Source organism: Leguminivora glycinivorella, chromosome 6 (genome assembly GCF_023078275.1).
Source record: "Leguminivora glycinivorella isolate SPB_JAAS2020 chromosome 6, LegGlyc_1.1, whole genome shotgun sequence".
Lineage (NCBI taxonomy): Eukaryota > Metazoa > Arthropoda > Insecta > Lepidoptera > Tortricidae > Leguminivora > Leguminivora glycinivorella.
In genome coordinates this window covers 23232399-23304487 of record NC_062976.1, presented here as the reverse complement: position 1 = coordinate 23304487, position 72089 = coordinate 23232399, and the positions used below count along the sequence as shown (strand labels likewise).

The following is a 72089-nucleotide window of genomic DNA, read 5'->3' as shown; positions in this document are numbered from 1 at the left end:
AGATTTCCTCTAAGTCAACATTTAGTACACAAGGATAATTTATTATTCTCCGCTACCTAGGTTGTCTGGAAAAGATTGCTCTTTAGCGATAAGACCGCCTCTTGTTTTACCTCTTTGGTTGTTTTTTATACTAACTATGTCGTTTCTTGTATTGAGGTGTGTAATACATATTTATTTAAGCAATAGGTTCATACACTATTCAATCTGAGGAAATGTTCATTTTTCAATTAGGTTTCAAGGTCTGATGATGGAGCCGAAAGATATGAACTGGAACTACATGATGGAACATCGTATCATAGCTGTTTTTGGGTTTCTTAGAAAAGTCTTGTAATGAACTTTGACTACGATTAGGTTTCAAGGTCTGATGATGGAGCCGGAAGATATGAACTGGAACTACATGATGGAACATCGTATCATAGCTGTTTTTGGGCTTCTTAGGAAAGTCTTCTAATGAACTTTGACTACAATTAGGTTTCAAGGTCTGATGATGGAGCCGGAAGATATGAGCTGGAACTACATGATGGAACATCGTATCATAGCTGTTTTTGGGCTTCTTAGAAAAGTCTTGTAATGAACTTATTTGACTACGATTAGGTTTCAAGGTCTGATGATGGAGCCGGAAGATATGAACTGGAACTACATGATGGAACATCGTATCATAGCTGTTTTTGGGCTTCTTAGAAAAGTCTTGTAATGAACTTTGACTACGATTAGGTTACAAGGTCTGATGATGGAGCCGGAAGATATGAACTGGAACTACATGATGGAACATCGTATCATAGCTGTTTTTGGGCTTCTTAGAAAAGTCTTGTAATGAACTATGACTACGATTAGGTTTCAAGGCCTGCCGGCGTATTATGATTCCAATTTTATCACTTATCCACGTGGATAAAGCATCCGTCACGCTTTGGCAAGTATGTCAGTGTGAGAGTGGCAGTTGTCTTATCCACGTGGACAAGTGATAAAATTGGAAGCATGATACGCCGGCTGATGATGGTGCCGGAAGATAAGAACAGAAAAGGGGGGGCTCGAGGGGGAAGCATGAAAGAAAGATCAACGTAGTATTTAAAATAAGTTGGGTTAGCGTTTTCTTGTGACCTTTCAGAGCAAACAAAGGGGGCTCGGGGGCGAAGCCCCCGCATAAAAGAAAGATCAACGTTGTATTTAAAATAAGTTGAGCTAAGGTTTTCTTGTGATCCTTAAGAGTAAAGAAAAGGGGGGCTCGGGGGGCGAAGCCCCCCGCATGAAAGAAAGATCAACGTAGTATTTAAAATAAGTTGGGTTAGGGTTTTCTTGTTACCCTTAAGAGTAACGAAAAGGGGGCTCGGGGGCGAAGCCCCCGCATAAAAGAAAGATTAACGTAGTATTTAAAATAAGTTGGGTTAGCGTTTTCTTGTGACCTTTCAGAGCAAACAAAGGGGGCTCGGGGGCGAAGCCCCCGCATAAAAGAAAGATCAACGTTGTATTTAAAATAAGTTGGGTTAAGGTTTTCTTGTGATCCTTAAGAGTAAAGAAAGGGGGCTCGGGGGGCGAAGCCCCCCGCATGAAAGAAAGATCAACGTAGTATTTAGAATAAGTTAGGTTAGCGTTTTCTTGTGACCTTTAAGAGCAAACAAAGGGGGTCTCGGAAGGCGAAGCCCCCCGCATAAAAGAAAGATAAACGTTGTATTTAAAATAAGTTGGGTTAGGGTTTTCTTGTTACCCTTAAGAGTAACGAAAAGGGGGCTTAAGAGTAACGAAAAGCAAACAAAGGGGGAAAAGGGGGGCTCGGGGGGTGAAGCCCCCCGCATGAAAGAAAGATCAACGTACTATTTAGAATAAGTTGGGTTAGCGTTTTCTTGTGACCTTTCAGAGCAAACAAAGGGGGCTCGGGGGCGAGGCCCCCGCATAAAAGAAATATAAACGTTGTATTTAAAATAAGTTGGGTTAGGGTTTTCTTGTTACCCTTAAGAGTAACGAAAAGGGGGGCTCGGGGGGCGAAGCCCCCCGCATGAATGAAAGATCAACGTAGTATTTAGAATAAGTTGGATTAGCGTTTTCTTGTGACCTTTAAGAGCAAACAAAGGGGGGCTCGGGGGGCGAAGCCCCCGCATGAAAGAAAGATCAACGTAGTATTTAAGGTAAGTTGGGTTAGCATTTTCTTGTGACCTTTAAGAGCAAACAAAGGGGGGCTCGGGGGGCGAAGCCCCCGCATAAAAGAAAGATAAACGTTGTATTTAAAATAAGTTGGGTTAGGGTTTTCTTGTTACCCTTAAGAGTAACGAAAAGGGGGGCTCGGGGGGCGAAGCCCCCGCATAAAAGAAAGATTAACGTAGTATTTAAAATAAGTTGGGTTAGCGTTTTCTTGTGACCTTTCAGAGCAAACAAAGGGGGGCTCGAGAAAGAAAAGAAAGATCAACGTTGTATTTAAAATAAGTTGGGTTAAGGTTTTCTTGTGATACTTAAGAGTAAAGAAAAGGGGGGCTCGGGGGGCGAAGCCCCCGCTTGAAAGAAAGATCAACGTAGTATTTAGAATAAGTTGAGTTAGCGTTTTCTTGTGATCCTTAAGAGCAAAGAAAAGGGGGGCTCGGGGGGCGAAGCCCCCGCATAAAAGAAAGATCAACGTAGTATTTAAAATAAGTTGGGTTAGGGTTTTCTTGTGACCCTTAAGAGTAACGAAAAGGGGGGCTCGGGGGGCGAAGCCCCCCGCTGGAAAGAAAGATCAACGTAGTATTTAGAATAAGTTGGGTTAGCGTTTTCTTGTGACCTTTAAGAGCAAACAAAGGGGGGCTCGGGGGGCGAAGCCCCCCGCATAAAAAAAAAGATAAACGTTGTATTTAAAATAAGTTGGGTTAGGGTTTTCTTATTACCCTTAAGAGTAACGAAAAGGGGGGCTCGTGGGGCGAAGCCCCCCGCATGAAAGAAAGATCAACGTAGTATTTAGAATAAGTTGGGTTAGCGTTTTCTTGTGACCTTTAAGAGCAAACAAAGGGGGCTCGGGGGCGAAGCCCCCGCATGAAAGAAAGATCAACGTAGTATTTAAGATAAGTTGGGTTAGCGTTTTCTTGTGACCTTTAAGTGCAAACAAAGGGGGGCTCGGGGGGCGAAGCCCCCCGCATAAAAGAAAGATAAACGTAGTATTTAAAATAAGTTGGGTTAGCGTTTTCTTGTGACCTTTAAGAGCAAACAAAAGGGGGCTCGGGGGGCTAAGCCCCCCGCATGAAAGAAAGATCAACGTTGTATTTAAAATAAGTTGGGTTAGCGTTTTCTTGTGACCTTTAAGAGCAAACAAAAGGGGGCTCGGGGGGCGAAGCCCCCCGCATGAAAGAAAGATCAACGTTGTATTTAAAATAAGTTGGTTTAGGGTTTTCTTGTGACCCTTAAGAGTAACGAAAATGGGGGCTCGGGGGGCGAAGCCCCCCGCATAAAAGAAAGATCAACGTAGTATTTAAAATAAGTTGGGTTAGGGTTTTCTTGTTACCCTTAAGAGTAACGAAAGGGGGGCTCGGGGGCGAAGCCCCCGCATAAAAGAAAGATTAACGTAGTATTTAAAATAAGTTGGGTTAGCGTTTTCTTGTGACCTTTCAGAGCAAACAAAGGGGGGCTCGGGGGGCGAAGCCCCCCGCATAAAAGAAAGATCAACGTTGTATTTAAAATAAGTTGGGTTAAGGTTTTCTTGTGATCCTTAAGAGTAAAGAAAAGGGGGGCTCGGGGGGCGAAGCCCCCCGCATGAAAGAAAGATCAACGTAGTATTTAGAATAAAATAGGAAATTGCATAGAGAATTAAACGAAATAAAACTTAATTTGGACAATCTGAAACTAGGATCCGTGTCTTCAAATCCGGCACGAAATCACGAAACAGAGAACAATTGTAAAAAAATTGTTCTACACGGACTGCCCTACAATTACTGGGAAACTGACAACGAGCTTTACGACCGCGTCCTACGAGTCTTCGAGGAGATAATGAACGTCAACCTAGTTAGCTATATTGAAGAAGTATTTAGAATAGGAAGGAAAAATGGCAAAAGACCAATAGTCATAGAACTTTTAAGCAAGAAAGTTACCAAATTTCTTCTGGGAAATAAACACCTATTTAGATCAACCGGACTGGCAATAACGGAGTACCTTGACCAACGTTCCTTGGAAAATAGAGCACAATTAAGAGAAAAATTACGCACAGCACGCCAAGAAGGCCATCACGCGGTAATAAGAAACAATATTTTGATAATAAATGGGAAGCAATACACGGGACCTGCGGGATCACATAACTTGACCAATACAGAAAAAGAAACGCACGAAACACGAGAAAAAGAAAATGAAAACAACTTTCAGGAAATAACCCCTAAATTGCCACACTCAAATCAAGCACCAGAGACGCCGACTGGTAGTAGAACTAATTTTCGACCCTAAACCTAACGATCTATGCATTCTCTACCAAAACATATGCAGTATTAAGAACAAATTTCACCTAATAGAAGCTTTACTCGAGGAAAAGCCCGAATTGGACGCACTGTGTATATCGGAGACGTGGGTAACTGCGCCCAATATGGAATTGCTCCACCTGGAAGGTTACAACTTGTGTAGCGCCTATTGCAGGTCTAACTATGAAGCGGGTGGTGTCTGTATTTTTCTTAGAGAAGATATGCAATATGAAGAGTTAATGGATATTAATCAATTATGTGTAGAATATATATTCGAAATATGTGCCATAGAGATATCTGATTTAAAATTAATATTAATTGTAGTTTACTGGCCAAATAGTAATAGAAATCCTGACTTGTTCTTCAAAAAAATAGAGCTACTTTTGCAAATACTTGACTCAAAGTACAAAAATAAAAAAGTTGTCATAGGCGGAGATTTAAACATAGATGTGCTCAAGAAAAACACATTATCCAGAAACTTATTAAATCAAATGTTAAGTTATAATTTTAGACAGCATGTAACTGAACCAACTCGAGTCACAAAAAGCACAGAAAAATGCTTAGATATTATTTTTACAAATTTGGACGCAGAACTTGTAAACGTTCACGTAAATGAACTTGGTTTTTCGGATCATAAAAGCGTTGTAGTAAAGGTGCATAACGCGATAGAAACGACATCAGTTAAACACAACGAATATTTACAGTGCAAACGAATTTTCACAGAAAAAAACATTCAAAAATTCATTGAGGAATTAAAAAACGTCAACTGGTTTGCATTGCTCTCTCCTAAAAAAACTATTGATGAGAATTTTAATGTATTTAGTAGCACAATAACAATGTTACTCAACAATTGCATTCCTAAAAAAATTAAGAAAATAAAAACAGAACCAAGTAGGGAATGGCTAACTAAGGGAATAAAAAAATCTTGCGTACATAAACGTCTTCTCAGTGCACTCATCGCCCAGTCAGATGATCCAATATTAAAAAAGTACGTACACACTTACACAAAAACCCTTAAAAATACCGTGACAATAGCTAAAAGACTCTGGAACAAAAAACGGATAGCCAATTCAAACAACAAAATTAAAACAGTTTGGAAAATAATAGCTGAGCAAAAGAATAAAACGCGATCAAACCTGCCGTCTAAGAAAAATATTACTCTTAAGGTCAATAATAAGACAATAGAGGACCCGATTACTGTCGCAGACACATTTAATACCTACTTTTCGTCAATAGGGTTAAACGCGGATAACACCAACACTCACGGGCGCCCGGTCCTAAATCCAATCAACAATACCATGTATTTATTCCCACCTACTCATGGGGAAATTAATAAATGTATTCGCAGGCTAAAAAACAAACACAGCTACGGGGCAGATGAAATACCGCCGACGCTCGTAAAAAGATGTGCAAACGAACTAACTCTACCATTGACATTTTTGATCAATCAATCGTTTTCGACGGGAAAGTTTCCAGAAGCCTTAAAAATAGCCGTTATAAAACCGATCCCTAAGACAGGCGACAAGACCGACCCCGGCCAATATCGTCCCATTGCTATGTTACCAACGTTTTCAAAATTATTTGAAACAATCATGGCCCAAAGATTGGTATCTTTCTGTGATAAATTTAATGTCTTCGATGACAGTCAATATGGTTTCAGGAAAGAAAGAGGAACTGTCTTGACTGTACATAGATATATCCAGGAAGTTATTAGCATAATAGATAAAAAGCAACATGCATTCGGGTTATTGCTCGACATGAGCAAAGCATACGACCGAGTCCAACATAATATCCTGCTAAATAAGCTGTATGGGATAGGAGTCCGTGGTATTGTCCATAACTGGTTTAAATCCTACCTAGAAAATAGAGTACAATATGTCGAAATAAACCATTATGATAAAAACACAAACACTTTAACACAAGCACAATCGAAAAAAACACAAATTTCATGCTCTATTCCGCAGGGCAGTGTGTTGGGATGTATTTTATTCTTAATTTATGTAAACGATCTGCCAAAAATATTAAATACTCATAATATTAAGTGTTTTATGTACGCAGATGATATGTCCATTGTGATATCCAGCCAGGACGAAAATGATACGATTTTGGAGTTAAATACCACACTTGACACCGTAATAACGTGGTTAGGAGACCATAACCTAGAATTGAACTTAAAAAAGACAAATCTAATTCAATTTCGACCCTATCAGAGAGAACCTCTAGAACTTAATTACAAGTATTTAGATTTTGAATTTAAACAAATAAATAATTGTAGTCTGCTTGGTATTACCGTTGATGAGAACATTAATTGGAAAGCACATGTAGAAAAAATTGCGAAAAAGTTTCTAGTTTCACGTATGCCCTTAGAAATATCAAAAGAACCACCGATTTGAAAACGGCCATGAGTGCTTTTTACGCTTTCACTCACTCGTGGCTCCAATATGGAATTATTCTGTGGGGTAACAGCACTGACGCTCCAGACCTGTTCATACTTCAAAAAAAGTGTGTTAGAATTCTCGCAAATATAAACACCTTAGATAGTTGCAGACCTTTCTTCAAAAAATTACGTATACTAACTCTACCATCTTTGTATATACTAGAAGCCTGTAAATTTGTGCGAAAGCACCCATCCCTGTATTCTAAAGTCAAAGATCATTGCAACTATCACATGAATCTGCGGCATAAAGACAGACTAGCTATTCCGAGTAGCAACTTGCAAATGAGTAGTAACAGCCCGCATATGACAACTATACGTATTTACAATAACTTGCCTAAAGAGATAACCAAAGAGACTAAATATAATAAGTTTGTTATAAAATTGAAAAATTACTTAATTGACAATTGTTTTTATTCCTTACAAGATTATTTTAATTTATATAAATTCCAAAAGTAACTCAATAAGCTATTCAATAATGTATTCAATAATGTATTTTATTAATTTATTCTTTGTGTATATTTTAGTTATAGTTTTTATTTATATTTCTTGCAATACCCTAACAGGGTCTCATGTTGTGTTGTGCCTTACCTTTTATATCTGCCACCTGTAATAATTATGTACCAACATGGAAGCAATAAAGAATTGAATTGAAGAATTGAATTGAATTGAATTAAGTTAGGTTAGCGTTTTCTTGTGACCTTTAAGAGCAAACAAAGGGGGTCTCGGGGGGCGAAGCCCCCCGCATAAAAGAAAGATAAACGTTGTATTTAAAATAAGTTGGGTTAGGGTTTTCTTGTTACCCTTAAGAGTAACGAAAAGGGGGGCTTAAGAGTAACGAAAAGCAAACAAAGGGGGAAAAGGGGGGCTCGGGGGGTGAAGCCCCCCGCATGAAAGAAAGATCAACGTACTATTTAGAATAAGTTGGGTTAGCGTTTTCTTGTGACCTTTCAGAGCAAACAAAGGGGGGCTCGGGGGGCGAGGCCCCCCGCATAAAAGAAATATAAACGTTGTATTTAAAATAAGTTGGGTTAGGGTTTTCTTGTTACCCTTAAGAGTAACGAAAAGGGGGGCTCGGGGGGCGAAGCCCCCGCATGAATGAAAGATCAACGTAGTATTTAGAATAAGTTGGATTAGCGTTTTCTTGTGACCTTTAAGAGCAAACTAAGGGGGGCTCGGGGGGCGAAGCCCCCCGCATGAAAGAAAGATCAACGAAGTATTTAAGGTAAGTTAGGTTAGCGTTTTCTTGTGACCTTTAAGAGCAAACAAAGGGGGGCTCGGGGGGCGAAGCCCCCGCATAAAAGAAAGATAAACGTTGTATTTAAAATAAGTTGGGTTAGGGTTTTCTTGTTACCCTTAAGAGTAACGAAAAGGGGGGCTCGGGGGACGAAGCCCCCCGCATAAAAGAAAGATTAACGTAGTATTTAAAATAAGTTGGGTTAGCGTTTTCTTGTGACCTTTCAGAGCAAACAAAGGGGGGCTCGGGGGGCGAAGCCCCCGCATAAAAGAAAGATCAACGTTGTATTTAAAATAAGTTGGGTTAAGGTTTTCTTGTGATCCTTAAGAGTAAAGAAAAGGGGGGCTCGGGGGGCGAAGCCCCCCGCTTGAAAGAAAGATCAACGTAGTATTTAGAATAAGTTGAGTTAGCGTTTTCTTGTGATCCTTAAGAGCAAAGAAAAGGGGGGCTCGGGGGGCGAAGCCCCCCGCATAAAAGAAAGATCAACGTAGTATTTAAAATAAGTTGGGTTAGGGTTTTCTTGTGACCCTTAAGAGTAACGAAAAGGGGGGCTCGGGGGGCGAAGCCCCCGCTGGAAAGAAAGATCAACGTAGTATTTAGAATAAGTTGGGTTAGCGTTTTCTTGTGACCTTTAAGAGCAAACAAAGGGGGGCTCGGGGGGCGAAGCCCCCCGCATAAAAGAAAGATAAACGTTGTATTTAAAATAAGTTGGGTTAGGGTTTTCTTATTACCCTTAAGAGTAACGAAAAGGGGGCTTGGGGGCGAAGCCCCCGCATGAAAGATAGATCAACGTAGTATTTAGAATAAGTTGGGTTAGCGTTTTCTTGTGACCTTTAAGAGCAAACAAAGGGGGCTCGGGGGCGAAGCCCCCATGAAAGAAAGATCAACGTAGTATTTAAGATAAGTTGGGTTAGCGTTTTCTTGTGACCTTTAAGTGCAAACAAAGGGGGCTCGGGGGCGAAGCCCCCGCATAAAAGAAAGATAAACGTAGTATTTAAAATAAGTTGGGTTAGCATTTTCTTGTGACCTTTAAGAGCAAACAAAAGGGGGCTCGGGGGCGAAGCCCCCCGCATGAAAGAAAGATCAACGTTGTATTTAAAATAAGTTGGGTTAGCGTTTTCTTGTGACCTTTAAGAGCAAACAAAAGGGGCTCGGGGGCGAAGCCCCCGCATGAAAGAAAGATCAACGTTGTATTTAAAATAAGTTGGTTTAGGGTTTTCTTGTGACCCTTAAGAGTAACGAAAATGGGGGCTCGGGGGGCGAAGCCCCCCGCATAAAAGAAAGATCAACGTAGTATTTAAAATAAGTTGGGTTAGGGTTTTCTTGTGACCCTTAAGAGTAACGAAAAGGGGGCTCGGGGGGCGAAGCCCCCCGCATAAAAGAAAGATCAACGTAGTATTTAAAATAAGTTGGGTTAGGGTTTTCTTGTGACCCTTAAGAGTAACGAAAAGGGGCTCGGGGGGCGAAGCCCCCGCATAAAAGAAAGATCAACGTAGTATTTAAAATAAGTTGAGTTAGCGTTTTCTTGTGACCTTTAAGAGCAAACAAAGGGGCTCGGGGGCGAAGCCCCCCGCATGAAAGAAAGATCAACGTAGTATTTAAGATAAGTTGGGTTAGCGTTTTCTTGTGACCTTTAAGAGCAAACAAAGGGGGGCTCGGGGGGCGAAGCCCCCCGCATAAAAGAAAGATCAACGTTGTATTTAAAATAAGTTGGGTAATGGTTTTCCTGTGACCCTTAAGAGCAAATAAAGGGGGGCTCGGCAAAAAAGAAATACTTAAATTTTGTTTGAATTAGTTGAAATGTGACAATATTTTCTAATCGAATCAAACAAAATCCCACTAGCTGAGAGCTTCAAAACAATGTATGGCGAAAGTATGTCTCTCTAATGTCTTCAAAAAGTCCGCGATGGCACATGTCTATATTGTCTATCTTTTACGGATAACTTACTAGGTATAAACATTTTTATGATAATACCGTAATAAGAAGATAGATGCTAGTTGTTATTAAGTAGCAATTAGCAATAAGTACACGTTAAGCCACAAATGGCATGTAAAATCCGTCTACTTGAAATAAATTTATGTATAAATGTTAAAAGTATTACATTATTAATGACTAAAAAGTATAAAATAAATTAATAGTTTAAAAAACACTATAAAACACGCTTTTATAAATGCACGTAAAAGCCAAAAATAAATTATGGATCGTTCAAGTTGTCTCTATTTGTGAGCTGAAGTTTAAAAACTATGTGCTTTTAATTATAATATTTGATTGTAAAAGCGTGGGGCGCTGGAACAGGAAAGACTTTCTTGTAAACAAATACTAATCCGAACTTCCTGGCGAATGAAGTTGCATAAGAACATAACGTTTACATATGCCGCCTAAGGGTTACCAAAGAGAACCAAAGATATCTCGTCCACGAACAAGAACTCTGCATCCTGTCACTGTAGACACTTTCCCCTTTTGTAGTTTGATTACCGGAAAAAAACGGCGTTCTAAGTGTCGGTGACTGTCGACTCTCCTCGCTACTAGCGCATATTTTGTCTGAGTTGGACAAACTGGTACCTACTTTGAACACTGACTTTTAATTGATTTGACTGTTTAATGTAGAACCTACTAGTCATGCTGCAACTCCAGTTAGCGCGTCAATCTGTGTAACCTCCTTCCCGTAACATAGCATAATTTGATTTATCAGCAAGTTATACAAAAAGTCTTTCCTGTTCCAGCGCCCCACGCTTTTACAATCAAATATTATAATTAAAAGCACATAGTTTTTAAACTTCAGCTCACAAATAGAGACAACTTGAACGATCCATAATTTATTTTTGGCTTTTACGTGCATTTATAAAAGCGTGTTTTATAGTGTTTTTTAAACTATTAACAGGGGCGGCTCACTCCGCGATCCTTTCGCCGCGTTACAAGTACATGCCGGCGGCCGCGAGTTCGCGGCCCATTCAGTGGCGACGACCTTCGCGCGGCGCAATAGAATTCAATGTCGTCTGCACGCGTGCGGTCCGTTTGTTAATGTAGGTAAGAATTTAGAATGGCGGCGTTTTGTGAACATCAAAGGAGTGAGCCTTCTGTACTTGTACTATTATATATTCTGTGCTATTAATTTATTTCTGTTCAAAATGACGACTTCTTTCTACAAAAAATATTATTTTCCAACCCCAAATAATTTCAACCACCAAGAGTAAAACAGTTTACATAAATCCCAAGACTATTTAGACTACAAGAGGGTACTAGGGTAGAAGAAAAGGGGAGAAGAATCACTTAAACTCGTATAAATCAATCGAGTGCCAAATAGACTATCGAAATCGGGTAAAAAGTTGGGGGTTGCGCTGAATTGATACTCAAGTGTTTTTGCACATATGTTTATAAAGGCCTTCTTTACTCTATGTTATTACATTGTTTTGATACAGCTCCACCGGTTTGGGCAGCGTGGTATCTTTCAGCAAGCGGGATTTTGTCAGATCAGACTTGATTAGCAAATATAGTCATATTTCAACCATTCCAAACAAAATCTTAACAAATTACAACTCTAGAATCACTCTTTGCATAGGTGAAAAAACACCATGAAAATCCGTTCAGTAGTTTTTGAGATACAATACACATGCACACAGAGACAGATGCGGCGAGGGACTTTGTTTTTTTTTATAAGGATAGCGTGCACTTGGATTTGCTTTGTAATCTCCAGTTTCTTTTTGAGTTGATTTGTAAATGACAATTATATTAGAAATCGATGGAAGAGTTACTTAGCGCTTTCAACACTTAAGATTCAACTTTTAGACCAATCCGCTACGATTTACAATTTGATTGAATTTTAGAATCTATCGCTTGCTCCGTTATGTCACTGCAATTGTACCTATCCATCGATCACACTAACATAGTCGAATCAAATAAAATGATAGCTACTTGCGCATCTTTTTAAATGTATTGGACTCAATGCTTAGGACTTACAAATAATGCCATTCACGAGGACGCATGTTCATAACTTCATTACTGTCATACCCTCATACGCACGAACTTTGCCTACCCTGCCTAATTTGCAATTTATTTCTGATAGTATGACTACTAAAAAGTGCAAATTAAGTTATTTTTTTCACGTTATTTATGAATGACGCCTGCTAACGATTTCTTTATTGTTCTCTTGCCAATCCCAAAATCATGTGCGGGTAAGGGTAGAAACAGGTCCGCGACCGGAGCACTCGCCCGCCATTTGTTACAATTTGGTGGCGGATGCGGGCCCATTATTGGCGGTTGCTGCCAAACATTCGAACGTCAAGATATCAACACAATTGGTGTGTTTTGATATGGATCTCAGCGTAAGCAAAATCGAGAAAGGAAATGTGTATCACGAAAAACATAATAATAAACCATCATGTCATGGATGTTTTCTATGTATTTATATATTATATATATCGTTGTCTGAGTACCCACAACACAAGCCTTTTTGAGTTTACCGTGGGCCTCAGTCAATCTGCGTGAGAATGTCCTATAATATTTATTTATTTATAAATGTTAAAAAGCATCAATATACCAGCGAGGTTTGTCTTGATACTCCATTCCGCAGTATGTAGGAAGATAATGTGCTTAAAAAGGTTAATTTTTTATAAGACATTCTTAGATTGATTCTAAGGTAAGTTAGCAGCGATCTCGATAGCTCCGCCGCCGCTACTGTTTTAGACAGATTCCTATAAGTATTTAATTTTTAGGGTGCCGTTGTGCCAAAGAAAGTACAAATGTTTGTCTGTCACATTAGATACTAATTTAATTTAAATCAGACTACAAACAAGTTAACCGTAGTTGACTACTTTCTGTTTTTTACCTACTAATTACACTTAACACACAGTTATGTCACAGTTTCGTTTTCTTTCAACCCCTTATTTGCCAAGAGTTGCACTGAAGCTTTAGTAGTTTCATGTGCTCTGCCTACCCCTTTATGGGATACAGGCGTGATTGTATGATTGTATGTATGTAATTACACTTAAAAACCCATCATTTTAAAATAAAAAGTGACAAAGTGATCCATTGGCCGAACCGAGAATCGAACCTGGCTCTTCAACTGTCGCGTCTAATTACACAAACTGAACTAATAATTTGCAAAGTCACAATACTCAATAACACTCATTATAGAGGTCCATCATTTTCTAAACGACCCTATTATCTAATTGTGAGGGTAGTACCTGCATTTTGTGGTCACAGTTCTATAGAAAGGGGCCATTATTGGTGTAATTACCCTCATTCAGAATGGTATTTTTGCACGGATGGGACATGTAGGAGGATTCGGTTTAAGATGCAGAATGCTTATTAAGTATTTTATACAATGAGTTTGCATGTATTACGTAATAATTTAATTCGTAACAAAGAATTTAGCACTGTTAATTTTTACTCCCTGATTAACATGTAAATGTTGAACATTTACATACAAAATGTTCGAGTTACAGTTTAATGCTACTTGGCTGATTTCCAAAAATGTTTTCCCCTCACTAGCTCGGAAACACGTGTTTTGTCCTTTAATACCAGCGGGTAAAAACGCATTTTATCCACTAGTGGGTAAAGTAATTTGACCTTGAATAAAGTCAAATTAACAGCTTTAAAATTGATAAAAGTGGGCGAATCTAGTAATTAAGACGATTTACCTCCTGTGGAACTACTGAAGCAGTGATAAACGCATTTTTTATTACAAGCGTTGTAATTTCCTCGCTATAGTGAGGGGAAAGTTTTGTGTTACACTCGGGTGCAATGTATTTTACTTCTCGTGTGTTAAAAATCTCGCAAGTTCAGGATTCTATTTCGAACCCACTCGCTTCGCTCGTGGTTCAACTATAGAAACCTTTCACGTGCTCGTTTTTCAATTCCACACTCGGCGTTAAAATACAACTTTGCCCCCTTGTATAACAAATAACTATTTTTTTTTCAGATAAACAATACAGTTAGGTGAAAAATAATTATTCAAAATATAATAATGCTATCTACTTACGTCAAGCAAGATGATGTTTCAATGTACTTAAAATCATTGGAATTTGGTTACCTGCTTCATTGATATATGTTTTTATGCAATTACTTACATGTCTGTTTATTAGGTACATTTCGCGCATTATCTACAATTTCAATAAGATGTAAAGTGAGTGCTGAGCCTTAAGGAGGACCGCCTTAGGCGTTTAGCCCAACGGAACGCGAACGACACTAAATAACTATCATGACAAATGTTGTACACTCAAACAAAAGGTCTTAAGGCCTGTAATTTCCTAACATCATACGCCCTTCTTTATGAGACAACATTGCAAGTTATCTTCAAAAGGACGTATCATAGTATCCTTACTGAATTGAGATACGATGTTTTTAATCGTGAAGTTGGTCATTGTAAGGGTATTTTAGTAGGAGAGCCATGCGTGTCCTTTAATTTGTAGTTATTAAAACCTGTCTTTTTGTTCACAGAGTTGCAATTTTCCTTGCGTGAGAGGTGACTGAGGCCAGTATTTTAGTTATGGACATTTAATTGTATATGAGAAATCGTTTTATAATAACTACTTCTGACAAAGTTTCAAAGGGTAATAATAGAATATAACGCTTGAAAAATAACAATGGAGTTGATTTAATACCTATCTGATACCAGTCTGAACCATTTTTTTAATTGTATATTTTTTTTAAATACGAGCAATGTTGTTGATTTTAACGTTATTGAATAGGTAAGCGATATTGGAAATATTAAGAGGGGGTAGAGCAGGGAGAATTTTCAGAATCTGTCAAATTACCCCATTACACACACAAACACCCTTCACTCACACTACCTCAATTTACTGTGAAAGGTCAGTGACCCTTAATTTTTTTCAAGAGTGTTATTTTGAGTTTGTAGTCAACTACTGACCTCCTTTGAGAAATTAAAACTGTAAAAAAGGTAGCATACAAGAAGACAGAGAAAAAATACGCGTCATCTAGCTTTCCTTCTCTGTCCATGTCTCATGTGACTTTAATTTACCTAAATATGTAGATAACGTTCCTTACTCAGTTGATTGTTTACCTAGGTGTATTTCAAATTACTTTGCACTTCATTTTGCGTTACTTTTCTATACTTAGATTAAAAATCGTCAGCCTGCCTATCCCCGCAAACATTTTTCAAAGACGTGTGTGAAGGCCGATACCTCCAGGCAAACAATTATGGTCGCGTGCTAAATGATAAAACATCAGCCCTATCGCTTTATTTGTAAGTGCGATAGGGACGGTCCGATGTTTTATCATTTATCGCGCGACCATGATTGCCCTGCAGGTCTTCAGAGGCCTGAGCTGTGCATTACGTATATGCGGGTTGTATTAAAGACTATCAGATATTTTCTTTATTCTTTTTGGTCGTTTTAGCTTCGTTTTTTTATTATTTAGTTTATACAAAAATAAAGCATGTGTATAAAATAAAAACCTAATGAATAGAGTACAGCTAGCAGCAGTCAAGTCAGAGACCCAAAGGAAGACAGGGAATATCGACGCATATCTTATCATATCCAATACCGCCATCGCTATCTGCATCAGACTCTTGATCTTACCCAATTTCCTAGTCTCTTCTCTTAATTTCAGTTTCTTGAGTTGAAAATGTTGAAACTCATACTTAGCATTAAATAAAACACAAATACATATAAAATCACAATATAATTTTAAATTATGGCTTAGGCCCTGTACCAGTTGCAGTCGCCACGTCTGTAAAGCCACTTGTAGTTTCTTTTAAATGGCTAAATACCTAGATGTTATGTCATAAACATCTGTGACGTGACTGAAAATTAAAAAACATCGCTCAGAGATAAGGTTCAAATTAGCATGGCAAAAAATACAACAGTGCAGTCAAAATACCATCAAAATACGAAAAAGCAAATATCAATGTCGCCGTACCTATTTCAGGCAATAAGGGCTGTTTTCTCAAATATGAAAAAATCTCAAAAGCAGAACTTTATTAAGACTTTCTAGGAAAATTATTTTGAACTTGATAGGTAGAACAATTTATAAAAGTTTTACAGAAAAAAATTCTGAACTAAGTTTGTAACTATATGAAAAGCATTTTTTTATCTCAGATTGCATATTTTAGTATCGTAACGATTTTTCTTTCAAATAAAAAGAGAATTATTAGAAAAGGTTCACGGTGTTTGCCGTAAACTGGGGTTACATTGACCAATTTGGGAATTTAAACTTCTCTAGCTTCTACATTTAATGGGTATTTTTACCCATTAAATGTAGAAGTTAGAGAAGTATAAATTCCATAATTGGTCAATGTAACGTAACAAAGAAAGAAAAAAATGGGACCATCAACTTTTTTAGTCTTTTCCTGCTAAAAATATAGAAAGGTAACAAAATAATGTACGCAAAAAAAACGATGTTATCAAACTTAAACTGACATTGGGGTTACTTTGATACCCTATGTATTTTTTTAATGGTAATCGAATGTAATCCCTTACAAAAGTATTTTATCTCAAGAAAAGATAAAAAACGGTTCGCAGAGTCAAATATTACAACTCTTTAACGCTATTTTGGGGTTACTTTGATTAAAAATAAAAATTACCATCTTCGAAAAACCAACTTTATTTGCAATTGTTTCAATATTTATCACAAGAAGAGATCAAATTATCAGTCTCAACAAGTACCGTGACATAATCAGACAATAATGCGAATATCAACAATGCGAAAAGAACGGCAACAAAAAGCCCTCTGACAAGAGATGTTGGACCATCAGTCCGCATCTGCCAACTTAACATAGAAGGCATAAGCCAATCTAAGTCTGATTGTTTATCTAAGATTATTAATAACTTGGACATTGACGTAGTATTGCTACAGGAGACTCACACTGCAGATACAATACAACTTACTCGCAGGGGGCACCTCGCTGGGTACAATCTGGTAGCAGCTACGTACCACGCTAAATATGGTACGGCAACATACGTACACCACTCTATTGCACAGTCCACAACGGTTATATCAAATGGCACGGACCACGAGAACATTGCCACGACTGTTATTGAGATAGGCGAAATAAAGATATGTAATATTTACAAACCACCAAAAAGTCGGTGGCCAAAGCCCGCCCTACCAGAGCTGCAACACCCTTCTGCATATATGGGCGACTTTAACAGTCATCATACCGCCTGGGGATATAGAGAGATTGATGAAAACGGCAGGGATATCATGGAGTGGGTAGACAAAACTAATGTTTATTTGGTCCACGACAACAAAACTAAAGGGTCCTTCAAATCTGCTCGTTGGGACAGAACCTACAATCCTGACCTCGTTTTCACCTCAAAGGATCAGAACAACCTTCCAATCCCAGCGAAGAAGTCAATCCTTCACGATTTTCCGAATAGCCAACATCGACCCATTCTGCTGGAAATTGGGTTAAAAATCCCTTTGGTCCAATCATACCCGGGCCCACGATGGAATTTTCACAAGGCTAACTGGAACCAATATGCAGCAAAGCTGGACGAGAGAATTAGATGGATAGAACCCGTAACCAAGAACTATGAGCGTTTCAAGAAGTTAGTTATCTCAACAGCCAAACAATGCATCCCTCGTGGGTATCGAAAACAATATATCCCATGCTGGAACGGTAAGTCTGAGAGACTGTGGAAGGAATTTCAGGGAACGGGCGACAGAGACACGGGTCATCAACTGGTAAGAGCTCTGGACGAAGCTCGCAGAGAGAAATGGGAGCGGACAGTTGGAGAGATGAACTTCACGCACTCGAGCCGCAAAGCATGGCACCTGCTGAGGAGACTAACAGCTGACCGGACACCCTCCTCGTCTCATCCGAAAGTTGGCCCGAATGATATTGGAAACCGGATAATAGAGCTCTCTAAAGCACCGAGCCACAAGCACCACACCCGTGAAATACGCAAGATGCTAAAACTTGAAAAGTCCCAGGCTATCCCGGATGACAAGTACAGCAGCCCAATAACCGTCTCCGAGATCAAAACCGCTATTGCAAACATCAATGTTAACAAGGCTTGCGGAGAAGATGGCGTTTTCCCCGAATTCCTAAAACACTGTGGTGAGCGGACGCAGCGGTGGCTGGCGGCTTTCTACACAAATATAATACAACTTGGAAAAATACCACCCAAGATGAAGACATCTAAAATTATTGCCCTTCTCAAGCCAGAAAAGCCCTGCGACAGGCCGGACAGCTATCGCCCAATTGCCCTTCTTAGCGTTACCTACAAACTTCTGGAACGCCTGATCTACAATCGCATAGCAGAGACTATTCTTTCAAGAATCCCCCAAGAACAAGCCGGATTCAGGCCAAAACGAAACTGTTGTGACCAAGTCCTTGCCCTCACAACACATATCGAGGCCGGTTTTCAGTCAGGCACGAAGTCTTCCGCAGTTTTTATTGATCTGACGGCTGCATACGACACCGTGTGGCGTCAGGGCCTTCTTTATAAGCTTCTGAAAGCTATTCCATGCCTTAGAATATTCAGGCTAATAGAAGACGCTCTCACAAATAGACCATTCCAAGTCCATCTGGGCCAACAGTCGAGTAAAACAAGGATTCTCAATAACGGTTTGCCTCAAGGATCCGTGCTCGCTCCCCTGCTCTTTAACCTTTATATTCATGACTTACCTGCCACAACATCGCGAAAGTTTGGCTATGCTGACGACCTGGCACTAGTAACTCAGACCAAGCAACTAGAAACAGCCGAAGCCATCTTGGAACGAGACCTGAAGGTAATGGATGAATACTTTCGGCGTTGGCGTTTGTGTCCCAATTCCAGCAAGACAGAGGTCTGTTGCTTTCATTTATCCAACCGGGAAGCGAAAAAACAACTAGAAGTTAGGTTCCGAGGCACAGTCTTGCGTCATAACTTCTGCCCGAAATACCTCGGCGTAACCCTGGATAGGAGTCTAACATATAAGAATCACCTTGATAAGTTGTCTAGCAAGCTCAAAACTAGGAATAACATCATCCAAAAACTCACGGGGACGTCGTGGGGCGCCAGCGCTGCCTGTCTAAAGACCAGTGCCATGGCCCTCGTCTACTCTGCGGCAGAATACTGTGCACCAGTATGGATGAACAGCGCACACGTGGCCAGAGTTGACGTCGAGCTTAACCACACGATGAGGACTATTTCCGGCTGCATCATGCCAACGCCCACCTACTGGCTGCCAGTCCTAAGTAACATTGCGCCACCTGGAATTCGAAGACAAGAATGCCTATCACGGGAGCTTACCAAAATGTCAGGAAACACATTGCTGCCCATCCATGAAGACCTGGACAACATCAGAAGTAACCGACTCAAGTCCCGGAACCCACCAGCTAAAACCTTTCATACACAGAACCCGATATGGAATGAGCGACAAGCGTGGGAAAGAGAATGGAATTCACAGCAGCACAATGTAGATAACACCATCTTTGAGTTCACCACAGAGAGACCCAAGGGGTTTAACGAAAGCCGACAAGTATGGTGTGCTTTGAACCGCCTTAGAACCGGGGTTGGCAACTGTGCGTACCTCTGGCACAAGTGGGGCTGGAGCGAGTCGCCGGCGTGCGAGTGTGGAGATCCAAAGCAGACCATTAATCACATGGTATTTGAGTGCCCTGTTACCAGATACAATGGACCAGCTGAGGATTTTAAAAACCTGACACAAACTGCGTGTTTGTACCTGCAGACTTCTAAATTTTAAGTTTAAATTTAAATAATATTATGTGTGTATTGTATCGCCATACGATTAATAATAATTAATAATCAGACAATAATCAACTATTTGTCATTATGGTCAATGTTACCCCATGCAAGTGATCAAAGACACCCCACATAGTAAATAATTAGTAATAAATGCCTAGTTTGACTTTATGATACAACACTCAATACAATGGTATAGCTAAACACATGTCTGGCAAGCTAATGTTCACTGTGAACCTTTTACTTTAATACCCACTACGTTAGTTTAGAAGTTATTTAAACATGAAAAATAGCAACAAACTATGCTCATATTTTGACACGTTATCCGCACTGCCCACGACCATACTTACTTGTTCACTGCGTCAGAGCACCATATAACTATAAAGGTTGGTTTAGGGTTATCATATGTCTAGATTTCGATAAATTTATTTTATTAATACATTACCGACTACTCATAACATATTAGTTCCTTATTTTTTGATAAAATAAATATAATATGCTCGTGACAGATCAGGTTTTGTTCGTAATCCAAAAAAGTCAACCCTAGCACTTTTCCCTATTCACCCCCTTCCCGACCCCATTCACCCCAACGTTAGGGTGAGCGAAAATTACTAAATAAAACGACATATTTTCAAAGACAACCCGGAGTTCACACCGCTGGAAGATTTTTTGTGTAAAAAATTATCATGGCACATATAAAAAAACTGCTATCGACGTTCAAAAGTCGGTTTTGGCCCTATTCACCACAAATTAAGTTAGTTCATACCCGTTCCGACCCCATGAACCCAAAATCTTCAGAAAATGATGTACTAAGTAGCCCAAAGTACAGCGCCATCCTAGGTGAATTGGGTAACTAATTTATGCAAACTACTTAAGTCGCAATAGATGTCATTTCATTTAGTATTTTGGAGGTAACTAGTAAAGATAATTTAGTTTTACAATTGTGCGAAAATAGATTCTCATTTGGCCGGATTTTTTAACCGAATTCCAAAATTCAAAAGGTTATAAATGTATAGTTTTTTTTAAATATCACTCCTGGTCCAATTTAATATCCCACAAATATTAACGGCAAACTGATAATGACTTAAGTATTTTTTAAATAAATTTGTGACAAATGTGGGTAGTTTAGTAATTAGGCGCCGACTGATTGTGGGTAGGTTATATTTTCGCTCTCTGCTAATAAATCTTGTATGGAACGGACGTGTTTTCTTTGGTGCCTCTTCATCAGCGCTGATCTTCGGCTGGGAGCATACCTTACAAAATTGAATGCCGAAAAAAAAGTTTATCAGCAAAAATTACTTACTTGAAAATAAAGTCATAACCGTTTTCATACTTATGCATTGAAATAGATATCACGCACGAAAGTAAGAACGACAAGGCCTCCTGGTGGCTGAGCCGGGAATCGAACCCGCCATCTCTCTCGCTATACCCTAATCCTCTAAGTGTCACTTGCACCAACGAATATGGAGGGTTAACCTGAGGGTTAACCCACCATTTTACATGGAATTTGACAGTTGACAGCCCACTAACCCTGAGTTAAGTGGTTGGTGCAAAAGGGCCTTAAAGATTCATATACGAGGTGGTCAAAATGTGCCTATCAGAGATAACATACACTAGAGAAATTTCGTCGGGTACCACACGGCGGGCGGGTGGCCTAGTGGTAATGACGTTAGCTGCGTAAGCTGAAGACCCGGGTTCGATTCCCGGCTCGGCCACCAGTGGGCCTTATCGTTTTTTCTTTCGTGTATGATATCTATTTCAATTTATGTATGTATGTATGTGAACACTTTATTGTACATAAGACAAGTTAGGACATAAAAATACAGTATAGTTATGGTGTACAAAGGCGAACTTATACCTATAAGGGATCTCTTCCAACCTTTGAGTGAATTGAGAATTTATTATTTATATAAACTTGAAAATAACAAATCAAAAATTATTCAATAAAATAATTTTATTTCTTCCCTAGATGTATAGTTTCATACTTATGATTTTTATTTTAAAGTAATCCGTTTATATTATAGCAACCATGGGTGATTTTTGTGGACTTAAGTAGAAACGTTGACTTGTGGTTGACAGAAGTGTGATTAACATTTCTAAATGTTAATTTATTGTATCTAGTCTAACTACGAAGCAATACATTGACGTATAAATTGCGTCCATATACAGAGAGGTCATTCATAAAAACATCACTTTAGGTAAGTTATATATCTTTTATACAATTTGACAACCATTGACTACACATCCCAATTCACCCCTCTTCCGACCCTAATCACCCCCTTCGTAAACCTATTCACCCCCTTTACGACCCGTTTCCCCCATTATTGATCCTATTCACCCCTCAGGCCGCGGATATTTGTTCATCCCGTAAAAGTTCCCCAACACAGTTGCATCGCTTTCTTCATGAAAACCATTATAAAAATGAAAATATGTCTTATGATTTTCTGTTAAACATAAACTTTAGAAGTATAGGTATACACTACATTCAAAAGGATAATGAACAAATTCTTAGCAAAATTTCACACAAAAATGAAGTTAAAATGAGTAAAAAATCCAATAAATTTGAATGCCTACTTTGACAGACATTTTCATGTCTGTAAATATATTATTTACATAAATCATAAAATATATTATTTAAATATAATAGCATTATATACCCCGGAAACCCTATTCACCCCAAATTACGGTATTTATTAAATTGTCAATATGTAAAATGTCGGAAAGTACGGAACGGAACCCTACACTGACCGTGGTCCGATGCGCTCTTGGCCGGTTTTTCTTATATAAAATAATATAAAAATTCACCTCCCAATTTATAATAAGTTTTTTTGCAAAAAAATCATTTTTGGCACAGGCTTTACCTTAGCCGACTGTACCTTTCTTTCAAAAATCATCTATTGCTCTCCGAGATATCTCTAAATACCACTTACTCAATGGGGATACGACGTTTCATAACAGAGTTCCTCTGACCACCTTTCTGCTCCATCATCAGATCACCTCCATGATACCAGAATATTGCATTGTCACGTGATTTACACAAGTGTGCAAAATTTCAGCTCAATCGCAAATCGGAAAGCGGGTCAAATTTAGCTTCTACGTTTTGGCCCAAACTAAGATAAATACTAACAAGGCAAGTTGAATAAAAGCTTGTAAAAAGGCTTCTGATATCAGATTTGTAATAAGTTTACTTGTCATAGTTTATCAACAGATGAGACAGACAGACATATGCACTTCTGATATCAATTTGTACTTCATAGTTTATCAACAGTGTTTCGTGTTTCGTGAGATGTCAAATCACCTCATACAATTTACCGCTCTAAGGCAACTAAGGTAGGGTTTGTTATTGCACTTTAATTACATATTAATGATTTCTAGCCCGTAAGATATATATTTGCATGGATAGATATTTATGCGAGTGAGAGTGTAATTTAGATTTTTATCTATAAGGAATCAAATATTTTTAAGCTACCCGATCATACAGATATTTCTGCGGATAAGGACACTCCCCACATCTGCCGTCTAGCAATCGTAGCGTCGGGCCAACTGTATGGCTAAGCCGCGCCGACGCGGCGTCTTTTTCCATACAGTTGGCCCGACGCTACGCTCGCGAGACGCTAGAAAGAGAGACGATGTTTTTGCCGGTCACGGAGCATCACAAATTTTTGCCGGGAATATGTCGTCATATACTTATGGTCCCTTATAGAAAATTAGATATTTTTGCACGGCCGTTCATAGTCATATAATTATGCTGGTGACTGTTCCATGAATATTTGGTCTAGTCTAGTTGAGTGGAGAAGTACCATTCAAAACGAGCGTTAACTTTCTAAACAACAATATATTTAGGTACTTTATAATTATTATTGTTTTCAACTTACGGTTACGTGTTCGTGGTATGCACAGAGTAAATCTTTAATGAAATTGAGACATTTTTTTATATATACAATTAAATTTGAACTAGAACCACTAAACCTATACCCGCTCGCATTCCCCTTTTTTCTATTCTAAGTAAGAATCAGTTAATAAGTATCTGAATATATGTATGAATAAATTAAATTGTAATTGTTTACATACAACCTGTGAAGTTTGGTTGACAAAATTTGACGTAGGTGCTGTCATATATATTTTTAAAATGACGTACTGTTAATACCAGCGTAATGAAAATGTATTCCGATGAGTAAAAGAAAACATGAAACTTTTTTCAATTTAACCGAACTAGAATGAAATCATTTATACTCATTCGGTTGTGTTCGTTATTTTCTTTAATAATGTGATATATTTTTATTTATTTTTTATGCACAAGCCATGCACCTTTAAACTTTAAATGAGATTGGATCTCCACCTGACATTATTGATTTACCCTATTTATTTTGAGCACAGTTTTACACTGGTATGGTTTTTCGTGTACGTACACTATTTTCTGTCAAAATATTTGTCAAATTTAAACGTCAACGCGGAGCGACCGGCGACACGTCTGCCTCCGATGAGCCGCTCAGGGCGTCTAATCGAAAGGAGAATTCTGACAGCAATGGCGAATGTATGGAAATTTTACGATAGTTTAAATTTAAGGTAAAATTTCTTTGTTGCCTTTGAGAGGAAAAATATAAAAAACCTCAAAACTTCTAGTCCATTTATCTGGCTTTTAGAATCACTTAATGTTATAACTAAAGTATTGAATTTTTTTAACAAAGTTTACTAAACGGCGACATACGTTTTTCTCATTTTAGGTCAACTTTGTGTGGGTTTAGTTATTACACCGTTAATAATTGGAGATTGTGAATAGTCAAAAGTTGTAGACACACTCTTTAAGATAATAACTACATTTATTTTATTTCATTTAATTTAGAAATGTGAGCAGCATTTGTTAAACGCCGAATGCACTTTTCGAGGATTTCGTACGACCCCCTTAAGCTAGGTATTATATAAGTATCATTGCAGGGTACAGGGTTTATTGTAAAATAAAAACAAACTAGCTATAATAACGTTTAATTATAATATACATTACATAAACTTGTTTCATTTACTTGAAAATATTGGAGGTTTACCAGATATCACATCAAATACAATCATGAATGCGATGAAAGAAGTTCTCAGGAATTTTATTTAAAATGTGATAAGCCTTCAGTGGATGGACTGCTTCTGCTTCTATTGTTCTCGTGCTCCTTCTTCCCATTGAAACCTCGATATTTACGCATTTTCGTCAATCCGTTTCGATTTGTAAACAGGAGCACAGATAAGGAAACAAATAAAATTATTTCCGAACATAACTGGGATTGGCTTCCACGTCGGCTTTTCTACCTCCAATAAAATTTGCACTATAAATTCACCGTAAATTCAATTCAATACTTGTATCAAATGATTACGCACTTTAAGTAAAACTTTAGCGATTGGACGACACTTTTCTTCTTACGGCAACTATTCACTTAAACGGTGGTTTCGTTTCCACCACGGTCTTGGAAATAGCTAGAATTTAGTCGCTACTTTTCTTGGAGTTATTACAATTCGCCATAACAAATTTTACTGGGCCCGTATTAAATTTATCTCAAAAACGACATGAAAATGTTTACTGCAATATGGATTTGACAGCGCAAGTCAGCGACTAAGATGTCAATTTTGGCCGTAGTGAGCGCTGTGATCGTTTTAGCTACCCCCTCCACCCGCTTTGCTCCCTGCCAATAGATGACCGAGCTATTGGTAATCAGTATAACTTATTGTATATTAAGATTAATAAATGGTTAAAAAAATGTGCGGTGTAGTGTGTAGTTAAATAAATACGAATATGAGTCACTAGTGGTGGATCATAACAAGGTTACACATAAGTATTTGCCTAATTTTATTTATATAATTGAATTTATTTCATAATATATGATTTAAATGGTTTTTAAACTCGTAGTTGTTCTTTTTTATACAGGTAATATATTTCTCATTATTTTCTGTTTACGTTCGTGACATATGAAGTGAATATTGTTTTTTTTTTTTTTCAATTTATTGTTGGAGTGAATATTATTTTAAGTAGGTACCTACAGACATTGAGCTATTACTACTACGTAGTACATTATACTTCAATGCCTACAGATGATATTTTCGCACTTGTATCGTAATGTACTATTATAAACACATAGATGTTCTTTTCTTCTGCAGATAAAATATTTGTAAGTACCTAATCATTTTCTATTTACATTCGTAATGTAATATTTTAAATAATATCTCAAATCATACATTATTTACATGACCCGATTATTCCGATAATTAGAAATAAAACAATCTTATTTTTAAATTAACTGAAAAGTGGAAAAGGACAACTCCGACAGGAGTCGAACGCCACCCTAACGGCCCAGCCACGACATTGGTCTAAGCGCGGCAGCGGCGAGTGGCAGCCATACGTGCGAATGAAAAGTCCCATCGCTGTGTCTCGCTTCAATGTATGGCCGCCGCTCGCCGCTGTCGCGCTTAGACCAATGTCGTGGCTGGGCCGTAAGGCGTTTCAGAATTGAGGGAAGGCATGGATACATTCGCACACATCCAGCAGGCCTCCGTGGCGCAGTTGGGAGCTAAATGGCTCCGGCAAAGCCAGAGGTCGCAGGTTCGAGTCTGCTGGAGGTGTGAATTTTTCCATTTTTCCTTTAATTTAAAAATATGTAATATCGCTCTCAGACGTTTCTGCATGATAAAAAAAACAATCTTATAACATACGTCTTAATTAAAGACTTACACATACATACATACATACATACAATCACGCCTGTATCCCATAAATGGGGTAGGCAGAACACATGAAACTACTAAAGCTTCAGTGCCACTCTTGGCAAATAAGGGGTTGAAAGAAAACGAAACTTGAAAGACTTACTCGACTTATCTAAAGCAGACTGCTCGGTAAAGCATTGGAACAGTCGACTGCGTGATAAATGTAGAATTCATCAAAAAAGGAATAAGTATACCTACTTACAATATAAATCCACTTACTACCTTTTTGCTTCTACACAATATGGGGTTACTCCTTTAACTTTTGCTCATGACTCATTACGGCATTTAAATAATTCGTGGCGGGAATAGTGATTTATTACCATGATACGCTTTTGTGGATTTAATTCCTGCCTTCGAATTATGAACCCTCGATTTTGATTTCGGACGTCCTCCATCCTTTTCTACACTCCATGGTAGAAAAAGATGGAGGTATTTTATAGGGTTTGCAGTGCGTGAGAGTAAGAAATGTATCTTGATGTAAAGGGTTGCTTACAGGGGAGTATGTTATATGGTTGATAAATGATGTCTTATCTGGTTATTAAACGACGTTTTGCTTATCAGCACGTGACTGGGATAAAAGAATTTTGACGGTTATTAATGAAGCGGTATTTGAATTTGTGATTAAATTGGGACCATTAAGTTTTTAATTTATAGTTTGGATTTTCTCATCAGCGTATTGTGTACATTGTGAACGAATACTTATGGAATTATACATATCTGTAGACCTTTAATTCACTATCCTGCTGGCCTAGCCAAAATGGCAATCGTTGACGATAAACGCCGTTCGAAACGTAGTCTAGCTCTGCCGCGCCAATACCACATCTCGGAAACTGGCGATCAAATATATGAAAGAGGCGCGTTCCTGGCACACATTCTAAGCTCGTGTAGGTGAACGCGTACCATGCTTGTATGCGTGAGATATGACAGGTTGACTGTTCGCGTTTTTCATGCGGTAACTGTGAGGTAACCGAGAGGGGGTGGGCGGCGCTTTCAGCGGGGAGCGGGAGTGGCCATACTGTACGATAGCACTCTTTATTATACTGTGCCAATACTGAAGAGCGATAGAGATAGCTTACTAAGATAACGATATTATTGTAATTGCTTCTGCATTTGGCCACGTACCCTGGTCATGATAATATTTTTTTTTTGCGCACTTTGCATGCTGTCTACACAACTTATCCATCCACCCACTGCAAAATATCGCAAGTCGATTAAAAAGAAAAATGATCATGGTATATCCCTATCAATATGTCGACTGAAACTAACCGTAAAACATTATTTAAAATTCTTTAATATGTTTTGATGTGACTAAAAATTTGAGTTAAACGGTAAAATTAATTTTGACGACCAGTCTGGCCTAGCGCGTAGTGACCCTGCCTGCTAAGCCGCGGTCCTGGGTTCGAATCCCGGTAAGGGCATTTATTTGTGTAATGAGCACATATATTTGTTCCTGAGTAATGGATGTTTTCTATGTATATAAGTATTTATATATTATATTATATCGTTGTCTGAGTACCCGCAACACAAGCCTTCTTGAGCTTACCGTGGGACTCAGTTAATCTGTGTAACAATGTCCTATAATAATATATTATATATTTATATTTATTATGTCTAACGACGCTTTAAATTCGAATATAATATTTTAAATATATGTTTAATTGCTTTCCACATTTCTACCCTTCCCAATTACCATATCGTTTAATGACAACGATATTACCCCGGCATCTGACAGAATAATCCCGATACGGATTTACCCCTTTACATTGTTGACTATTCGGATAGCAACACCATTAATATTGTACTTAAGTGGTTTTGATTTTGACAGTCGCGGACTTTTAACGGTTAAGCCATTTAAAGTTAGGTATGTCTCATGGGATAGAATTGAGATTTAAATTTTGGGTTTCATGGTATTTTAATTGAGATAGTACAATACAAAAGTATTCATTTGTTATTGTTTTATTGGATTATTCAATTTTGAAGACGACTTTACTTAGGAGACGATGGAGCTGTCAAGAGAATGTTTTTGGATGGACTGACTGGTGGTCGTCCATTGTTTTTTTTTATTGTGGCCGCGTGCACAAATATCTATCTATTCAGAAACCACATTATAAAAATAATCCTTAAAAATAGAAATATGCCATCACCGAATTTTTTGTAGACTTACAAAAGAGCCACAGGTATGTATAATATCGTCCAAGCACCCATATTTAGGTACAATCTTTGGGGTTGGGTTGATCTGTGTAAAGTGTCCCCTAATATACTTTTTTATCTTATATGTATATAGCGAGTATATATTTCTCTCTCACAACTAACGTTTAATATTCTCACGTCTCCAGCAGTTTTATATAACACCTTCCGTCGCGTGAGCCATAAATTTCCGTAAGGGTCGGTTGCACCAAACAGTCTGTTACCGAATTTAGCGATCGCGAAATTTTTTGTACAGGAATTTCCATATACTTCTGCTGTGTGACGTTGATGTTCTGGTAACTATGGTTGATGCAACTGGCCCTAAGATTATTTAAAATGGAATAAACTATTGCCTGCAGTATTTCCGGACTGTACATCCCATGAAGCTGAAAAAAAATGTTTTTTTTTGGTGAAATTGTAATATTTTATAAAAAAATACGTATATCACCTATACAATATACATGTAGGTACAGAAAACAATAGTCATAGGACTCAAATAAATATCTGTGCTCATCATACAAATAAATGTCCGTACCCGGATTCGAACCCAGACGTCGGCTTAGCAGGCAGGGTCACTACGCGCTAGACCACCGGTCGTAATTTTAAAGAATATGGCGATTATGGAGGAGACTTGCTCAGAACCGAGACAAGATGCAAAGTAAAAGCCTTTGCCCAACAGTGGGCATTGTGTGTGGGAATACCGCAAGTAGCAGTTAATTATACTTATTTTTTCTACGTCAGTGGCATGCACATAATGTTTGATGATAAGCAGTTTCCGTAGCTTTTGGACACCTTAGACTCCAGTGTAAGGTTTGGCAACCTTAATTATTACTTAATAAGTGTTACTCGTAATTGCCTAATTACTTAATCTCATGTCAACAATTTTTTATGCGGTAGGGGGCAAAAGAGCAGGCAGGTCACCTGATTGTAAGCGATCTCTGCCGGCCGTGAACACTATAAATAATAAACGAAGATAATCTATAAATAAAAAAATTTTGCTTTTCAAATAATTTCACCGATCCGCTTCTGCTTTCTCGGTGAACGATTGGAATAGGATTCTCAGGTGTCCGCCATTTAATATAAAGATCGATGACCCTCAAGGTCCAGTACCTAGACTGGAAAAATGTAAAGGTCATTGTCGGAATTTTATTTAGCATTTTTGGTTCTTTTAGGTTGCGTCTGAGTAGTAAAGATTTTTAAAATATACGAGCAAAGGACTTTCTTGTTCAAGATAAGTATGAGAATGCCATCTGTTGATGAAATTATTCACTTTAGACGTGATCTGGGTCAGGACAAAAATTAAAAAGTAAACTTCGAATTTAGAGGAGTTTTGATCCATAGAACTCAACTTTAGGTACGCTCGAAGTTTTTCTTTTAACTCTTTTATTGCTAAGACTAGGAGGAACAGTTTGTTGTAATCTGTCTACTCCTTGTATGTCCATACAGAGGTGACTTTATTCAACGTATATTTTCTCTCAGATTAAGCTACTTTCTTCATCAAAATTCTGAATATAACACCAAAAAATGCCATTTTTCATCCCATAATCTCGATACAACACATTATTCCACTCCCATTGTGTCTAAAGCCAGCTCGGGCCCTTTGTCATTAAATACGTTATTGTTCCCGCCTATTGTGCCCTTTACCTTATTATATTAACGGCCTTGATTGTGTAACTGCCCTTAATTGTAATGCATGTATCGTTTTTGTAACGGAGGTCTCTTAAGGTTAAAGTTCAATTTTAGTATTTCTTAAAACGCATTGCCACGCCAAAAAATCTTCAGATCCATAGCGATTTCCTTCTAAGTGCTGGTTTTAGACGTAAGAAGATTTCGCATATGATTTTTTGTTTTGCTATTGATTTTGATGCGGATTGAGCGGCCAGCTAAATTTGATGTAGTCTCATTGACTCCGCCATTGTATCTTATATCATACGAGTCTTAAAAATTTTTCGGCATTATTAACTTTTTCCGGTAAACTGATATAAGTATCCCCTTTAAGCGTTTTGCTTCTTCTTTTCTTATACTACGTCGGTGGCAATTCAAGTATACGGTCCGCCTGATATAAAGCGGTCACCGTAACCTATGCGCCTATATTTCCGCATGCATGCATGCATCTTCTGGGTGAGCTCACTCCATCGTAGGCCACGTCTTTGCCTTTGGCTAGTCTGTGGTCAAGAGTAAGCCCATTTATAATAAATAATAAAAATAAGTATTAGTTAAATGGTCCCCTTTATTTTGTTGTCTAGCTCGAATGTGATTAACTGAATGTGAAGAAGTGAAATTGTACTTTAAAAGTAAACAGAGTTTAGAGAACTCCAAGTTTTTGTCAACTCTTGTAGTCCATTGACTTTAACGATATCCATGTCCAAATCCTAAGTCTAAGCGGAGTATACTATACGTTGTATATTTACTATTGGGTAAAAGCCAGAGTTGTAGCCACGCCACGGGCGAACAAGTGACATGGCCGGTAACTGACCGAAGCTTCACTAGCATGGCGGCAATTAAAATTAAGACGAAGATTGAATACAGGGTGATTCATGAGTCGTGAGCCTGTAACAGGGGCGAAGAGGGTCACACTGAGCAATTCTTTCATAATGGGGCAACACTAAATTGTGATATTTTTTATGAACTCTTTAATTGATAGTTAATCATCAATTAAGTCATAATTAGAACGTAATTGATAATTATCTATCAATTAAGTACTTATCAATTAAGTCATAGTTAAGAAAAAAAATCACAATTCAGTGTTGCCCCATTATGAAATGTTGATCAGTGATAAGTACCCTGTTCAATTCTGCTCACGACTCATGAATAACCCTGTATATTTATGGATTTGATTCAGTTTGATGTTTTATAATTAGTATTTCGTTCGTGGTGTGGTGAAAAATGTTATGTGACTCGGTGGCAAAGTTTGTTTAAACTACTTGCCTTGCAAGATTACACTTTTTTAAAATATTCTAATCTTTCGCTTGCTTGGGTATCAATATTAGCACGTGCGGTTAAACAAAAACTTTACCCCCTTGTAAAACAAAATAACTATTATCTGAAAAATTATTGACGTACCTAGTACGTACGTGACGTAGTAGGATTACTATTTGTTTAATAATTGAAATTGTAATTAAACTGAAATTGAATTAATCTTAATGGTAAAATTGTGTGTGTGTTTTCTTTAGTGTATGGTATCTATTTCAGTTTATAATTTTGGTAAAATTGTAGCTAAGTAAATTACGTGCAGTTAATATTTATTTTTACTCTTAGGCTAGCGTTTTTACAATGTATGAATATAAAAGTAAAAAAATACAAAAACACAAAACAATATAAAAACATATCGCACCGCTCGCCATCGACAGGGCGCTCATCCACACACCTTGCAACAGTTGCAACCTAAATAAATGGTCGCGTATCGTGCGGTTTCAGACGAATTTTCTCCCGCGGACGCTCCGGTTGTGAATGAACTCCCTGCCGAGGTATTCCCGATGAACTACAAGTATGGGGTTCTTCAAAACAGGAGTTTACAAGTTTCTAATGGGTCGACAACGCGCATGTGATACCCCTTGAGTTGCAGGCGTCTATAGGTTACGTTGAGCGCTGTCCATCAGGCGGACCGTATACCTGTTTGCCACCGACGTGATATAAAAAAAACACATTATAATCAACCTAACCTACGGTGCCGCCAGCATTTAAAATAGTATTAATAAATGACTATGACTATTGGCAGTTTTCGATCGGCCGCTGCCTGTTATCAATATTTGAAGAAGCATGCTAGACCCGAGCAATATTATTGTGTATGGAACAAGGCAGTCCGGCGGCCGCCTAGCAGGCTCAATTAAAATCTATCTAGGTACCCTCAAATATTGCCTGAATGCAGTGAATCTAACTCTGTATAGACGAAGTTATAGGGTTTAGGGTCAACTCTTTTTATTATTAAAAACAAGTTTAGGTTTCTAAGTCAAGTATAGTGGCGTTTTCAACCAAATCAAAGATGTAGATGTGAATTTCCATTTAGATCGATTCAGTTATAAGATTTAACTTTTTGAAGGATTTCGTTCGATTTCTATTCCGCATAGTTATGGTAATAGCCTTTACTTAGGAAATTAATGTGCTCGAGTGTAGGAAATAAATTAGTCACACAAAATCCATAACAACACTAATAATTATGTAGTTAATCAATCTCCACTGTGGTCGTTTGGTAAGTTAGTGGTCGGCCTAGACATGGAAATAATATTGCTGCTTAATATTGGTAAGTACGAATTATGCTAATACAATACTCTTTATTGCATACCTCACATAGTTATAATTAGGCTAATAATTTAGTTATAATTAGAGTACTAATTCAAGAAGGTTTATATTTTTGTAATATTATTGTGTATCGTTGTTGGAATTTGAGTTTGCTCAAGGTTCGGTCAAGTCCGAAAAATCATAATTAGTGTTCTTATTACCCACCTTTAATCGAAAACGTTGCCCAATTAAATTAGAATTACAACAAACAAAAAGTTTTTTTTTTCTAAATCCATGAAGGATCAAGGGTATTTATTTTAAATAGCCTGACCAGAATGTATATGGCTATTGTCAAGAGGGCGCTGTTATTCTGATGTCTGGGGTGACAGTTCAGTTTAGTATGAAAAAAAATAGTTTTAATGAAATTCCGCAACATGGCACGTAGTTTAGGCTTTAAATGACTTGTTAGAACTATTTATATCCTTACTTCTTCACTCTCCGTACGGAACCGAGACGAATATCTACTTATAAAGAAATTAATTCATAACTTTAACTTACATTTCAGCTTCTCTGTTAAGTTTAGCGTCAGCAAACCCAAGTAGACCGTGCGGCTGCAGGCCGGTCTTCGATTTCTGTGCCAACGACTACCACACGTACCATAGCATCTGCGAGTACAAGTGCAGACACCCGTCCACCCCATTCCAGGACTGGTTCATTCTGTACCAAGGACCCTGTCTTGACATGTCGGACTCATCGGAGACTACAACCAAACGCAGTAAGGCGCACTTTATGTCCACAGGAATATAATGGGGTCGGTGGAATAAGCTTGTGTAGCTCTTAAGTACTCCCCAAATTGCCATTAGATAATAGCAACAGACTGGCGACCTTCCGCATACAGCTTACTTAGCAGTTAACTTCTTGTCACCCTATTGGCGCTGCGCTCTACCGAGTCCCAAGCGGCGAGTTGGTATTTAGCTGAGCCGTCGCACAGCTCGCACTTCATACACGAACGGCCTTAAGATTTGTACAGCGTTAGAAGCACCTTTTTTATATTTACCACAGCGATGTCAAACAAGCGTACCGTCCGTCTGATGAAAAGCTGTTACCGAAACCTTATAGACGCCTGCATTTCAAGGGGTGTCATATTTTATGTGCATTGCCGACCCATTGGAAAATTGTACACACCTTTTGGCTGTGTCATTATTTCTAGGTAGGGTTCGGGGTGCCGACGACTCCAAAGGACAATAGACGGAACAAATTAGTTCCATAGGACCCCAATCCTCCCATCGTCACCACACCGCACCCTCATTGAACTCTAGAAACCTTACTCACCAGCAGAAACACAACACTATGAGTAAGGTCTTGTGCTATTTGGCTGCAGTCTTCTGTAAGGCGGAGGTACAATACTTCCTAAATTGGGCTCTGCTCTGGATTCGAGAGAGATGATATCCGCTGTATTGTGCCCTACCATATAAAGCGGGATAACATTCGCTATGCCCTACCTTCTGCCAAACCTCACCTTATTTAGAATGCCCAGTTTTCTAACTGCAGTTTGTACTTTAGACCCAATTAAGATTCTAAAGAGGACTGAACTTAACTCCACGCCGAGGGTTTAATGTTTCTTTGCTAATCGTTCAGACCTGGTCCCGTAGCCGAATGGCATTTCTGCGGCGCCAAAACGCACTATCGCTCTTGCGTATAGGCGCGATAGAGCTAGACTGTATTTCAGAAATCAGAAATGCCATTTGGCTACGGAGCCTGTGGAGCTACTACTTATAAGTATTTAGTAGAAGTAGTAGTAAACTCTTTACTGTAAAATTAATAACAAAAAACACAGTAATTACAGTAAAGAACAGTACAAAGGCGAACTTATCCCTTTGAGGGATTTCTTCCAGTTAACCTTTGAGTGAATGAGAGGATAAAAAGAGATGAGGGTGACAAATGCAGCAACATGTACAACAGGGTACCAGAAAGACAAATAATCAAATAAGTACACACATAATTTATGGGAAAGAACAAATATTGGGGTGTCCCAGAAGTAAAGAGACAATAATAAATTGATTTTTTAAATAAAATAACTGATCAAAGTAAATAAGTTACGTATAATAAAAATTAAAAATATAATAAAATTAAACATTTTATATCAAATTTGCACCAACGACGCCTTTGTACCCAATTTTTCTCAGATTAATTGCTGCTCGCCGCATGACAGCTTTTCCTGACTTAGCTGCCACATTTTTTGCCAATCTGGTCCACCGATGTTTGAAAGCTGTTATTGATTTGGGCTTATCTGTTCGTTTTTTATATTCTTTCTTACATAACGCCCAAAACATTTCAATTCCTCGAGCTTGGGGCACATTTGGAGCATTATTACGCTTGAGTATATACTCAATCCCTGTGGACTCCAAGTACTGGGTGACTTCAGACGCGTAGTGACAAGTCGCCATGTCCGGCCAAAACACAACATCTTCCGTGCGATGATATTTGTTTATAAACGGAATCAATCGTTTAATTATGCACTCCTTGAGATAAACCTTTGAGTTCATAGATCCAGTACAAATATAAGGTTCAGATATATTGCCGTTTTGGTCAATCGCTTGCCAAACGAGATATTTGTTAAAAAATTTAGCCTTTGGCAAGACTCTTTGCGTGTAATCCACAGCGTCTCGAGTGGTTGAGTGGAAATATTGCTTTCCAGGCACATCGCTCGGGTCCACCGGTACATATGTCTCATCATCAATAATAAGGATTTTTTCAATGTTTTCGCGTAGACTTTACGACATCCTTTTTTAGCACGCACCTCCTGGTCTTTAATGTACTTGGGAGCAGATAGCTTTGCATAGGCTTTCATATTTAGGTCGTGCCTTTTAATTTAGATACACTAGACTTGGATATTTTTAATTTATCCGCCACGGCTCTGACAGATATCGAGGGAGCCTGGTTAAACGCCTTTTTTACCTTATTTAAGTTTCGAGCCGTCGAAACTACACGTGGTCTTCCCGGTAGGCTTTTGAAATTTTGCTCTTCTGTTTCTTCAAAACGTTTAATTATTCGATATAAGCTCGTTCTTCTCGATCCCTCTTGTGTAAAATGGTGTATTGTGTCTATTTTACCATGACACTCGTAATATTGAATAACTCGCTTCGCGAATAGCTCATATACAGCTCGTTTCATTTTCGAAAATCTTATGAAACCAATACGCAAATGCCGAATAATTTGACGTATTTGCTCATGTCAGTCGCCATGACAGTTTTTTTCCTTTTTTTGAAAAATCTGTTTTCGGCCAGTACGACATTAAAAAGTTGTCTCTTTACTTCTGGGACACCCTTTATTACATAAAAAGGAATGAAGAAATTACACTAAAAATAGGAAAAGAACAATTGAGAATTTAAATAATACGGACATTGAGACAACACAACTAGTTATAACCAATCGCTTAGATTAGCAATCAGCCCCCCTAGCACAACTTGCCTTGTCGCGCGCGATTCCATACTTGAAGTCGCGCTTGATGTATGGACTGGCGCGCGACAAGGCAAGTTGTGCTAAAGGGTCAGATAGCCACAGATTTTTCAATTGTGAGTATTTAATAACTAACGTTACTCGATCGCGTAACCGTCACGGAAATGCTTGTAATTTTTGGTTTTAGTGTAATAGCAAGTTAGTATTCTGGCAGGGTCGCCATGTAAGTTAAGTCGCAGTAAGCCATTGTGTTACTGCTAAACACGGAATTGTGTTACTGCAATTTTTTCGCTAAGCACGGAAAGTGGCTAACTTACCAAATTATTGGGTTGGTAAGAAAGTAATGAGCGAATCATAACCAATATTGTAATTTTTATTTAATTTATTATTTTAATCATTTATCAAAAATATAACGGCCTTCGTTATCTACTACTTGTCTCCATCGTTCTGGTAAAGAATGAATAGCATCGGCGAAGAAGTTCTTAGGTTTAGATTCAAAAAACTCAGCTATGTACTGTCGTAGATGGGCTTGATCATCGAACTTTTTTTCATTCAAGGCATTGCTTAGCGATCTGAACAATGCGTAATCCGTAGGTGCCAAGTCTGGAGAGTACGGTGGATGAGGTATCACTTTCCAACCTAGCTCCAATAGCTTTAGCCGAGTCACTTTTGCAATGTGTGGGCGAGCATTGTCGTGTAAGAAAAAAACTTTAGCATGCTGTGGACGATTCTGACAGATTTTTTGGTTTAAATTTTCAAGCTGATTACAGTATACTGATGCGGTAACAGTCATTCCACTTGGTAGGAGTTCCCAGTGAATAATACCATGAATATCCCACCAAACGGACAGTATAACTTTTTTCGGGTGAGGCTCTGTTTTTGGGTGCCTCTATTCCTTTTTCGTTTGGAGCTAGCCACTGACGTTTGCGTGTGTGATTTATATATAAGACCCATTTTTCATCTCCAGTGATAAGATGGTCCAACCAGTTGAATGTGCGGCGAAAAGACAGAAGTTGTATGCAGATATCGGCACGGCGGTTTAGTTGATCTCTATCAAGTTCGTGCGGTATCCAAACACTGTATTTGTAGTTTTTTCCCAACTCGTGTAAATGTGTTTCTATGGTGATATGAGAGCAGCCTAACTCGGTAGCAAGAGTACGACTCGTTAGCCTCGGATCTCCTTCAATTAAGGTTTTTAATTTGGCTACATCAATTTTCACCGGTCGACCAGACTTAGGTTGATCTGATAATGAAAAGTCGCCACTACGAAACCGCTGGAACCATCGTTTCGCCGTGGCCTCAGACACAACTTCAGGAGCAACACGCTGACATATATTACGCACTGCTTCGGCGGCTGAATGGCCAGACTGAAATTCATATAGTAAACAATGCCTTACATGCACTTTTAATTCGTCCATTTTCTTCCTTATATTAACTCGGCGACAGCTAGTGAATGACTGACGAGAAACTGTGCGACTCGCCCTTTATATACTTTCGACCATAGAAGATTCTAGAACTCTCTCAAAAATTTTATGTGGAATTCAATCAATCGCTCATTACTTTCTTACCAACCCAATACATTAGTAACCGTTTAGGGACGCTGTACCCAATGAGAGTACTTAATGTCTTTTTCCGTGAACTTAATACTAACGGGTATAGTATATTGTGCAATAAGGGGAGGAAGTTGAATATTACTAACGAGAGTAAGTTAAATCGTGACGGCTTGCCAGAGCGATTTAAAGACTCGAGTTTGTAATATTCATACTCCCCGAGTTACAAACAATGTTTTTCATCACACTCGTAATGTAAAAAATACGCAAGTAATTATAACAGTTAACTAATTGACTTGCATTATCTATTCGCGGATTAGCAAAGGAAAGTTCTAATTTACGATTAACATGGATTTCCGCAAAGTAACGCCTGATTCCATCGAGATCTAAAAAAGTTAAGTACGGTACAAGAAATTTGATTATTCGCTTGGGAGAACGATTTTTCTATAACTCACGCTCCGCCTGCGTGCAATAACACATTTAAAGTGTGATGAAAAAATATAAAATCTTATGTGTGTGTGTAATAAGGCGAATGTTTCGTTGCAGGTTTGCCCTCTACTACCACTATTACTACCACTACTACTACTACTACTACTACTACTGCTACTCCTGTTACTCACGAAGGCCACACAGATCAAGGTTAGTGTCCCATCATAGTTATTTTTTTCGGCAATGTATCATCATCATCCTCCTTGCGTTATCCCGGCGTCCGCTTTGACAACTAATCCCAAGATTTGGCGTCACTAGTTTTACGAAAGCGACTGCTATCTGACCTTCCAACCCGAAGGCCTTATTGGAAATAGACCGGTTTCCTTACGTTTCCTTCACCAAAAGCGACTGGCAAATATCAAATGACATTTCGCACAAGTGTCGAAAAATTCATTACGTAGACGGACGCGACCTCCAGGTCGAAAGTCGCACGCTCTGACCGCTAAGGCCACCAGCGCTTTTTTCGGCAATGTTTGTGTATATGTATACTATTTTTTGAGCAGTTAGGTAATATCGTTTGCAGCGGCATGCCTTTATTACGGCCAGAAACTAACACTGAGCATAAAAATGTATGCCTAGGTTTAATCAAAAAAGGCCCTAGAGACAGAATACCAAGACTGTGTAACTAATAAATAGGTATTTCCTCGCTGCATCAGTATTGCGATTTTTCGAAAGTCGACAGTTCAGACTCTTCGGCCATCAGTTATATCAACCAGACATGCCTTGAGGCTTCTGCAAAGCCGAAACCATTTTTTTCTTATTGAAAACAAATGTAATATTACAGTTATACAGTTTATATTTTTTTTAGTTCACTTTATCGAGTAACGTATTAAACTCACCGTAGTCAAACTGCAAATATCTCGTTACAGATTCGCATCATATTCCTCATGATTCTAAATGCTGCGAACAACCTCAAGGTTAGTCTCAATATATTTTTTAGTTAACTAATTTATTATGCGAAGGCATGTCTAATATTGTTTAAATATATAACCTAGACTATATAAATTAAGGAAATTTATTCGTAAGAAAATATTTTGAATACATATTTTAAAAAACCAAAAGCTAAAACAATTCAAAATCCTAGACCTAGACTTGGCTCACGAGATAACTGTCATGTGGGATGTTGATTCAACTATCATTAGTGATTGTCTCGATAGTTGTTTAGAAAGAGTCTCGACCAACAGCTTGAGAGACCCTCGTTAGGTGGTTGGATCAAGGGAACTGTCTGTCGAACGTATGGGGCTTGTGAACGTATGGAAACAGAATAGATTAGTATTAATCAGTCATATTGTTCAGGATACGAGTGGGAGCCCCGTACCGGCAGCTACTACAAGTATCACCCGATTATAAGGAACTGGAAAGAAGCCAGGGCAATTTGCCGTGACGAGGGTGGACACCTGGCTATCATCAACAGCGACACTGAATCTACGGCACTCAAGGAATTTTTCCAGAAACATTACCAGAATCGACCCAGTGGTACTAGAGTTGGTGACAGCGCTTATATTGGATTTGAGAAATGGGACGACACGGGCATAAACGTTTTTATTGGTCCTGAGAAATTTACCAAAGGCGATTGGGTGACTTTAGATGGTAATAAAATAACGCAAATTTTAAGCAGCTTTAGCTTAAATGGTCAGCGCTACGGTTGTGGGTTCCGTCTCAGCTGTATTACCTTCTTAAATATTGCTGGTTCTGAAAGTAACAACCGTGTGCTATGTATCCTTAAAATATATCTAAGTGATTGAAAGTTTAGGATTCCATGCTGATGCCTTTATGACTCTCCGTATCCATGACTACGGAAAGCTTATACTGTTTCGAATGGCAGATACAGTGTAAGTGGAAAGATAAGAAATTGTCTTGTGCTACTGATAAATGTGGCCTTGTTGCGGTTGGAGCTTACGCCATTATTGACGATCTTTCACTAATGCGGCGCAATGCAACTTCAGAGCCGACCGCCATAAGGCATCTAATCATACGATTCATATAACTCACTTAACGAAGGTAGGCAAATGGCAAAAAGCTCGTGTAAAATCCAATTTTGGCATAGTTCTAGGGAATGGTGTTCTTATCTACATACTCAAAATACCGGGGGGAAGGGGTGAAGCTAACGGGTGGAGGGGGGTGAAAAGTCACTTTTTTAGTTTTCGCGAATACCTCGTAAACTGTGGCACATAGCAAAAAATGTTCTGAGACCCAAGCAATCTTCATAAAATTCTATTAGAGTTATTTCCCTTGAGGTAGTTAGGCGTGTTAATATCTATCGTTTCATCAACAGGTGTTACAGTTGCTGAAGCAGGATTCGACAAATGGGCACCAGGCCAGCCAAACAACTTTCTTGGGGACGAGTATTGTGGCGCCATGACCGAAGACGGTCTACTTAACGACTTAATCTGCTATGACCATCCGGTCCCATTCATTTGCGAAATTACTCCAAGGGGCACGAAATGAAAATAAAAAACAGCCATGTAGGAAAAATAATTCAAGTATAAGAATTATTTTCCCTACAAGACGCGGCACGTAACTTTAGCGCTGACCGGAATTCCAGGGGGCGAAGGGTATGCGTTCCCATGCGCAGCTATCCTCTCCACATTTCACTCAGTGCTAAAGTTACGTACCGCCACTTGGACATGGCTGTTTATTGTTCTTTACAAAAATGTTTAGAATCATCTTAATTTTTGTTGAGTACATAAAGTTTAGTGATGAAAATTTTACAAGAGCATTTTCTTCATATTAATTTATACTAGGTAATTACTTTGGAAGTAAATGTGCTTGAGTGTACAAAATAAATTAGTTACACGAAATTCAATTATACAAGACTAATAGGTAGTTAATCAATCTCCACTGTGGCTTTTGGCAGTGGTCGGCCTGGACATGGGAATAATATTGGTGATTAGTACTGGTAATACGAATTTTATATATATACCTAATTAAACTATTTTTTTTTTTAAAAATGTATCAATTTATAATTATTTATATATATATATATATTTTTTATACCACGTCGGTGGCAAACAGGTATACGGCCCGCCTGATGGAAAGCGGTCACCGCAACCTATCGCCCGCAAATCAAGAGGTGTCATGCGCGTTGCCGACCCATTAGAAACTTGTACAAAGGACCCCATACTGTAGTTCATCGGGAATACCTCGACAGGGAGCTCATTCCACAGCCGGAGCGTTCGGTTCCTCTGAAACCGTACGGTGCGCGACCATTTAGGTTGTAAGGTGTGTGGATGAGCGCCCTGTCGATAATTTGAGAATATCAGAAACGGCTTTAACGATTGTGTTGTTTTAAATTGATTGAAATGTGAGAATTTAAAATGTGCATTAGCAAATTACCAAATTGATTAAAATTCGGTAAGTCACGCTGACTGCAATGGAAAACGCTGCCTGCGATTGAGATAAAACAACATTAAGTATGTGGAAATATAAGTCTACACAAGGTTGACCAAAACACTGTGTGATAGCATTATGTATATATTTATACAATATAATAATATGTCAATATTTTAAAAACAACTAAATTAACTTACCATTAAGTACCCTTTTAACACACTTTTTTTTCATCTTTTCTTTACTCTCACTTCGAAGCCAAGTCGGGTAGCTAATTATTTATTTATTTATTTGAAAACATATTTCAATGACATTACAGATAAATCCAATGCGTCATGAAACTTAAATTTTGTAAACAATAAAGAACATAAAAAAAATTTACTAACAATAAAAATTAAACGATTGATTTGGGCGATGACGTAACAGCGTGGCTTTGTTTTCGTTTGTCCCGATGTAGAATTTAGCAGGTTGCCCCGACACCGCCGAAAACTCACACCTTTTGGCTAGAAGTCTACGCTCGCGATGGTGTCCTTCAGCGGCCGTGGCACGCTCACCACAAACGAACTGAAGTGCACAGTGATAGTGACGCGACTGTAGCTGGTGCAACCTCAGCGTGTAAGTAGCTAGTCTTCCGGCGAACGTACTCCACCACATCGTCAATTCGTCAGCCACGGCGGAGTAAGCATAAACTAATAAATTCATAACTTTTGTTTACATTTCAGGTTTTCTGTTAAGTTTAGCAGTAGCAAACCCAAGTAGACCGTGCGGTTGCAGGCCGGTCTTCGTATTCTGCGCCAACGACCACCACACGTACCATAGCATCTGCGAGTACAAGTGCAGACACCCCTCCACCCCGTTCCAGGACTGGTACATTCTGTACCAAGAGCCCTGCCTTGAGATGTCGGACTTGTCGGAGTCGGAGACAACAACTAAACCAAGTGAGGCTCTGTGTACATGTCTGTGTCTACATGAATTATTAATATTTTATTGCTCCGCAGGATAGCAATGTTGATCCGCTGAGCGAAATATTGGCCAAACCTCCGGCCACCAGATGCATCTATGAGGCGCTTGGACTGCTCCGCTAAACGCCGCAATTATATAGCTTACTGCCGAGGTTGACATACTTGCGACGGTTGAGGTCTTCAACCGTCGAAAGACTTTAGTGCTTGGAATATGGGATGGACCTAGGCATATCTACACATATAGCAACCCGACCGCAGTCCCATACTCCAAGGCATCAGCGTCATTCCATCAGGTCGCTTGCCATCAACCCTGGCCAGGCCGTTGCCTCCAGATGACGTCATTGAGGCTGGCGTGAAGAGGAATTTTCCCGGCACTTCGGCTGCATGAGAGGACGAGGCTCTATTAACTAATTAAAGTCTGGCTACAAATATATGACTACGCGCCATATTGCGGAATTTCATAAGAACTATTTTCTTCATACTATACTGAACTGGCACCCCATACATCATAATAACAGCGCCTTCCTGATAATCATACTTCCGGTCAGGCTGTAAAAAATCATGCGAATATAATTTCGTTACAGATTCGCATCATATTCCTAAATGCAGTAAAGTTCAAGGTTAGTCTCGACATCCTTTTTCGGACATATCTATTATGCTTTTAGACATCACCGAACAATTTAACTGTCTACTGAACATTTGGAAGCCTCGTGTCGTGCAAAGCCGAAATAACACAGAAGCCTTTTAGAATCTTACTAAAAAAAAGGATATTTGTGAAGATGCTACCAGTAGCCTCCACGCAAAGGCACCTGCCAGGGTTTAGAGACTTAAAAGTTGATGAAGTTTAATCCTAGCTATTTAAGCTACGTAGCGAATAAGTAAAACAGGATAATATTATTAATCAGTCATACTATTCAGGATACAAGTGGGAGCCCCGTACCGGCAGCTGCTACAAATATCACATGATTGTATGGGACTGGCAAAAAGCCAAGGCAATTTGCCAAGACGAGGGGGTCACCTGGCTATCATCAACAGCAACACTGAATCTACAGTACTCAATGAATTTTACTGGAAGAGCAAATATGAAGTGCCTTACACCCCTTACACGCGGCTTGATAGTGTCCACGCTTATATTGGTTTTGAGAAATCGAGCGATGGCAAGTGGGTGACTGTAAATGGTAAGACATGTGACAGCTTAAGTTACTTATATGAAGATTCAAAGATTCACAGAATTTATTTGCATAGAAACTCAGGTATAAGGAGTTACAAAATAAATACTTAAATTCAGTCTGCATGTAGGCGTGCAAATATTGTGTAATTTTTATACCCGCAATATTTTTCGAATAAGATAGAACCTAAATATAATCATCATACGTTATTTCGTTCAAATTAACCAACACTTATACCTTTTTCATTCTTCTCTGACATACACCGAAAGTCTAAGAACATAACGAACCTCCTATAAAGAAAAATGTATGGTGAAACGAGCCAGAGATTCCTCTGTTTCGTTCATGGAAGAAATGAGTACTTAATTGAACTTTGATTAGATTAAATATGAAACAATTTAATAGAAACAAGAATATTTATGTCAAAGCTTTAACTTTAATGTTAATCTAGGACGAATATTAAAACAAAACATTGTAATTAAAAGAGCAATGAATATGGATATTTAGTTTGAGCATTGATTAAATACTGACAAAGGATTTCTATACAGATTTCTATGAGAAAATGAAAACTTAATTTTGTAGATTACTGAAAAATTAGGATTATTTTATTCATAGCAGATAAGAAATATTAAATAATGATAGCTATAAATGAACAGAAAATTACCCATTGTTAGATTATTACATTTATATTGAGTAAATAACAAGTAATATTTCTATGAAAAATTTACACAAAGCGGCAATGAGTGATGTAAGAATATTTCAATGAAACAAGGAAATATGCCTTCAAACAGATGTAAAGCCATGATAATGAACATTGTTAGTATATAAATAATAGAAATTAAGAGTAGAAAACTGTATTTCTACAAATTAAAGGTGTAAGAAACATCTTTGTAAAATGAATCTTCAAAGGACAACATATTTTGCCAATCTATGTTTAAATGGAAAAGAATAGCACAAGTTACTTAAAAATAGAGTAATATTTTGTTATATTATTTTAGAAATAAGCTAATAACAGACGTAGTTTTGCGTAAGAGGAATAAAAGTAGGAAATAAGACGCAAAATGTTATCTTATGATAATTGCTACAATGTAGGAACAAACATTAACAAGTTAAGATTATTCTATACCGTAAGACTGTATAAAAAATAATGTAAATAGTTAATAGAACATATTTCAGTAAACTTAATCAATAAGTAGTAAGAATAAATAGTTATTTGAGTACTGAAAAGTATTTTCAGGTAATTTGAGGTTATCTTTTGGGCGACTTGTAAAAGTAAAAATTATAAGAAAGCAAGATTTTAGAGGTGAAATCATGTGATATTTAATAAAAATATGATATATAGATTTAATTATACGAAAAACAAAGAAAGGAAATAGCGTAAATGAATGTAAAACTTGTAAATTGTAAGGTTAGGTTTTATTCGTTTGTAATTTTAGGAATACAGAAAAAGGAACAGCTAATGAATGTAAATAAGCTGAAATACATATTATAATCAATTTTATCAGGAAATAATGAGAATAAGTATATATTTAAGGGATAGAAAAGGCTTAAATTACGTTATTTTAGGTTAAGTTATTGGATGAAAATTAATCATAAAGTTCATAAGAAATCGAGGTTCTAGAGGAGGAATCATGTGATAATCAAGTCAAATATGTTATTTAGAAACAATCTAACGAAAAACAAAGGTAGAAAGTATTGTAATTAATGTGAAACTTGTAAAATGTATGGCAAGATTATATTCGTTTATAACTTTGTAAATACGGAAATTTAGCAGTTGAGATCTATATCATTATGTAGATAAAAATTATTTGTATCAGATTTTAGAAGAAATTCCATATAAAAATACTTAAAAACATGTAAAATTGTGAGAAATTAGTTTTCATACAAATTGTAATAAGAACGTGATTCATACGAAAATAGACCTTAAGTCGTAGACAATAACGTTCGAAATCGCTAAAACTCATAACAATGTGTTTCTTTCCATAAATAAGTATACAAACTTTTTATGGAAAATCTAAAATAGTTGATTTCATAGTAAAATGGTCCTTAGTGCTATAAGGAAAGTACGTTCAATAAGGTTCAAAATCACCTACAGCCAAATGTCGGATTCTAGAATACGTTCTAGAACACGAGACCAGGGTATAAAAGGCAGGTACACTGTCAAAGCAGGGGATTCAGTCATCGACCTCAGAACAGCGAAGACCTCAAGAAGAAGAAGCCAGAAGAAGCGGGGAAGACCCTCAGCGGAGCAGCCTGAACTCAGCGGAGCAGCCGGAACCCAGTGGAGCACCGTGGAAGACGTCGAAGGAGCCCGAGCCTTCTGCGGAGCTTCGAGGTATCCAGCGGAGAAGTCAGAAGCCTTCGGCAGCTGCGGAGCCATAGCAGAGCCTCCGGCAGACTACCAGGGAAGTATTATCGAACAAAACTCGATAGTTGGTGAGCTTTGTATTGATATTTTCCTATTGCAGATGCATTCTCTTGTGTGTTTTAAATAATTTTAATAATTAAGCGAAGGTTTAAATAGTTTACTTAGAATATTATTTAATGAATTTACTTTGAATTTTTACTATGTCTGTGTACGGTTTTGTATGTTATTTTGAAAGGTTGAAAAACAGCTATAGCGAATGATATATTAATATGAAGCCTAATTATATGAATGCTTTGCTTGTTATTATTTTTGTTAGATGCATTCTCTTGTGTGTTTTAAATAATTGAATAATTTTAATAATTAAGCGAAGGTTTAAATAGTTTACTTAGAATATTATTTAATGAATTTACTTTGAATTTTTACTATGTCTGTGTACGGTTTTGTATGTTATTTTGAAAGGTTGAAAGACAGCTATAGCGAATGATATATTAATATGAAGCCTAATTATATGAATGCTTTGCTTGTTATTATTTTTGTTAGATGCATTCTCTTGTGTGTTTTAAATAATTGAATAATTTTAATAATTAAGCGAAGGTTTAAATAGTTTACTTAGAATATTATTTAATGAATTTACTTTGAATTTTTACTATGTCTGTGTACGGTTTTGTATGTTATTTTGAAAGGTTGAAAGACAGCTATAGCGAATGATATATTAATATGAAGCCTAATTATATGAATGCTTTGCTTGTTATTATTTTTGTTAGATGCATTCTCTTGTGTGTTTCAAATAATTGAATAATTTTAATAATTTAGCGAAGGTTTAAATAGTTTACTTAGAATATTATTTATTGAATTTACTTTGAATTCTTACTATGTCTGTGTATGGTTTTGTATGTTATTTTGAAAGATTGAAAGACAGCTATAGCGAATGATATATTAATATGGATCCTAATTATATGAATGCTTTGCTTGTTAATATTTTTTGAGCAGAATGCTTTAGCCATTTGAATTTTATTTGACTTGAGAAATGGATATTGAGATATTTGGGATATATTTGAATGACTGAAAGGTACAGTTCTATAAGGAATTTGATCTGAAGTTATAATATTTTATTAAATACTCTTACTTTTGAATATATAAGTTACTTTGGAATAGGCATTGATAAGTAGATTGAATAATATTTCTTGGAAGGTACAGAAGGTTACCAGATTGATTATGGTTTCTGTTAATAGTGTGCGTCAGCTAATCTGGAGAAATGCTGAAGATCTATGGACATAACGAAACCTTGTTCATATTTTGTGCACTATACTATTAGAGAGTTTCAGAGACCTTAATCATCTCTTTGAATAATTTATTTATTATCTTCATTATCGATTGCCTTTCCTGTTCAATTTAGTTTGCTTTTGCTGACTTTTGTGTCAGAGCTAATGCTAGGCTAGCAATTGCATTTTATATTATCCGTTAGGCCACTGGCTGAGTTTTTTGGGACATTTTCTCCCGGTGGAATAGGTTACAATGTCTCGGTAGCTTCATTCTCTAGGTTAAAGTCTAGGTAGGTACAGTTAGGGATAAAATACAATAATAAACTCAAAATCAACTTAAAATAATCTTAGCCGTTAAATAAATTCTTTTTAAACTAACTCTGTGTTTTTGTTCTGACATTCCATCTTCCTTCTAAACGAATTTGGGTTACTACCACAACATAGGATCCTACCACTAGCAGATCACAGCTTGGCCATTAGTTTTAAGTAAGAACCGCTTATATACAGAGCTCTGAACTAATCTAGGTCTTAGGTAATTACATCGTCTACTGACTACAGTAAGTTTGCAGCAATTAATTAAGTAAATATTAGGTAGTGTTATTATAGGTGCTTGAGTAAGTATTAGGCCGTGATCATCTAGGTTTCTTTGGGTATAGATAGGGTGGGGGGGTTCGTTTCATTGGTGCCGTGACCAGGATAAGATAAGATAAGACAACGGTGTATTAAAGGTAAGGTTTCTAATGTTAGGTTAGTTTCATGTTTTGCTCAGTCAGAGTTCTGTATATTTGCGGTTTCATTGTTGGCGTGTAGATGGAGAGAATTTAGAAGGAATGTCGGAACAATTACGGGGAGGGGTGATATTAATTGTATGTAAATATTTTTATCTACTTACAGTTCAACTTTAACACTTTTCCTTTCGATTTTACACAATACTTTTTCCTGTTTCACATTTCCATACACTGCATTCCTGTTTAGAACCATTTTACACACGCGAAATGAACGTTATAGACTCTTTTTGAATTATAAACATAATAGTTTCTGTATTTTGGAGTCATGGTGAACCGGTATGTTTGACACTAGTTCAAAGCTGAAGTTTTGTTAATGCATAGTCTCAAGGTCTATGAATTCCGTTTCACACAACCATCTTTTATTAGGACAGTGTCTTGTTGAAGTAGTCATATTAATATTAATTTAAACGTTTTTCATTTGTTTAAGAATATACTATTAAATACTAACATTATTTAAATATGGTTTCTATCAGGGGGATTTTTGTGAACAAAATGTGTCTTCTTGCTTATCAAAGCAAGAGTTGTCAACACAATATTTACCTTGTATGTTTACAAACATTTAGAATTATTTTGGACACTGTGTGGGGTTTAGTTGACTTTGAATTTATTTCAGTACACATTTACTTACCTACAGTTAAAACTGTACTGTTAGACAGTCAGGAAATAGAAATAGATATAGGAGTATAGTTTGTTATAAAGACAAATGAAATTTACTAGCTGGTCTTCAGTCTTTTATATTAAGGGCAGTAAATCGATTGATATATAATGTGCTATGGCTACATTAGTACATAGACACATAATATTTTGTCATTTAAGCAAATTGAGTGCTTCCTTTGATTTTGTGTTCAAGATTTTATTCATATTCAGTATTCAATCCATAAGGCTTAAAAATGCAATAGTTAATTCCAAGATAGTAATATTCACAAATAATAGATTCTTGATAGAATGTACATTTGTAAGTGAATTGTAGCATGGTATTCATTTCATAAGACAAGCACACAATTGACATAGCATGGGTAGAAATAAAATACAAATATTTTCTTTTATTTAACAAATAATACATTTAGCTATACATAACACTTCACATAAATAAATTAGGCATGAAGTCATTTCCACAGCATACATAGTTTGTAGACTGGAAGTGATAGACTCACAACCCATACTCATGACAGGGTTTTTCTGGTAGACTGGGGTAGACAGGCAAACACTTGTAGACACCAACATTCTGAAATTAGAGAATGAAATAATTCTTTATATTGTTACATAATAGGTAAAACTTTTACAACTTACTTGAGGTAATATTTTAAAAGAAAGGCAAGCTCAAAAGTATTTAAATCCAATAAAGTATGCCTGAGGAATTTTATTAAAGTAACTGTAGTAGTTTGTTAGGAACATAACAAATTCATGATTTCTGCCTACGCGTATCGGAAACAGGTGAAACTGTTTGTTTGTATGTATGTATGTGATATAATGTTAACTGATAGAATACTTATTGCCATGAAGTGTGACATTTAACATATTGTCATTTGCAATAAATAAATGAATAAATATTGAGGGACATTGTTGTCATTCTCACACAGATTAACTGAGTTCCATGGTAGGCTCCAGGTTCTTACAGTGAATGGGGATTTTATATTGTAAATGATTTTCTGAGTAGGTATTCTAGCTTTGTGCCTATGCCAAATCTTGGGATTGGTTGTCTGAGCGGACCCCAAGCTTCCAGGAGCCGTGGTAGGTGTCGGAATAACGCAAGAAGGATGACTATGAGATATACTAGCTTTTAAACAGACATCTGACATATATTTATTAGTCTTAAAATCTGTCAGCGTTCTTTTATTTATTTATTATTATTTATTAATCAAGTAGGCAATTATAACAACTGATAGATGCTTGTATCTAACAATTCTTTTTTAAGATGTATTCTTTATTATCTTCATACTATTTATTTACACTGAGAAGTCAAGTTACACAACCTGCTTTGGCATGTAGACATCACTAAACAGTAGGTATTCATATCATAAATACTTATAAAACAATAAAAATTTACCTGAAGTCAGGACTGTTGTTGTAGTCCTAAGGCACTAGAGGTGCAAAGGGCTTTCATAATCTCGCGCCACGCCTTCCTATCTTGAGTGACTCTTGAGGCTTCGCTCAAGCTCAAATCAGCCGCTTGTAGCTCATTTTTGATGGACTGCTTCTATGAGTGAACAGGGTGCCCGGGGCCACGGCTTGCTTTCTGCAGCTTCCAGTCGAAAACGTTGCTTGCATTATTTCATTTCTCTCTTCAAAGAAGTTAGGACTGCAGAGATAATAATTGACAGGTGTCGGGGAGTTCCTTCTTGTCTAGCCAGGTACGGGTTCAGTTTGGGGTTCATTCTGGTACACTGAAATTATCAAAGCAAATTTTGTATAAGAATGCAAACAAATAGCAAGTTAGGAGAGTTAGCTTTCATTTTGAAAGGGGATTAGTGCTTTTGTTGTATGAAATTTTGAGAAACAATATTATCTAATCTAGCTTAGGACATTATAAACAGTGACTTGGTCAAGGGGTTCACTGTAATAAGGGGCTAAGGGCAGAGATATTAGTATTATGTATTCATTTAAACATCATGAAGAGACTTGCATATGACAGTCAATAAATACAAAGAAATATGTGAAGTCTCAATTTGCATTGACCTAATGTGGGAACTATTTCCACAGATTTCCACTCTCGTGAGGGCTTGCACTCAACACATCAGCAGTGTGACATGTACAAGTTCAATTACTATCACGTTTACACTTCTTCTTTTATAGTTACATGAACTCATAATTTGAGCATCTTTTAAATAAGTAGTTTAAATGTTTCAAACTTAATTGATATAGTTTTCAGAGGAAAGGATTACTTGAAATGAGTTTGTCCAGTTAAGAGTCACAGGTTTAACAAACCAACACCAGCTTTCAACTTCTTTTCAACTTTCTAGTTATTCAAATCCACTTTGATAGTCGTATTTGCATTGCGATTCTGTAAACAAAAATTAAAGGTTATAAAATGTCAATTCATACTATTTATCACAGAAACCACCATAAGAAAAGTTGGCAGTTTACAAAATAAAATAGGAGAAACTTCTTCCTTATAAGAATTTGCAGAACAAAGTAGTTTAGAGAATATATTGACTTCTGGTAGATAACGTAAGGTTTAAAAACAAAAACAATACAAACCTGTTATCTTCCTCACTTCTTTGTAGTCATTGTAGTATTTCATCTAGTTGCCTGTTGCTACAATTTGTTAGTATTTACTTGTCGATCTATCCGAATATACAGATATATAGCTAAACAAGAAACTTCTTGTCCCGCCTTTGACCGCGTTGACTAATTTGACACCACTATTTATTCGTCTTGCGGAAACAAAATAACACCATGGATCACAAAGTTACGTAGTTAATTTGTTGCTTTAAGGAACTAACACGTATATAAGTTTATTTTACTTTGAATCCAAATATAATTCGCAAATGTCCTCAAGTTCGACTATAAACCGCCATATTTCATTTGACAGTCGAAGTGAAAAAGTCACAGACAAAATAGAGTAGGCATAACAGACGATTGTCCCAGACTATCATTCCCTTCTGTGATTGATGGTATACTAGAACGCGCCAACTCTGTCAGTAAATGGCGAATGGGGTGATTCAATTTAATAATTTGACAAAATTGTGATAATGTCTTTGCGGATAGGATAGTTAAGGTTTTTACAGATTTTGCGATCAACAAATTGCATACAATTTAATATTGTTGATCAAGTAATAATTTATTATTTTATTGAATGAATGGAGAACAATGTGTAGGAGAAAATGTAATAATTACAGTCATACTATTATATATTCTGTTTGTTGGTATAATTTAATGTTGTCTTGCATATGCCACCACAGATCCGATTTTACGTGATTTTCAACGATTGTATTAAGCCGAGAGGGATAGTGAATAGAAAAAGCGGTAGCATTAGAAAGGGACAACATTATTCGACCCTTAATTGCTGTCAAATTTAGATTGAGCAAGAACTATCCTTCTTGTATGTACTTTTCATAAATATAAATATTCAAACTGTGGTTATGTTAAGAATATAAGAGAAAGAAAGATAGATGTTTAGACAGAGATAAGAATGAAAGGAGAGGGTTGAATGTTTGAAGCATATTGATGGAGTAAGGAGAGAAGAATATATAATACTTTTAATGTTAGAACAATAGTGTAAGTTATATAGCCTGTAGTTTACATTGTAAGTGAAGTTGAATGAAAGAGACGAATGAATGTTACGAGCAGGACGAGGAGTCGTAATACATCATAAAAAAAACGTATTACCTAAGTAGTGAAAGTGTGAAACTGTGTAATTAGCAATGAAGTTTGTAGTTTTATAGTAGTCAATTTCGGAAAAAAAAAACACAAATTTCAGTTTTAGGGACCTGTCTGTCTGTCTGTTTTAAAGTCTGTAGAGGCCTAAGAAGAAAGGTTTGTAGAGCCCAAATTAAGTCAGAAAAAATGCAAAGTAGGTTGGACCAATGGGAAGCCTGCACGTATTTGTCACGAAATTCAAATTTTGATAAATATTGATAAGCGGAACCAAAGACAAACATAACTCCGTATAGACAGATAAAGTGTAAGAAAAAAAAACGTGCCTCAGTACCATACAGAAAAAGGTACGGTGGACTAGATGGCATTACACCTTTGGGGTACGCTAATATTTGACATTTTAACATATATTGATTGAGCTAAGAAAATGGACCGAATTATAAAAACCTGTGTCAAAAGATTTAAGCCTGTGTCAAAAGATTGCAGTCTATGCTCTGTAATTACACATTTTACTTCGACAGTAACTCTCTATAATAGTCGATCCTCTTTGGCAAAATTAAACGTTGGTACTTCTACTATTATATATTCTGTACTGTTAGACATATTAAAATAAAATGTCTGATCTATTTATTAAGAAGCAATTTTCGACGAGAGGATTCATTATCTGACAATAAGAAGAGAATTAATAATATTAGGACTTAGGCAAGTTAACAGTAATATATTATGTGATTGTAAATTAAGTCACCAAAGATCAAGAAGGGCAGTAGACTTATACTGCTCGAATGTACCAAGTGTGGCATCAGAAATTGTCACACAGAATAAATACTTCAGTGGTCAGCAGTTTTGATTGGGTCATAGGATTACCATTAATTACTGAATTTATTACGTAACCGGGTTTACATCGAGAGCATAGTGTATCGAACAATTGGAATCTAGTTGTGACAAGAATTGAGTTTAATATTATTTTATTATCTTTGACGTGTTTCATGACGTCTTCTCTAACATTAGGTGACTTACACAAGTTAAGTACCTACTTAAGTTAGTCGGTCACAGGTTCGACTCCTGTCATAGGTACGAATTGTTTCATTTTTCTTTAATTAAAAAAATAAGTTATTCTATAAATAAGCTAGTTGGTCGTGGGTCTGTTTCCGATATAAGGTGTGAAAGCTTCAATTTTTCTGCAATTAAAAATAAGTAATCTTATAAGTAACTAAGACGGACGTGGGTTCGAGTCCTGTGTAATTGTGTGAATTGTGTTACATTTTTCTTAAAATAAAGATACGTAATTCTATAAGTAAGCTAAGTAAGTTGATCATATTCATATCAACACCATCTATAATGCATTGACTGTAGGTTCGAACCCTGCATGAGTTTTCCATTATTCTTAATTTTAAAATGCGTAAATTTATAAGTCCTACCTGGCACAGGTGTGAATTGATTGTTTCACATTAAAATCAAAGCTATATAATAAGTATGTTAAGTTGGTGATATCAACAGCATCGATGAAGAACTGGTCGCAGGTTCGAGTCCTGACAGGTGTCAAGTTTTCCATTTTTCTTTTGATTAAAAAAAAAATAGCTTTACATATCCTATCTTCTATTTTAGTTAATAAGTACTAATTTTAGTTATAAGCTATTTTAGAACATAAGTTTAGGGAATTATAGTCATTAGTACCTACATAATTTTCATAGTTTTAGGTATAGGTATTTTTCTTAGCCGTAATTTATTTAGTATGTAAGTTTAGAAAAATAAGTTAGCCTAAGTTAGAGGGAAGTTTCAACATAATTTATGAAGTTTCAACTTAATTTATGGGATTAGACTAGAGAATATTGCCTATTCAATTGATGATGAAGATCTTGGATTCGAGTTCCAGTAAAACATTCATAGTTGTGATGATGTATCTTCAAAATCGAAGGATTTAATGGATAACAAGGAATATAACTATTTATTCCTACAAGTAAGTATGTGTGTTATATTAGGCTAGTACCGTAAATGAAATGGATTACTTTTAAGTGTATTCTCGCTATAATTTTAAATCATTGTAACCATCAAATCTTAAAGAAAGTGCATTCATCTTAAATATCAACAACGCATTTACAACCTTCTAGTGTATTGGGAATCTACGGGAGGCAATGATCGGTTACTATCAGACAAACTGTCTGTTCATTAAATTTGCTTAGAAATAAAATTTGGGCCAAAGAATAAGGGCAGCGTTTTCAAAATTAGTGAATTTCATAACGGACTGCCATAGAACATAAAGAAAACAAGTATGTATGTATGTTACGGTTGTTAAGTGTAGTTATTTAAGTTTATTTTTAAAACCCCGACGCAAAAACGAAAGGGTGTTATAAGTTTGACGTTTTAGTCTGTTTGTCTGTCTGTGTGTGTGTCTGTCTGTGGCATCGTAGCTCCCGAACGGAAGGACCGATTTCGATTTAGTTTTTTATTTGAAAGCTGTGTTAGTCGGGAGTGTTCTTAGCCATGTTTCATGAAAATCGGATTACTAGGTTGCGGTCGGGGTTCATAATTTTAATTTTGTGGTTAGGTTAGTTGGATAGGTTATTCATTAGATGAATAATTATACATTTCACAGGAAGCACGGAACCCTAAAGACATAAGACTAATCATTTTGTAAATTAATATGACAAATACTTTAGGTATTCTTAAAGATTTTAATATAAAGTTATAGGATTTTATTAAGAGCGAGACAAAATTGTCCGCTAGATGTCGCTGTACTGAGCATAATCTGCCTAACGAAGTGACGTCTACAATTATACTAGTCGATTTTAATATTTGATTTATTTTAGTTCTTACAAATAAAGCTAGATGTCACTGTAATACACACGAACTAGCTATCGAAGTGTTGACTAAAATTATTCTAGATGATTTTAATGTTTGCTTTACAGTGATTCTTATAATTGGAACTAGATGTCGTTGTAATTAATACAAACTGGTTAACGGTTTTTCAACGAAGATTACATCTATAGATTTTGAGGTTCACATTACTTTAGTTTCAACAAACTAACTAGATGACGCTGTAGCAATTACAAACTGGGTAATGATAAACCCTAAAAATTGTTTTAATTAAAAGTTGCAAGTTTTACAACAATATTGAAACTGAACGCGGTAATCTCTACGGAACTACGTGATGAGGTATCAAATTGTATCATAGTTTTAAAGAACACAAGAATTGAATTATGTTCTTGGGACAATAGAGTCATAGTGGTCATCGTATTAAGCGAGTCATATGACAAATATTAATAAAGTAGATAGTCTTCTCTATTTACATGGCGCGAATCCAACAACAAATTGGGATTTGTTTGGTTTACTATTTATTGAGACTATCTGTAGTGTAAATACTAGTTACATATAGTATTTAAATTTCAGAGTTTCCTATAACGGAACGTTATAAAGGTACACACAGTAATTTTATATTATCTCAATAAAGTTGTAGTTCTTATTTCTTTACTAAATAAAAGTAGTTGAAGCCAACCACAGTGATTATTAATAGATGTGGATGTTTTGACAATAAGGTATTTTAATCTTAACTGAAATTGATTTAAATTTGGCTAATTTCAGTAACGATGAAAGTTTTTTTGATAATGCCCAAAGGAAGAAAGGTTTATTTCTCAAAACAGTGCTTTTATTTGAGGTTAATGGGATACATTAAGGAGTTTTTTGATGGGAAAGTCTCAGTAACAGGTGAAAATGAATTTTCCCTTTGGATCTCTATGCAGGTTTATAATCTGTGTAGTAGTGTGTTGTGTGTAGCGATGGGAATATTGTTTGTATTGATTCAATATCCATACAAAACGTAAACCCTCCTACCCTCTTTTTGAGCAACCTACGCCATGGCGCATCAAATTTATTGCTTTTAAGAATCTAACTGAATTTATATCAGTAATGACTCTAAATCTTTTGGATTCTTGTAAGACGTTTAGGAGGTGCCCTTAGATCGAGAGTCTGTGTATATTCATTTTCTGATATAAACTCGTTTATATTGGAGTCAATGATAATGTGCAGATAATTGGGGGTTCGATTTATCCTTGATTTTCACTAATTACTAAACAATATTGAGGAATTACTACGGTATAACTCAATTTTGGGGACAACTGTGTAATTTTATTTAGCATAATTCGTTTTGGATACAAGCTATGTTTTAGAGAAATGATTTTTAATTCTTTTGGGAAAATTTAGTATAATGGTAGGAGTGGTCATTGTGTTTAGAAACTTTTAGGCTGTTGCAATTTTATTTCGTAAAATTAAAATTAGAAAAAAAGGAGTTTCTATCATGATAGCTACTCATAGATATTATAGTGCATTTAGATTTTAAGTAGTATAATGTTTAGGTATCTTAGAATTAATTGAAATTTGGGGGTCTAAATGGAATATTGGTTTGATGTTTTGGATTCTTATTAATTTAAAACCAATTACTGTGCTTAGGGAAAAATTTTACTATTATGTTCATGTTAACTAGATTTTGGGTTTTTGAACAAAGCAAAGACAGTTGACAGTAATTAGGGAGTATGAGAGAAAGAAATGACAGATTGACAGTGTATCCTGAGGACGAGCGGTGAGGAAACTTACCAAAGCGCTGAGAGAAAGAGAATGAGAGTAGGCTGCTTTGTGCAATAACACAAAATTGGTAATATGGAAAAGTTATCAGTAGTTCAATTGAAAGCTTAGGGACTGGTCGGGTCGGGGGTCGCAAAGGGTTACAAGATCATTGTCTTGGGAAATTTTGGTGCTAGGTTAGTATACAAAATACCAGTTTTAGGTATTTCCCAGACAGTGAGACACTAAACACGACCATGTTTAAAATACACACCCATAATTGAACAATAGGAAAATCAATAAACGATATTCTGAACTTTCAGATATTTACTAGTTGATTTATCTTTGTTACAATGTGGACATCACGCCGTGAAAGGTAATATCAGTTGACATTAGAATGGATTTCGGACTGTTTGATGGTCCATGGGAAGATTAATTGTGAGGGGTTACAGGAAATGAAAGGAATCATTATTTTTGGAAAGACTTCTGTTGTCTCCTCGCCACTCCAGGGCAATGTTGGGGGCGGGATCCGTAAGCTAAGAAAGGTTAGTGATAAGGATACCGGTGGAGTGGATGACGGAAGGTTCTATTAGAGAATATGAGGATTCACACTCCTTGTACTTAATCCAAGAATGGTATTCTGGCCTCTTGATAATTTGCCTCATGAAACTGTTTGAACACTAAGGTCTGTTTTCTTTTCTGTGTCTAACTGTATTAATAAGTAACGGTCATTTATACACACCACACTTTTAATTTTTCTCCGTTTGATGATGCTGTCAACTTTTTGATTGATAGTAAGTCAGACAGAAGGAAAGTACATCTGGTGGGAGGAAATATTGATAACTTTAGCATTTGGGAGCGTAATGTCCTTTATTAAAATAACACATGTTATTTGTAAGTCAGACATTACGAAGGGCAGACTGAAACGAGCCAGAGATTCCTCTGTTTCGTTCATGGAAGAAATGAGTACTTAATTGAACTTTGATTAGATTAAATATGAAACAATTTAATAGAAACAAGAATATTTATGTCAAAGCTTTAACTTTAATGTTAATCTAGGACGAATATTAAAACAAAACATTGTAATTAAAAGAGCAATGAATATGGATATTTAGTTTGAGCATTGATTAAATACTGACAAAGGACTTCTATACAGATTTCTATGAGAAAATGAAAACTTAATTTTGTAGATTACTGAAAAATTAGGATTATTTTATTCATAGCAGATAAGAAATATTAAATAATGATAGCTATAAATGAACAGAAAATTACCCATTGTTAGATTATTACATTTATATTGAGTAAATAACAAGTAATATTTCTATGAAAAATTTACACAAAGCGGCAATGAGTGATGTAAGAATATTTCAATGAAACAAGGAAATATGCCTTCAAACAGATGTAAAGCCATGATAATGAACATTGTTAGTATATAAATAATAGAAATTAAGAGTAGAAAACTGTACTTCTACAAATTAAAGGTGTAAGAAACATCTTTGTAAAATGAATCTTCAAAGGACAACATATTTTGCCAATCTATGTTTAAATGGAAAAGAATAGCACAAGTTACTTAAAAATAGAGTAATATTTTGTTATATTATTTTAGAAATAAGCTAATAACAGACGTAGTTTTGCGTAAGAGGAATAAAAGTAGGAAATAAGACGCAAAATGTTATCTTATGATAATTGCTACAATGTAGGAACAAACATTAACAAGTTAAGATTATTCTATACCGTAAGACTGTATAAAAAATAATGTAAATAGTTAATAGAACATATTTCAGTAAACTTAATCAATAAGTAGTAAGAATAAATAGTTATTTGAGTACTGAAAAGTATTTTCAGGTAATTTGAGGTTATCTTTTGGGCGACTTGTAAAAGTAAAAATTATAAGAAAGCAAGATTTTAGAGGTGAAATCATGTGATATTTAATAAAAATATGATATATAGATTTAATTATACGAAAAACAAAGAAAGGAAATAGCGTAAATGAATGTAAAACTTGTAAATTGTAAGGTTAGGTTTTATTCGGTTGTAATTTTAGGAATACAGAAAAAGGAACAGCTAATGAATGTAAATAAGCTGAAATACATATTATAATCAATTTTATCAGGAAATAATGAGAATAAGTATATATTTAAGGGATAGAAAAGGCATAAATCACGTTATTTTAGGTTAAGTTATTGGATGAAAATTAATCATAAAGTTCATAAGAAATCGAGGTTCAAGAGGATGAATCATGTGATAATCAAGTCAAATATGTTATTTAGAAACAATCTAATGAAAAACAAAGGTAGAAAGTATTGTAATTAATGTGAAACTTGTAAAATGTATGGCAAGATTATATTCGTTTATAACTTTGTAAATACGGAAATTTAGCAGTTGAGACCTATATCATTATGTAGATAAAAATTATTTGTATCAGATTTTAGAAGAAATTCCATATAAAAATATTAAAAAAACATGTAAAATTGTGAGAAACTAGTTTTCATACAAATTGTAATAAGAACGTGATTCATACGAAAATAAACCTTAAGTAGTAGACAATAACGTTCGAAATCGTTAAAACTCATAACAATGTATTTCTTTCCATAAATAAGTATACAAACTTTTTATGGAAAACCTAAAATAGTTGATTTCATAGTAAAATGGTCCTTAGTGCTATAAGGAAAGTACGTTCAATAAGGTTCAAAATCACCTACAGCCAAATGTCGGATTCTAGAATACGTTCTAGAACACGAGACCAGGGTATAAAAGGCAGGTACACTGTCAAAGCAGGGCATTCAGTCATCGACCTCAGAACAGCGAAGACCTCAAGAAGAAGAAGCCAGAAGAAGCGAGGAAGACTCTCAGCGGAGCAGCCTGAACTCAGTGGAGCAGCCGGAACCCAGTGGAGCACCGTGGAAGACGTCGAAGGAGCCCGAGCCTTCTGCGGAGCTTCGAGGAATCCAGCAGAGAAGTCAGAAGCCTTCGGCAGCTGCGGAGCCATAGCAGAGCCTCCGGCAGACTACCAGGGAAGTACTATCGAACAAAACTCGATAGTCGGTGAGTTTTGTATTGATATTTTCCTACTGCAGATGCATTCTCTTGTGTGTTTTAAATAATTGTATAATTTTAACAATTAAGCGAAGGTTTAAATAGTTTATTTAGAATATTATTTATTGAATTTACTTTGATATTTTACTATGTCTGTGTACGGTTTTGTATGTTATTTTGAAAGGTTGAAAGACAGCTATAGCGAATGATATATTAATATGAAGCCTAATTATATGAATGCTTTGCTTGTTATTATTTTTGTTAGATGCATTCTCTTGTGTGTTTTAAATAATTGAATAATTTTAATAATTAAGCGAAGGTTTAAATAGTTTACTTAGAATATTATTTAATGAATTTACTTTGAATTTTTACTATGTCTGTGTACGGTTTTGTATGTTATTTTGAAAGGTTGAAAGACAGCTATAGCGAATGATATATTAATATGAAGCCTAATTATATGAATGCTTTGCTTGTTATTATTTTTGTTAGATGCATTCTCTTGTGTGTTTTAAATAATTGAATAATTTTAATAATTAAGCGAAGGTTTAAATAGTTTACTTAGAATATTATTTAATGAATTTACTTTGAATTTTTACTATGTCTGTGTACGGTTTTGTATGTTATTTTGAAAGGTTGAAAGACAGCTATAGCGAATGATATATTAATATGAAGCTTAATTATATGAATGCTTTGCTTGTTATTATTTTTTAGATGCATTCTCTTGTGTGTTTCAAATAATTGAATAATTTTAATAATTTAGCGAAGGTTTAAATAGTTTACTTAGAATATTATTTATTGAATTTACTTTGAATTCTTACTATGTCTGTGTATGGTTTTGTATGTTATTTTGAAAGATTGAAAGACAGCTATAGCGAATGATATATTAATATGGATCCTAATTATATGAATGCTTTGCTTGTTAATATTTTTTGAGCAGAATGCTTTAGCCATTTGAATTTTATTTGACTTGAGAAATGGATATTGAGATATTTGGGATATATTTGAATGACTGAAAGGTACAGTTCTATAAGGAATTTGATCTGAAGTTATAATATCGTATTAAAAACTCTTACTTTTGAATATATAAGTTACTTTGGAATTGGCATTGATAAGTAGATTGAATAATATTTCTTGGAAGGTACAGAAGGTTACCAGATTGATTATGGTTTCTGTTAATAGTGTGCGTCAGCTAATCTGGAGAAATGCTGAAGATCTATGGACATAACGAAACCTTGTTCATATTTTGTGCACTATACTATTAGAGAGTTCCAGAGACCTTAATCATCTCTTTGAATAATTTATTTATTATCTTCATTATCGATTGCCTTTCCTGTTCAATTTAGTTTGCTTTTGCTGACTTTTGTGTCTGAGCTAATGCTAGGCTAGCAATTGCATTTTATATTATCCGTTAGGCCACTGGCTGAGTTTTTTGGGACATTTTCTCCCGGTGGAATAGGTTACAATGTCTCGGTAGCTTCATTCTCTAGGTTAAAGTCTAGGTAGGTACAGTTAGGGATAAAATACAATAATAAACTCAAAATCAACTTAAAATAATCTTAGCCGTTAAATAAATTCTTTTTAAACTAACTCTGTGTTTTTGTTCTGACATTCCATCTTCCTTCTAAACGAATTTGGGTTACTACCACAACATAGGATCCTACCACTAGCAGATCACAGCTTGGCCATTAGTTTTAAGTAAGAACCGCTTATATACAAAGCTCTGAACTAATCTAGGTCTTAGGTAATTACATCGTCTACTGACTACAGTAAGTTTGCAGCAATTAATTAAGTAAGTATTAGGTAGTGTTATTATAGGTGCTTGAGTAAGTATTAGGCCGTGATCGTCTAGGTTTCTTTTGGGTTTTGTTAGGGGGGGGGTTCGTTTCAATGGTCGAATAGATGTCGCTGTACCTTTGGTTGATTCTCCGCTAGATAGGTACTCTTAGTGTCCGTAATTCTTGAAAATAATGAGTTGAATCAATGGACTTAGCTATTGTATAATTAACTCCAAAATATTGCCGCTTACGCTAAATGTTGACGCCGTACTGTGCGCCTTTAAAATAAGATATTGATTTCAAGACCTGATGCCTTTCCCTCCCTTTAGAAGTAGTAGTAGTAATCACTTTATTGTGTACTACAGTTTATATACAATTTGTAGGAATAGAGATACAAAGGCGAGCTTATCCCTATAAGGGATCTCTTCCAGCTAACCTTGGAGAAGATGAGAGGATCGTTCCAGTACGTAAGATAGACAAACTTACAGGAGTACAATAAAGGTCAAAAGTAATCCAAAATATTGCTAACAATTATATAAACTACATAAATACAAAATGACACTATTAAATAAATTACATACTAGAGTACATAAATAAAATACAAAATAAGTACCTAACCAATATATAAATATATCAATACATACATAATATATATATAAAATTCCCAACCATTATCATACTTGTTCAGAAAGCCTAAGTTTCCTGTACTGTAGTATTAAAGATTGTTCAATACATATGGTGCCTTTCTCAGTATAACGAACGGCACAATAATCCATCGTTTCATCAACAGGTGAGGCCCTCGCTGAAGCAGGATTCGACAGATGGGCAGCAGGCGAGCCCAACAATGGCAACGGTCTTGGGGACGAGAACTGTGGCTCCATTCGAGGCGGTCTACTCAACGACTTGTTTTGCTCTGACTACTCAGCGTCATTCATTTGCGAGATTACACCATAATAAAGCAATTCTAATAGATTTTTATTAGCAGCGCCATCTCTCGAGCTAATGTGAAATCACCTGAGTTGCTTCGGTTAGAAGATCGAAGCATTCCTGTTATGCTTTAATGATTGCCAGAGGCGCCACAAGCCTTCAGTAACAAGCATATACTTGGAAAATTCGATCATGGTCACTGTAAGCTGTGACCTATGTATGTGGTCAAATAGCTCAGGCACCTGTCGCAATAACAGTCAAGTGGACGCTGGTTCGATTCCAGCCGTTGGCAACTGGAGGCCTAGCTTGGTTACTTTTTCATAGTATATTACATTTATTTAAGATTATAGATTACTACAAATATATTTGGGTCAAAACGTAGAAGATAAATTCGACCCAGGTCCCGACTTTCGATTGAGCTGAAACTTTGCATACAGTAAACGACCATACTTTTTCGTCATCGTAGAGTGTTGTCTCTTTCTTGCTTATGTGACGTTCATTGTCTCTTTCCAAAGACCGACGTGCATTCTTTATGGCCGTTTACTGTACATACCAATATCTACAACATTACTATGGTCGTCAGCTCTAAGTCATGATAAACTTTGCATTGTCATCGGATTGACATATTTATAATTATTTCGGTTAGGCCGTTCAATTGAAGTCGATCGCTAGTATCTTTATTATTATTATTATTTGGAGCCTGTCGTGTCCCACTGCTGGGCAAAGCCCTCCCCCCAATCTTTTCACATATATCTATTCAAAGCCGTGTTTGGCCATTCCTTCAAAAAGGAGTCCAGTTCGTTCTGGCATCGCTGACGTGGTCTGCCAGATCCCCTAAATATTCGAGATTCCACTCCGTGGTGATTCTGCCCCATAACTCGTTCGGCATCCGGCGGACGTGATCTTCCCAGTCCCATTTTAGCTTGGCCGCCTTCCGAGCTACATCGATAATTTTCGTCTTGGAGCACAGCGTGGTGTTCCGGACTCGATCCACCAATTTGACACCTAATATGCTGCGCTCCATAGCACGTTGGCAAACCCCGAGTTTGGACTTCTGAGCTTTAGTCAAAGACCAAGTCTGTGCACCGTAGGTCAGAACTATGAGTATGCATATGTCCATGAGCTTCCGTTTGAATGTCATCGGAAGATTACTTTTCATCAAGTGTTTCATGGACCAATAGTCTCTAACTCGAGATATCGATCGATTGGTGTGAAGGAAGGAGATCAGACATTCCGGGTGGTTGGTATTGAATACGCCTGTCGCAAGTTCTTGAACGCACACATGCAGATGGACGCTCCTATTGGGCTATTGCGCAATACACGAGCATCATTTCCATTACTGTTTACATGCGATTCATGCGAACGACCGGTGTGTCGATGTCGTGTCATCACGCACGCACACAACTCTGTATGCTCAATGAGATGCTTTGAGTCGTCGGCAACCCGAATCCTCCTTGGAACTTGTACACTAGAGGTACTTGTACTTAACACAGCAAAAGGTCGTGTACAAGCTTCTAATGGGATGGCAACGCGCATGTGACACTCTTTGAGTTGCAGGCGTCCATAGGTTACGGTGACCGCTTTCCATCAGGCGGACCGTATGCTTGTTTGCCACCGACGTGTGTATAAAAAAAAAACTTAACTATGTACTATAGCCGAACTCTTTGCGCAACATCTGAGCAAAGTTTTTGTGCCAAATACAAGCTCAATGATAGACTTTGAACATGAGGTGAAGGCTTACCTAGAAAGTGACCAACAACTCTCACTACCTATCCAAGCTATAACCCCAAGAGAACTACAAAAAGCAATAACAATGCTAAGCAACAAGAAGGCACCAGGCTTTGACCTAATAACTGCTGAAGTCCTAAAACGTATACCAAAAAAACCTATTGTCTAAATAACTATGTTATTTAACGCCATAATGCGGATACACCATTACCCCAGACTATGGATAGTGTCTCAAATCTGTATGATACCCAAACCCGGAAAATCTCCTATAGATCCAAGTTCATATAGACCAATCAGTCTTCTTCCAATAATGTCAAAACTTTTTGAAAAGCTTTTCCTACGGAGATTGAAGCCAATACTACAGAAAGAAGCCATCATACACGATCACCAATTTGGATTTCGAGAACAGCATTCAACAGTAGAACAAGTGCACCGTGTGGTGAACAAGATAAAACATTCACTAGAACAAAAAGAATACTGTGCTGCGGTGTTCCTAGATGTCCAACAAGCTTTCGACAAAGTCTGGCATGATAGACTGCTATATAAACTGAAAATGCTATTGCCAAACTCATTTTACATGGTATTAAGGTCATACCTACTAGATAGAAAATTTCAGGTTAAATACAGTGATGAAGTATCCAAGTTGTACAACATCAAAGCCTCCGTCCCACAAGGCTCGGTACTTGGCCCAGTCCTATACTCAATATTTACAGCGGACCTACCATGTAGTGAAGAAGTGGTAACGGCAACATATGCAGATGATACAGCCTGTCTTGCTAGTCACACAAACCCAACAATAGCAGCTACAAAATTACAAAGTCACTTGTGCAAGGTAGATGAATGGCTGGAAAGGTGGAGAATAAAGCCAAATGTAGGTAAATCCGTACAAATAACATTCACACTGCGAAGAGGAGATTGTCCCGCAGTGAACCTGCGAGGGAACAATTACCGCAGGAAACCTGTATAAGATACCTTGGTCTACACATGGATAGAAGACTAACATGGGCCAACCACATCAAAACAAAAAGAAAAGAAGCAGACCTTCATTATAAGCGCCTTTACTGGTTAATAGGCAGACAATCAGCTCTTACACTAACAAATAAAATGCTAATCTATAAATGCATTATAAAACCGATATGGACATACGGCATAGAACTCTGGGGAACGGCCAGTAACTCAAACCTCGAAATCCTACAAAGGTTTCAGAACAATGTCCTGAGGGCTGTGACATGTGCACCGTGGTTTGCAAAGAATACAGAAATACATGAGTTCATAAAAATGCCAACTATAAAAGAGGAGGTCAACAGATATTGTATCAAGTACAAAGAACGTCTGAAAAAACATACAAACCAACTTGCGAGGGACCTGGTGAACACTAACGACAACCCGAGCAGGCTTAAAAGATGGGAGATACTGCGTCTGGACCAGAGGCACTAGAACACAGATGTCATATATACCATAGATCAAGCAAACGTATCTACTTAGCGTGTCAAATGAACTCAGTGAAATCCACTGAGTTATCCGTCTTTACTCGCAGCTTGCAGCTTTCGGGCGTCAATTTTTGTAAGTTGAAGTCAACCAAAACATAAAAAATGCCTCGTTACGTGATATTCAATTGCAACAACACAAAAATTATGAACAATCAAGAGCCTTAGACATATTTAAAATTACAGACAAGAATCAACTTCAGTACAAAATTTGACACGCTCGGCCCCTATACAAATATATGAATTTGTTTCTTCTATCTAAATTAAGTTCTGTGCACTAGAAGATAAAATTCTAGGAACATCATGAGAGAGTGTTTAATGGAATACCTCTCCAACTTATAATATATACACAAAAAATCTGATTATGGCTAAGCATAGCCGATGGCAGATAAAAGAAGAAAAAAAAAAAAAAAAAAAGTACTATATTGATACTAGTTAACCTTCCAACACGTTTGTATTTTCAACACCATAAATTCAACACCAGAACTAATTTAAATATGACCTTACCATCGAGAATCCCATACAGATCCTCGATATTATTGTTAGGTGCTCATGTAACTTATTCTGTAACCTTATTCAGAAATATAATAAAAATCCTTCTCCAGTATCAAATTCATATTTATTTTGCACAATATTGCAATCCAATTAACTCTCAACGACAATCCACCATACAAACAACCTTCCTCCGTCCCCCACTGTCACCGAATGCCCGTTATTTTATAACCGCCATGCCATTTTCTCAACCACCTTCAATCTTACCAATGTTAATCATAATCAATCACTTTACTTTTTATGAATTTATATTTCAACAATGATTATTTAATTATTTATTTATTGAAATCTTTTCCAAATAATGCTTAAATTATGTAATCTTACACTCGTCCATCCTGACATTGTGCATGTCCTCATGCACAAAGTCAACTATCACGGGAATCGTGTAATCTTACACTCGGCTTGTTTAAATTATCGGGCATTCAGAAATAAAATTATACATTTTTAATCACTTACATGCGACACAAATTAGTCTATACATTACAATGCAAATACTCTTTTATTACACATCTCAAAATAAAACAACTAAGTTACATAAACAGAAACTTGTCTATCATGATTATTGAAAATCAAATAGTACATGTACTTATCCGTTTTTTTTTTTTTAAATCCATACATAGTTTTTTTTTTTATTTAACAAAAACATCTTCAATACATCACTTTTTTTTTTTAAATCCATACATAGTTTTTTTTCATAACTTAAATAAAACATCTTCAATACATCACTTTTTTCCATATCGTAGCACATTAATTTCTCTTGTTTTTTGATTCCTTGATTTTTTTAATGTGCTACTTAAAAACTATTATACATCTATCCGTTTTTTTTTTCATATTGTAGCACATTCATTTCTCTTGTTTTTTGGTTCCTTGATTTTTTGAATGTGCTACTAAAAACTATAATAAATCTATCCATTTTTTTCATATTGTAGCACATTAATTTCTCTTGTTTTTTGGTTCCTTGATTTTTTTAATGTGCTACTAAAAACTATAATAAATCTATCCATTTTTTTTCATACTGTAGCACATTCATTTCTCTTGTTTTTTGGTTCCTTGATTTTTTGAATGTGCTACTAAAAACTAATTCAATCTGTACGCTCAAATATAAATCATCATGTTTTTTTTTTTATGTTCAACTGTAGTAGCACATACTCTCTCCATTTTTCTTTCCCGTTTTTTTTTTTGTATGTGCTACGACAATCAAACTAATAAATAAATAAATAAACAAATGTTATAGAATATTCTCACCCAGATAGATAGATAGATAGATAGATAAATTCTTTATTCAACCACAAACTTACATGCTTTGCAACACAAAACAAAATAAAGAAAGACGAAATACTAAAAAGACTTAACATAACATTATACAATAATTAGGACACTTATTAATTTAACTGAAGTATTGGTCGTGGAATGTCAGTTGTGGTATAGAATAGGCGCTGACTCAGCATACATGCTACGGAAGCCGCAGCGCTGATCTTCCGTCAGAACCTTATAAACTTAATACTAAGGGAACGACCTAGTGCAGCGCAAGTCGATATATATTATATTTATAGAGTGTACGAGTAGATAATAAATAAGCAAAATATTATTACAAGTATATAATGTTCATTAAACGCAATAAGAGTAAAGTAGGTATGTGAACAGAATAGGAATGATATTACAATGTACAATGATTAGTTATCGGTAACAGAATTATAATCATGATGTGGAAATATAAAGGACAAATGGTGAGCGAGATGGGGTTACATTTTAAGAACTTCTTTTCTGAGTTTCTAATAAGTGTTGTCGTAACTTTGTTTTAAAATGAACTTTATTCTTTAGTATTCGTAGTGGTGGAGGTATGTTATTCCAACATTTTGTAGCGGAGTACTTAAAACTTCCCCTAAAAGCAGCGGTACGGTATTTTTGAGGCTGTAGCATCATAATACGCGGAGCCCTTACCGAGTGACAGCTTCTATTTGTTAACCAAATTAGTTTTTCGTGTAGGTACCTTGGGGTCTGAGAGTTTATTACATCAAACAGTAAGCATGCCAACATTAATTCCTGACGTGGTAGCATTTTTAGACAATTGCCCTTATTTAAGAACGGAGTGACATGAGTCCGCGGAGGAATATTGTAGCAGAACCTGGCACATGCATTTTGGACCCTCTGAATGCAGATCGACTGAGTCCCAAGGTAAGCTCAAGTGTAGCACATACTCTCCATTTTTTTTTATTCCTTTTTTTTGTATGTGCTACGACAATCAAACTAAGATCTTTGTTTTTTTAATTCCCTATTTTTGTTATTATTATTCATCCGTTTCCATCATATCCATCCACAATATCCACATCCATCAACAACAACTTTTATTTACTAAATTCTACTATTTTTTTTGTTTTTAATTATTAACTTATTTCGAAATCGACATAATAATCATCATCATAATAATATAATATGTAACCTTTTTAAAAATTGAAACTTAAGCGCCAGTCACCAACCACAAGTGACTGCAGGTTAAGATATTTATGGAAATCTTCATTAATCTTTCAATCAAGTTTAATAATCATCTACAGCTAAGTTAACAAACGATTTGGTGCAACTAACATGACTGGTGCGTACACGACACACGTACATCAAACGAAAGATGGCGTTGCCACGTCATTACTCATCCAATAACGAAACTATGAGTTTTTTTTTTCTGCCGCCCCAACGACGCAACTTCTAAAGGTCAATAACCTCGCTGCAAAACTTCCTAAGTGCTAATAAACTTGTGCAATTATTCAATTCATTTTTTTTTTTTAAATTCAATTACGATTCCATATTGCTAGTGAAACATGAATCCATGAATATTTCAGTTATATAGGTAAGGCATTTCAATAATTATTCTGTTGGGCGTTTAAATACAAATCAAAACACGAAATGTAAACAAAACTTAAACCAATAGCAACATAGAAGACTCGGCCAATCAGGTAACACTACCACACATCAGATAACGTTTGCACTTAGCGCTGGATCATACACACAGAGTGGAAGACAACAGCGATATCTAGATTTTGTTTTACGTAATTCTCAAAGCGAACGAGCATCCTTTAAAAATACGCTAACGGTTACGGCTAGCTTTATAGTTCTACCAACACAGCTACAAAAGTTGCCGTACTTTCCTGAAACTGGGAATCTAATTACAAATAGCAACATTTGTTCGCCTGCGCCGTGTGATAAATGTGAAGAAAGAATTCCCAAAATGCGTTGACTTGACTGTTCTGTATATCACATCCGGCACTGTGTAGATTATCTGGAGTGCATCGAAGTAAAGTCAATGACAGTTGAAGATAAATCGAGATGGGAATGTCGCAACTGTTGCCCGAAACCCCATTGTAATATAAAATCTAGAAATATAAGCACACCTCTCCCAAAAGCTTGCACGTCTAAACCAGACCTTAGGCGAGAGCCTAAAACCTGTGCCAACAGAAATACTACATATTACACTTCGAAAACTCGATGTTAGTTACAAACGTAGTGTGCGAATGATTTAAGAGACACGTTGACGTTACTGACGACACACAGAGACATAACTACTACCTATACCCAACAGGAATTGTTCTACACCAGCAGTGAATTAACTACACCAGCTAGCACAACTAACATACCGAATAGGATCTTGAGACATCAAACTACCTAAAAAAATAAATTTAAAAAAATAGGTAAATTGATAAAAACCAAAACTATTATCATTATAACGAACTCTTCGATTTGTAAGAACCCAAAGTCTCCATAATAAGACCCACATTATAGAAGCTTTGACTACAAAGACAAAACCAAGCATTATGTCTAACAGAAACCTGAGCTTACAGACGAAAATATAGTTATTGACGGGTCACTATCAAAGTTAACAATATGAGAAAAGTATTCATTAAATTATAAGAACACTCATAAATTGACTTAAAACGCAACTCTAACTTAAACACTAGGTATTATACTATTTAAAACGTAAAATGAAATTGAGTGGGCTAGACATCTAATAAACTCTCAGGCAGTAAATAATAACTATAATAATTTTGATGATAAGTTACAGGAATTGCTAAAGACGTCGCCAACTTTTAAAATATGAAAACAAGACTTGGCTAACTAATGGCGACAATAAAAATCATATCTTCATAAAATAATGCTAAGAATATGAGTGAACCAAACAATAAATTCGACTGCAACAAAACACTATAAACATTTTACAAGAATACTAAAATGTTGCATAAGTGAAACTAAGCGACTAAGCTACATAAAGATCATGATCACCTCTAAAAATAAAACCAAAATAATGTGGTAAACTATAAAACAAATCACATGAAAACAACATCTGAAATTTCAACAAAAAATAGGCAGATAAAAATGTCAGATACCCATATTAAATGTCCCGAAAAGTTAGCTAATCGCTTCAATGAGTTCTCTCTTTTTTTTTTATAAGTGACCAATCTCATTATAGTAGTCGAACTGAACTTGGCAGTTTCCGCCGCTATCTCGATGTACTTATTTTCATCAAATTAATTTTCATTCCAGTATTTTTCAAATAAATACAATTTTTGAACTGATGAACTGCCACCTATATATCCATAAAAGCCCGCACCAATAACTAAATTAATTAACCGATCCTTCATTGAATATTGTTTCTTAGACAAGTTGAAAATAGCTACAATTTGACGTTTTTTTTTTTTTAAAGAAAACGGTGAAAATATAATCCTAATCAGACCCATAGCCGTATTCCTAGAGTACAGAGGTAAACAACAGGCGGCCTTATCGCTAAAGAGCGATCTCTTCCAGGCAACCTTTGAGAGTATACCAATAAATATATTTATATAGCAACCGCATTTATAACTACTTAAACAAATTCGAACGTTTAGACAAAAACGAGTGTGGCTTTCTACCACTCTTGCAGTATACAATTAAATACAAAATACAAACAGTTTTAGAACTCATTCCAGACAAAGCATACTGGGTCGTGTAGTGTATGAGTATAGAGTTTCAAATCTCATTTTCTACTACAGAAATTATACAATACCTATATAAATCCATGGCCCATTTCGTGCTTGGCTAAAATCATATTCTCAGGACAGAAAACAATACCTACGTACAAATAGATCACTATAATGAACAACTACCACAGCTACAGAAATTTAAATCCGCCCTCCGAACCACAAACAATTCAATTCCGCAAGGCAGCGTCCTTGGATGTGTGTGTGTGTGTTTTTTTTTTTAATTTATATAAGTGAACTACCTACCAAAATAACAGAACATATATGCATTATTTTCGCTGATGATGTGTGCCTCTTGTTTGCAAAGACGCTAATAATCTTATCACCGAAACCTATATTACATTAGTAGATTTATTACAGGCCCACAATCTGACTATCTATTGGTGATGACATGAAACGGAAGCCTTCCAAATTACACCGCATCAAAACAACCCATTGATATAAGTTTCACATTAAGTATTAAAAAA

At 36.4% G+C, this 72089-nt stretch overlaps 1 protein-coding gene and 1 long non-coding RNA gene across 2 annotated transcripts; one reads left to right on the top strand and one right to left on the bottom strand.

The window, feature by feature from the left end:
- Positions 1-41199: 41199 nt before the first annotated feature.
- LOC125227484 lies at positions 41200-62893 on the top strand. Its single transcript, XM_048131811.1, has 5 exons — positions 41200-41266; positions 42420-42635; positions 43244-43279; positions 43578-43837; positions 62716-62893. Exons 1-4 carry the CDS (start codon positions 41239-41241, stop codon positions 43826-43828), a joined length of 531 nt encoding a protein of 176 aa, XP_047987768.1. The 5' UTR covers positions 41200-41238; the 3' UTR covers positions 43829-43837; positions 62716-62893.
- On the bottom strand, positions 49285-51775 carry LOC125227488. Its single transcript, XR_007177186.1, has 4 exons — positions 51442-51775; positions 51126-51244; positions 50291-50627; positions 49285-49468 (listed from the first exon to the last, which is right to left on the bottom strand). It is a non-coding gene; the product is annotated as an uncharacterized LOC125227488 (long non-coding RNA).
- Positions 62894-72089: the final 9196 nt, after the last annotated feature.

Bases quoted from the DNA above. Each gene is read 5' to 3' on its own strand.
- LOC125227484 (XM_048131811.1), top strand. From the start codon at position 41,239: ATGGGAATAATATTGGTGATTAGTACTG. The intron at 42,636-43,243 runs GTGAGGCTCTGT...ATTTCGTTACAG, and splicing joins GGAGACAACAACTAAACCAA to ATTCGCATCATATTCCTAAA. The intron at 43,280-43,577 runs GTTAGTCTCGAC...CATACTATTCAG, and splicing joins TAAATGCAGTAAAGTTCAAG to GATACAAGTGGGAGCCCCGT.